This window comes from Adiantum capillus-veneris, chromosome 3 (genome assembly GCF_014529385.1).
Source record: "Adiantum capillus-veneris isolate H3 chromosome 3, ASM1452938v2, whole genome shotgun sequence".
Classification (NCBI taxonomy): Eukaryota; Viridiplantae; Streptophyta; class Polypodiopsida; order Polypodiales; family Pteridaceae; genus Adiantum; species Adiantum capillus-veneris.
In genome coordinates, this window is record NC_140933.1 from 45,902,594 (window position 1) to 45,974,682 (window position 72,089).

General features: G+C 42.8%; 1 protein-coding gene and 1 pseudogene across 1 annotated transcript; one reads left to right on the forward strand and one right to left on the reverse strand.

The window, feature by feature from the left end:
* The first annotated feature begins 27,686 nt into the window (after window positions 1-27,686).
* Window positions 27,687-29,232, forward strand: LOC147460849 (uncharacterized; annotated as a pseudogene).
* Window positions 29,233-35,317: 6,085 nt separating this feature from the next.
* LOC147460850 (putative glycosyltransferase STELLO2) lies at window positions 35,318-57,663 on the reverse strand. The gene is made up of 3 exons (XM_086508538.1): window positions 55,635-57,663; window positions 36,085-36,211; window positions 35,318-35,906 (listed from the first exon to the last, which is right to left on the reverse strand). Exons 1-3 carry the CDS (start codon window positions 57,401-57,403, stop codon window positions 35,439-35,441), a joined length of 2,364 nt encoding a protein of 787 aa, XP_086364664.1. The 5' UTR covers window positions 57,404-57,663; the 3' UTR covers window positions 35,318-35,438.
* Between the last annotated feature and the right edge of the window lie 14,426 nt (window positions 57,664-72,089).

The window sequence follows — 72,089 nt, forward strand, 5'->3', positions numbered from 1 at the left end:
GAAGAACAGGCTGAAATGGATAAGATTCCATATGCGTCTGCAGTGGGTAGTTTGATGTATGCAATGATTGCTACTCGCCCAGACATTGCATTTGCAGTGGGAGTAGTAAGTCGATACATGTCAAACCCAGGCAAGAAACATTAGGAGGCAGTGAAAGGAATATTGAGATACCTGAAAGCTACAAAGAGTATGCGTATATGCTATGGGAGTCAGGAGCTAAGTGTAAAGGGTTTTATAGACTCAGATTATGCAGGTGACTTAGACAACCGAAGGTCTACGTCAGGGTATGTCTTTACATTGGCTGGTGGAGCAGTATCATGGCGTTCTAGATTACAAGATTGTGTTACTCAGTCTACTACAGAGGCTGAATATGTTGCAGCATCAGAGGCATGCAAAGAATCAATTTGGCTTAATCGACTAGTAACAGATTTGGGAATCAAAGAAGAGATGCCTATGTTATATTGTGATAGTCAAAGTGCTATACAATTGGCTCGCAATCCAGTTTATCACTCCGAGACAAAGCATGTGGATGTGAAGTATCATTTCATCAGGGGAATGCTCGAGGATAAGCAACTTCAGCTTGTCAAAGTTCACACCACAGAAAATCCTGCTGATCTACTTACAAAAGGACTTCCCTCAGAAAGCTTTGCGCATTTTTGCAAGCAGTTAGGTGTAGGGTAGTACATCACTTCTCTACATCTCTTGTATATTAGCTTGTATAGTAGCTTCTCTCACACTTAAAGTACCACATTGGACTTTAAGTGGGAGGTTGTTGGGGTATAAAGCCCAATGTGGTCGCCCAGGTAAGTGGACGGGCCGCCAGGTATGTACACATATTCTTTTGTAAAAACCTAATAAGAACTCACTATGCTCTACGCATTACATTAGAGCGAGTTCACCATATCGTCGTGCTCTTCTTCTCGCACTCTCTCTCGCGTCGCACTTCCGCTCGTACTCCTTCATTTACCTCATGTACAGGGGAAAGAACATGTATATAGATGCTAGTGAGTCTAGCCGTACCATACCACTTGTAAATCCTCCTGCTTTTGATAAATCAATGAAGAGCTCAGTCTCTACGTACATGATTTTTGTCAAAGAGTCCTTAAAAGGTCCTAATGTTTCATCAAATGTAAATAGCAGGAATCAAGAAGAGTTAGACTTGTCTAATTTTCTAAAAGGATTCCAAGATGTGTTCATCGATGATATCCCTATGGAATTACCTCCAAAATGAGGGGATGATGGCCATCGATTTGAGCTCCTACTAGGAAGTTCATCGCCTAACAAGCCTCCTTATCAAATTTCCCAATCTCAACAAGAGGAGGCCATGAGGCAAGTACAAGAATTGGTAGACAAAGGGATGGTGAGGCCTATCTCCTCTCCCTTTTGTTCTCCCAATCCTTTTAGTGTAAAAAACAGATGGTTCATACTGTATGGGTGTGGACTATCAAGGGATGGTGAGGCCTATCTCCTCTCCCATACCGTATGTGTGTGGACTATCAAGCACTAAACCATATCACTATCAAAAATAGATTTCCCGTGCCTTGGGTAAATGATCTATTTGATAAGCTACAAGGCTCTACCTACTTTATTAGGATTGACCTTAAACGTGGCTATCATCAAATAAGGATAGTGGATGAAGATATCCTAAAGACCGCGTTTCGTACAATGTTTGGTATTTATGAATATCTAGTCATGCGTTTTGGCTTGACCAATGCACCAGCCATGTTCAATCGTCTAATGGAGAAAATCTTTAGACCCTACCGCAAATTCATTGGAGTGTTCTTTGATGATATCATCATCTACTCCAAGAACTTGGAGGAACACAAGCAACATATCCAAGTGATTTTTCAAGCATTGAGGGAGAACAAGTTTTTTCTCAATCAAAAGAAAAGCAATTTTTTTCTTTGAGAGATTCAATACTTAGGTCATATTATCTCTCAAGATGGTATGTGTATGGATCCATCAAAGTTGGAGGTAATAAAAGTATGGCCTAATCCAAGGAATCTACATGAGCTAAAAAGCTTTATTGGTATATGTGCATACTATAGATGCTTCATAGAAAAATTCTCTCAAATAGCAGGACCATCACATGACTTAACCAAGAAGAACATTAAGCATTCGTGGACTGCTAAGGAGCAAAATTCTTTTGACAAGCTCAATGAGAAGCTTACCTCCCAACCAGTTCTCATGCTTCCGAATCTCTCAAAGCCATCTGAGGTCCAATGTGATGCTTGTGGTGATTACCCTGGAGCAGTCTTGCTTCAAGAAGGGCATGCCATAGCATATGAGAGCCGAAGGCTCAATACGGATGAACGGGTCTTAGGCATTTATGATAAAGAGCTTTTAGTTGTTCTACATGCCCTAGACACATGGAAGCACTATCTATTGGGAACTCCATTCATTTTACGAACAGACCACCAAAGTCTCAAATACTTCATGACGCAAACCAAGCTCTCCGACAAACAAATGAGGTGGGCAAATTTTCTTTCGCAATTTTAATTTCATATTGCTCACATTGCTGGTAAGCACAATCAACTGGCTAATGCACTTTCACGACGACCAAAAGTTAATGCAGTGTCTATAGCTACTCACAATGATCTATCCTCTATGATAGATGAGTATGCTATTGATCCTAACTTTAGAGACATAATGTTAGCCCTTGATTTGGGCAAGAAAGAGGAACTTTCACCTTGCAAGATGGTTATCTTCTCCACGGCAATAGGCTATGTGTTACCCACTCCCTTTGTGAGAAAGTCATGTATGGATCCCATGCTCCTCCCTATGCAGGGCATATAGACATTCAACCTACTCTCCAAGGAGGAGAGACGTATTTCTATTGGCCTATCATGAAAGTGGAAATACAATAGTATGTTTCAAAATGTGTGGTATGCCAAAAGACCAAGTATGATAGAGGGAAGCAACCTGGATTACCCCAGCCATTGCCTATTCCAAATTCACCATGGGAGAGTATATCCATGGATTTTATCTTTGAATTACCCAAGTCTATCCATGGGAATACAAGAATATGGACAATAGTCGACAGGTTTAGCAAGCAAGCATGCTTTATTCCTGTCAAAAAGACTATTAAGGCACACCAAATGGTAGGTCTCTTCATATCACATATTTTCAAACACCATGGATTGCCAACATCCATCGTGTCAGATAGAGATCCTAGAATGACCAGTAATTTCGAGAAAGGTCTCTTCAAAAATCTAGGTACAAGATTGAATTTCTCTTCGGCCTATCATCCACAAACGGATGGCCAAAGTGAGATATCCAATTTTACGATACTCGATCTACTAAAGACTTATGTTACAGAAGTAGATCAACAATCACAATGGGAGAAGTACTTACCCCTTGTAGAGTATGCGTACAATAATATTGTCCATAATACTACTACAGGAAAAGCACCTTTTGAGATCATAGAGGTAAGACCTAAAAGTCCCTTGCTACTTAAAGTACATGGGAAGATGTGCGTTGTTGATGAGTATAGCCGTGACCTACAAGAATCTTTTCAAAAGGTTAAGGAGGCTATATCCATCTTTCAACAAAGGCAAAAAGTTTTTGTTGACAAGCACAAAAGGGCCTTAATGTTTAAAGAAAATGATTGGGTCTTACTTAAGTTTCCCAAGGCTCGATTGAGGCAAACAATGGGCAAAAATCCTACGGGCCATCAAAAGTATTATGCTAAATTAGCAAAAAGATACTATAGTCCTTTTCAAATCTTGAAGCCAATCAATGAGATGGCTTATCAGCTCAAGTTGCCCAACCATTAGCTCATACACAATGCTTTTCATGTGAGCCTACTTAAGCCCTACAAAAGGAGAGCCACCAAGTGAACCAATTATTGAAGACCCTCCCAAAATCAAAGACCAAGAAGAGGTGCTACAACCCGAAGCTATCCTTAGGCGTGAAGACAAGGTACTACAACATGGTAAGATTATTCTACGGTATCTTATTAAGTTACTACGACATCAAGACAAGGTACTACAACATGGTAAGATTATCCGACGGTATCTTATTAAGTTCAAAAATTATGCTTTTGAAGATGCTAGATGGATGCACAGAATACAACTTAAGGATAGTATGAACCTTGTCAATGCTTACAGTGCTACATTAGAGTAAGCAAATGTACAAATTTCTTATGAATGACCAATGTCTTTTGTCTTATAAGATTAGTTCTCTTTTTATACGATGCACAAATTTAAATAGTATGCATGCTTAAGATCATGTTTGTGATGACGATATCTCTCAAACACCAAGTAGAATTTGTCACTCTACTTTGGGAAAATGAAATGGACTAAAGAGCAGACATCCTTGCGGCAGCTATGTCTCCCAAGAACCAAATGGATTAGTCATCCATCTTGGAATGATATTGTAGGGTAAAAAGGGATCCTCTACTCGATAAGAAACATTAACTAATGACTAAGGCTTTATCCCTTATACCTCATAGTCGAGGACGACTATGATTTCAAGAGAGAGATAATGTCATAAAATCTAATATCTAACCAGCCCAAATGATTTTCTCATATTAAACTGATCATTTAATGTGGGAGAATAAACGAGAATAAGGGTTAGAACATAAACATGTGCTTACAGATTTATCTCAACACGGGGCCAATGGGAAAGGGGTCCAAATGAGAGATGGTATGTCAAAGAGCAAGGCTAGCCAATGGAGCTTAAAAACCTTAGGGTTAGCTTCATTGAAGACCTCCAAAGGTTAGTGTTTGAGGCCTTGGGATTGAAGCTTAGGATAGTTAATGCTTTTTACAAAGTTTATGTTATTCTCGTGATGCATGAACCTTTCCATCTTCATTGCATCACCTAGGTCACAAGGAACACAAAGAGTGTATTGTATCAAGTCTCTCTTAATGGGAGAATCTATAATACAAACGCCTTTTGGAGGGGGGACCGTTGGCTCCAAGTAAATCCAGTCCTCAACTATTGTCATGTTCTCTAAGAGAGAGAAAGTCCTCAACTATTGTCATGTTCTCTAATACTCTCTCTCTTGCAAAAGTATTTTTCATGCCAAGTTAATTTAGTACTATGTTTATGTTGCTACCATCAATTAAGTTCACCCTCTATGTTCTCAAAGTAATCTCACAAAAATACTCACTCTAATTCTCTTAATTCGGCCATTCTCAAAGTTCAAAGGCCATTTCCATTACACCTTCCACCGTCGGGCGGGAGTCTCGAAAGCCGAGGAGAACGTCGAGAAACGGGCCGATGCCGGGTGATGTCCGGGCTTACTCGTTGAAGCTTGCAATCGCCGCAAATGCCTGTGTGTGCACGCATGAGTGCACACCAAAAGAGAGGTCTCTCTCGCTATCTCTCTCTGTTAGTCGCTCGCTATCTCTCTCACTCACTCGCACTCGCTCTCACTCTATCTCCAAACTGGGGGAGTGTTCATCGATACCGGGTTTGGTCGAAAACCCTATCCACTCTCTCTCTCTCTATCCCGCAGTGAGAGAGTTGGGGTGTGAGAAAGGCAAAGGGGCTGCGGTGTGGAGGAGTCCCGCCGGGGTGGGGGGGGGAGTGCTCTGTAGGAATGGACCCTTGCACACACTCAATGTGTGTAAGGTCAATATTTTAATTAAAAAATTGATTTCCTGTCTTCTGGTGAAAACTTGACGAGCGTGCAAAAGTCTAACAAGCACTGCCCAAATCCGCTCCTCTGCTCGAAATTGCACCTGCTATGCTTGCCCTCAATTTGCCTGTGTTAATTTCTCATGGCAATGCCTTGCTTGCTTTTGATTTTTCCACGACCAACTCCCCTGCTTGGTTCTCTTGTTGCCCCTGCCAAGACTGCCCGCTGCCCCTTCTCCCTCTATTGCGGCCTGCATTCGATTCCCCTTAGCTTGTATTCTCTCCAGAGGTTGCTTCCTTTGCTACACTGAGTGTATGTGTGTTGTCAGGTGCTCCCCGGTATGACGTTCCACTGGAAAGGAGCTCCACACTTGTCTCAGCCCCGAGTCTCCAACTAACAGCAGTATTTGCTGCCGACTCCTTGCTTCCAAGCCTTCAATGGTTCTCTATACAGTGTGTGTGTGTGTGTGTGTTGCCTCAAAAACTTTCCCTGCTTGTTGTGCTTGGCACTCTCCGAGTCCTCTGCTCGCTCCTGTCGAGAACCTGTTGCCCGAATGTGCTCAAAATTTTCCAAGCTTTGCAGAGCTTGCAAAATGCCCCCTCTTGTAATCAATGGTAAGCTAGACTATCTGCAGATGATCCACAGTTTCTTGCTCTTCCTTGAGAATCTCCAAGATCCCCCACATGCCCGAGAGGGGCTGCGCACGCCGAGAATTCGAGATCTCACGAGCCTCACCTGATCTCCTCCAATCCATCCCAAATCAGCCCAATCCGGTGCCGTAAAGCGCCGAGCTCCGTCGTCGCCTAGCCGTAGCTCTGATACCACTTGTGAGTGCGCATATCGGTGGATGCATGCATGTGTGCACGAGCGATGCATGTGAGGAAGGGAAAGAGCACAAGACCGTGTGGGTGGAGCAACCTCAAGAAGTAACTCAAGTGAGTGAGGTGCTCCTTATTCTATATAAGAATAAGGAAGTGTGTATACACAGTGGGCGGTCGGACATTGAACGTCTAGGCCAGGCAAAAGGCGGAGTGCCTTTACCCCAACATACAGCCCTATGGCGTCCAATCTCCCTTCGCCAATATCCCTTCAAAGCAACTTGAGATTGCATCTCAACCCCTGTACACATGCTAGGTAGATCAAATTGTAGATGAGCTTGATCACGAGGCCCATAAAGCTGAAGAGAAGGTCGATTTGCTAAATCTACCTTAGCGGAAAAGCGTGATTTATGGCTGCACAATGAAGGCAGCTACTCAACTTGTGCTCCAATTATGGCACAGATGGAGAGGCTCAACGCATACCTCTAGGTATTGAAAGCATCTCCATCAGATAATGAAGGTCTTATTGTTCAAAAGGAAGCTAAGATTGGAGTGCTCACGAGGGTACTTTCAATGGGTGGTGGCTTGATTAATGTTGCAAATATGAAGGAGGAAGTGTTTCTCATGCGGGTACTAAACTCTTACATTTCTAAATTGTTGTGAACTTTTAGGTGTTTAGACCACTTCAAAGTGCTTAGATAGTTGAAAGGTTTATAGCACTTGAAAGTGCTTAACAATTGTTGTGAACTTTTAGATGCTTAGACCACTTCAAAGTGCTTAGACTTGAAAGTGCTTGACATTTCAAAGTGCCTGGACCACTACCAAGTGCATGAGGCCTAATAATGCTTAGAGAATTTCTAGACACTTTATACCACTTTAATGCACTTCAAAGTGCTTGTTAGTGCTTCAAAAACTTGAAAGTGCTTCAAGGTGTTTCAAAGTACTTCAAAGTGCTTGAGTGCTCCAAGGTGTTTCAAAGTGTTTCGAAGTGTATCAAAGTGCCTCAAAGTACTTTAGAGTGCTTAAAAGGCATTGAAGGACTTCCAAGTGCTTGAGATTTTATTAATGCTTCTCCTTATGAGCACTTCCAAACACTTTACATCTCATTGAAGTACTTGAAAGACATTAAACTCCTTCCAAGTGCTTCTCATTATGAGCACGTCAAGGGTCTCTACACCACTTTGAAGTACCTGAAAGTGTTTCAAAATACTTCCAAGTGCTTGAGATTACTTGAAAATGCTACTCCTTGAGAGCATCTCCAAGCACTTGACACCACTTTGAATTACTTGAAAGTACTTCAAAGTGCTTATTCTTTATGAGAATTTTCTGGTACTTCACAACACTCTGAAGTACTTGAAAGTGCTTCTATGCGCTTCCAAGTGCACTGGAAAGTTCTTGAAAGTGATAGTGCCTAAGAAGACTTCAAGCTTCATGGTTGGTTGTGCATATCCAGAATTTTCTTTTGTTTTTCATTTTGTATAGACAACGGTTCAAGAAATGAAATGGGTGCTACATGAGGTTAGAAGGCAGGCCTCCTTCATGAAGGAGTCTTGAAAATTCTTGAAGAGAGGGGGGACAGGGCACGACCCTTCTAGTGCCTACTCCACCTTCCAAGTCTGTCAGACTATCAATGGGAGACAACAAGATGCCGAGCACTTGAAAATGTGTATGAGGGGCATGTAGGTAAGTTTGTGATGTTATAGAATAGGAATCATGCTACTTTGTTATATATACTAAACCTGTGTTATGTGTCAGGTGAGCCAATGGCTGACAAGCGATGTCACCCAGACACTTCCACATCCTTCACACACGATGTGGATAAGATCTCCAACTTGGATTCCATGCTAAGGAAGGACAAGAACTTTGAGGATGGAAAATTTGATGAGCTTGGTGACAGAGAGATGCTCAAGGAGACACCTTGTTCTACAAGCAATGAAGGTAATGTTGGTTTTGTCTACTTGTTATCCTCCTATCTCCAATTCATGGTCAAACTGTTCATTGTGATCACCATTTTCGGCCCTAGCTCCTAACTTGTCTTACTATAGCAAACCTAGGTATTGATATCAGTAAGGGCGACACTATTGCTAAGTTCATGGATCTTGAAATGGAAACAACCCTACAATTTGTTGCAGGGGAGTTGTGGACAAAAAGAAAAAAGCAGATGGAGGATGGGCTGGCCCGCAACCCCAAAAAAAGTACTAACATGTTTCCCCCAAAACCATACCATGCAAGAAGCTTTAGTTTCTTGCATACTTGTATCTTTTTTTCATGTTATCGTACTGTCTCTCAACAATATAATATATAAGTGTTTTCTCTCAATTTTTGTTCATGTGTTTTGTAGTTAAAATTCATGTCATTGGCTCAAAATCCCACCACCCACTGATGTGGTAGAGCACATTGATCGCAAAGTTCCTCTCATCATCTGTCTCTTTAATGACAATAGTGATTTGGCAGTCATTGTTGACTTCAACAATGTACTTGCGTACGTGCATTATAAGGGAAAAACAAGGCTACCCCCGGATGTATCGATGCTCTACTTTGCCAAAATAGATGGATGTGCGCGTATATCGCACGTGTCAATGCAAGGAACTTGCCGATACACCGTGTGCGAGCCACAAATGGCTCTAAGCACACAACAAGCCTAAACTAGTAAGCTCAAAGAAGGCGATGGTGTGTCACTCACCGCTCTACGCTTGCTTCGTGGAGGATTCCTCGCCGCGAAGAAGAAGGAGACACCACGCTCAACCGCTTCACCGCCGTCGTGCCTTCGTAATGCTCGATCGCCCACACACACTCTCTCTCACACACACACACATACACACACACAAGGAGGTGAAGAAGAAGGAGATGGAGCAAGAGCACTCTTCTATTGCACAAATGAGAGAATGAGAGGATTTTAGGTTTAGTTGACTTTTATATGAGCTCGCCCCATTCACACTAGGGCGCCCATGCTTAGCCAACTAATCCCTTGAATGTTCCAGTTAGAGTGCGCCTCTCATCGGCGATCACTCTTACCCTTTTCCTATTGGACCGACAAGCCCGGTACCTGACTCTACCAAATAAATAATACAATGTCCGCCGTAGGTTACAACGTCCGTCGTAGGTGATAGGGTGTCCATGAGCCATGAGGGTTAACATGCTCCCCTTCCTGATGTAGATTCCGTCCTCGGAAGCTATTGAGTTGAAGCTCATTCGTCGAGGTGGAAGAGCATTTGAGATGAATGTCCTTAGCCTTCTTCAGTCACTGCAAAATCAAACAACATTGGCACAGTAATTGCATTCTCATAAGCGATTAAAAAGCATATGTAGTTTTAGGTAGACAAATTGATTGGTAACAGAATTTTAAACAATTTGTCAGCAATAAACATTAAATTGCAATGTAATCAAATGCATAAACAGATGTAAAGGTAAAAAATTAAACAAGTCTGGGGTCTCTAATTTAACGGTCGAAAGGCACTAGAGATCGACTATTAATACCATGGGTAAGCTTCTTAATTTTCTTTGGTTAATTAAGTTGTTTAATCGCGAGAGCCAAGTATTTCATGTTCAAGGGCTGACTAGAGGCTATACCTAGAGGACCTTGTAGTTAAGCTACGATAAAAGGAATTTCTCATGAAATCATCGCTTGACTGATTACCTTTGCTTTGACCCCCCAAAGTCTTTTCACAGTGATTCAATTTTGATGTGTGTGCTTATTTTGTATGCCTTGGGTTTTTTGCTTTTCAAGGAAAAGCGTCCAGACTGGGAACCTCTAGGGCTCTAGTACCATAGGCAATACATGTGAGTGAAGTACCCAATCAAGCTGAGATTTCTCTTCCAGCTTAAGACTTTACATTATGGCACTTTGATTTTTTGTTTGTTCATTTTCAACATTTTAATTTTGTAACTATTGGGGGGTCATATAACACTGTTACCCTCCCCAGGCTCATCACATTAGTAAACTCCCTTTATAATACTTTAAGCTAAAGGTCAATAGGGTCAAGCCCACTAGAAAGCCCTAGTACATTTCACACAATGCTGCCTAAATCGGATTAAGAACCTAAGTAACCATTGATTATTAGGAAGGCATTCCCCATGGTATTAAGAGAAGATCTCTAACACCTAACTTGGTCAAACTAGCTTAGTCGGACTTGCTTGATTTTTAAACCTAGACAAGTGATTATGACAAAAAATTACATTGAATTAAATGTTTGTTACTAAGCAAATGTGCTGGATATTATGCTACCAACCACAATCAAAGCAGACAAACATGGGATGCAAAAAAGATAAGGGGCAATGCTAATGGACAAGAAACACCTGTTTGTGTTGATGGTCGTGCTTGATTTGAAGAGTGAGTCGAGATAAAGATTCCATGAAGGTCCAAATCCTAACAATAGCAACACGTTCCTATACACACTAGGAAACACAAGGAATACCTCTAAGAGGCACATCAGTGGGAAAAAAAAACTTTGCTAATCACTCAACTCTAAAATAGAAACACTCCTATTGTATTAATCCTACCTACCCTCCATCACTTGAGTGATGAAGATCAAAGGTGTTTTATGGCATAAGTTTCTGTTTGAGTGTACCGGATGCGAATGTGTAGGTCTGAGTCAATGTTTTGACTTTAATTGTGCATACTCATTTGCTAATTGCTCTTGCTCTTTATTATTTTTGTTTGTTTTTTTGTGAGTATAAGGCTTTATATATACATTTCCTAAGATTGGTGATTGAGAGGTCAGGGAGGAAGGTTGAGAGGGAAGCAAGTGAATGATGACTGTCAGCAAACACTCCCCCCTTCCTTGGGTAGATCATATCGTTTGAAATGTGCTCGTCACCCTTTGAAACCAATTGTTCCAGTCGATAATAGGTGAGGATTTTTGCCAGTAGTTTTCTATTACCTTAGGTGCCTCATCGAGTTGCAAGGGTGGTAAGGTACTCTCCTAGGATCGAACTTGAAGTGGTTCATCAGGTGATTCTTGAACACTGGGAGGTGTGGATTCCTTTGTAGCTTTATGGAGGTCCACTATTGTAGGTTGATGATGTGGAGAAGCTTTTACCTCTATGGATGCATTACATGAGGAGCTAGAAGCTTCATGGGACTTCCCCCTTGTTGAGCTAGGTGGAACAAATTGTTCTTTCTTCGGTACCCAGACTAGCTCTGGAGCGGGTGTGTAGCATTCTGTGATCTTTCCCTTCCCATGGTCTACCATTGGCTTTAGCGTTACACTGTTTGACTCATATGGGTTTGTTGTCGATAGGGAAGGACACATTTTACGTTTAGGTACCCAAATTTGCTCATTTCCATCATAGTAGCCTTGGGCTTCTAATAGTTGTTTTGGAATCCATCGTGATTTGGTCTTGACTCTCCTAGAGCGCGCTCTTGGTTTTCCAGGGAAATTTTTTCTTGGAATGGATGGGAGGGTTGAGGTAGTTGGAAGTAAGGCCTTGGGGACCCATTGATATGTACTCTTAGGTCGTGCAGGTTGAGTACTTTCAATATTACTGCTTGCTGCAACTACAAGTGTTGAAGTGCTAGGTTCATGGGTAGCCGGCAAAGACGAGTTAACCACCTTGGCTTGTGAATGTTGGCTATCCTTCAACTTTGCTAGAGTTTGCAACGTAGGTGACTTTGCTTGAATGATAGGGGTAAGAGTCGGTGGTCGCGTCGTGACACTACCAGTATCCCAATCAATAGTGCATTTGGTTGCCAACATCCACGTGCGTCCCAGGTTTACGTTGCCTTCCATAGCTCCCGCGGGCATGACTAGAAACCTCTGCACTATGCTTCCATTGTCATAGACAACAGGGGTCTGAAGGACTCCAAGAATAGCAATTTTCTTTTTATTAATGCCCTTGACTTGCATCGTACTCGGGGATAGGGTCGGTTTCCCTAATTGACACCAAACTCCATAGGATAACAAATTGTGTTTAGCTTCCGTATCTAATAAGGCATTGTATAGTACGTTCCCATAGGGGCTATTTAGCTCAATTGGGTATCGTAGGGGTGGCTCAGATTCTAATGAGTCGTCATCTGTGTCCTCGAAAAATGCTTGCGTGATTCCCAGATTAGCCTCTCGTTGGCGTCTAAGACGTTGTTGTCGTTCTCGAGCCTCAACTTTTACTTGGATTTTTCTAAGCTCTGCTTGTTCCTTGGCAGCCTTCTTTTGATGGATGGCTTGCAACTCTTCCTGGCTTAGAGGATCATAATATATTTTGAATTTACTCCCATTAAGGAATCCAATGGTTTCAACTCCATCTAGAGTCTCCACACGAATGGTACCTTGCGGGGTAATTTCACACACTCGATATGGTCCCTTACCAGCGTATTTCAATTTCTTCTTTTCATTACGTACCCCGTACATAAGAACTTTATCACCAACCTTGATGTCTTTATCCTTTAAATGGCTATCAAACCACTTCTTTCTCCTATCCTTCTCCACTAGAGCATTTCACACAGCTAATTGCCTCTCTTCATCTAGCCTTTCCAGGATATATAATCGCTCAACTAAGGGGTTACCATCCCAACCTTCTTGAGAAGCTACTCGAAGACTAGGAATGACAAACTCCCATGGCATAACTGCTTCTTGGCCATACACCATCTTAAACGGTGTGCAATTAATAGCAACTTTATACGCAGTACGATAAGCCCATAAAGCTGATGTAAGCTTTAGGTCCCAATCAGTGCAATGAGCCTCCACTGTCTTTGTCAAAATGGAGATGAGAGTTTTGTTGGTACTCTCAGCTTGGCCATTTGCTTGGGGATAATAGGGTGTAGACTTGTGGTGAGATATCATGAAGTTTGATGTGAGTTCTTTTATTACTTCATTTATAAAATGAGTTCCATTGTCACTCACAAGTTCAAAGGGGCATCCAAAACGTGTGATAATGTTCTCAAAGAGGAACTTAGCTGTTGTTTTTGCATCCGCCTTTCGTGTTGCTTTTGCTTCAGCCCATTTGGTTACATAGTCGGTAGCCACAATGATATATCGTGATTGCGTGCTACGTGCAGCCGGACTAATCGGTCCTACAAAGTCTAAGCCCCACTTTTCAAATGGTTGGGTTACCTTGATGGGATGTAGAGGCATCCTATCCCTTCTTTGTGGCTTCTTGAAGCGTTGGCATTCATCACATCCCTTTGCAAAAAGTGATGCATCCTTAAACAAAGTGGGCCACCAATAGCCTAACTGTAAGATCTTTCGGGCAGTCAACTTTCCTGAAAAGTGACCACCAACTACGCCCATGTGTGCCTCTTGTAGAATATATAAATACTCATCCTCGCGGGCACAGCGTCTAAGAACATCATCTTTTCCTCTCTTATAGAGAGTTCCAGCCAGTAAGCAATAGGGTTCGCATTCCTTGATTATTTTTCGAGCTATATCTTTTCGCAGCTCTTTGGGTGGAAAACCATTAACTAAGAACAATCTTTTCACTCCATTCAGGCATTGTCTCAACAATGAACAAAGGAGTATCAGGCAATTCATCATCAACCCCCGTAGGAGCTTCGCCATTAGGGATACGAGATAAATGATCCGCCATGACATGTTTCCTCCCAGGCCTCACAACAACGCTGAAGTCAAACTCAAGAAGAATTAACAACCATCGTGTAATTCGACCTGTGGAACAAAGCTTGTTTACCAAATATAGCAATGCTTGATGATCAACATAAAACACAAACTTGGTAGCAAGAAGGTAATAGCGAAATTTCTTTACTGCGTAAATCATAGCTAGACCTTCGCGCTCTGTAGTAGTGTAGTTCATCTCGGCATCATTTAATTGGCGACTTGCAAAGCTAATAGGGTAGTCCAATTTATGTTCTCCTGGTTGAGTTAGAACACACCCAATAGCAAAGTTTGATGCATCAATATGCACATAAAAAGGTACATTCCAATCAGGTGTTCGCAGGATTGGAGCACTTGTTAGGGCCTTCTTTAATAACTCATAAGATTGATGACATTCTTCCGTCCAGTGAAACTCGATAAGAAGCTTGTACAATGGACGCACTATCTCGGCAAAGTTTAAAATAAACCTTCGATAATAACCAACATGGCCCATAAATCTTTGAACTCCTTTATAGTTCATAGGTGGTGGCAAATCGGCAATGGCTTTAATCTTACTCTCATCTGTGGATATCCCGTTCTTGGACACTATATGCCCTAGAATGACTCCATGCTTAACCCAAAATTGGCATTTGAAAGGGTTCAATGAGATGCAATAAAATCTGCACCTTTCAAATTTTTTTCGTAGATATAACAAATGCTTCTCCCAAGAAGAATAAACACAAAGGTCGTCTAGGAAAGCTTCACAAAACTCCCTTAGAAATTCTTTAAACGCAGTGTTTATTAATCGTTGGAATGTAGCAGGGGCATTTGTTAAGCCAAAAGCCATAACACGAAATGCAAACACTCCAAACTCTGTGATAAAAGCAGTTTTAGCTTGGTCCTCTAATGCAATTGTGATTTGATTGTAACCAGAGTACCCATCTAAAAAGCTATAAGCTTCCTTGCCCGCAACTCTTTCAAGCACATGTTCTGAATATGGCAAGGGATAATGAACTCTCCTAGTAGCTGCATTAACTTTCTTGAGGTCCACGCACACTCTTAGTTTCCCATTCTTTTTTGGCACAATGACTATTGGAGAAACCCATTCTGAGTGCTCAATAGGGTATATGAATCCACATTGGATAAGTTTTTCAATCTCCTCTTGTACAATTTTGGCGTACTTAGGATTCATTGGATAGGGTCGTTGCTGGACGGGTTTAGCAATGTTGATCATGGGAATTGTATGTTGCACCACAGAAGGTGGAACACCCTTCATGTCATGATATGTCCAAGCAAAGATATCCTTGTATTCCTTGAGGAGCTCCTTAAGTACAGCCTCTTCAATTTCAGTAAGGTCTTGAGCAATAAAGACTGGTTTAGACTCCTCACCTGGTTCTGCTAATTCTATCTCTTTAACTACCGCTGGACCATCATAGACTCCACTGCTTCCATTGGTAGGTATTCGTTGGGCTTTGGCATACACAACCTTTCGCTCCCCCCTGGTATAAGATTTAAAATGTTCAGGAGCCGTATGTAAGTCAGCAGGCTCTTGTCCTGACAGAGACCTTTCTTTTAGTTATGCCTCCTTTTGTTGTTGTGCTAACTCTCGGTTTTGACGTCTTCTTATAGTTCGACTCAATTTCGGCTCTGTAACCTCCAATTGAGCGAGGTCAATGGGTCGCGGGCTACACCACATGACACTCTGGAGATGTTCACCCCAATTGTCTACTAGCTTTCGATGAGCATCACATGTCCCTAGATAGCTAAGCCATTATGTAGTAGATCTTTCCTTGTTTATCCTAGCTCTCACATTTTCTCGATATCGTCGTCTCTTATATGACCTTTGTTTTTTGTTAAGGTTTTGATTTTGGTAAATATTTGAACTCGACTCGCCTGATAGGTCTTCGCTTGTATCTTCTTCACTCTCATATAAATTACCATAGATGGTCGTACTAGGCCTTGAGTGTTTAGTTTCTATACTTGGTTCACTCGATGTTTCCTCAGGTTCTGAATCCATTTCTCCCCGAGATTCTGTTTCTGATGTGTATTGGCCTGAAGCCTTTGAGGAATCATCAGTTTCACTCTCAGGTAGGTGTGCCTCTTTCGTATCATCGGATGTTACATGCGCTACACCTAACATGTTTACTGGTGCAATGTGTGGTATCTCCTCCCCATCTGGTGTTACCCAGGTTGTTCCTCTAGCTCCCCATGTATCTATAGTTGCCGCTACGTGTACCCAATCGACATTGTCTGACTCAGCCATTCCGGGTAGGATATCCATATAAGGAGAGTTCTCCCCAATATCCGTGTCTTCGTTACACGTGTAACAATACTGTAATGGAGCAGAGTGAATTGTTGTGTCTGATCGATTATCAATGATGAATTTATTTCCTAGAGGATGCGTTCGACCACTTAAAAGATCAACTCAAATGACAGAGTCTTGGAACTGTAAGTAGACGTGGTTTTTGGACCAGTCATGCACCATTTTTGCTTCCCTCATGAATGGACGCCCTAAGATCATCTCAAATGACATAGGATGCTTGGAAAAATCCATAACAATGAAAGTCTACCTTACCTTGTGTCCCAAGACCTTGATCCTGAGATCCTTTAGCATTCCAATAGGCGTAACAATAGATCCATTAGCCATTTTTACCACTACGCTTGTGGCTTCAAGGTGAGGTCTCCCCATAGACTCCCAACAACTCTTTGTCACCATGCTGACTCCCGCACCACCGTCAAGGACCCCCTTTACAGTTAATCCTTTAGTAGTGATTGGTAGAGTAGCATTAGATTCATCACCTTCAAAGTATTGCCCCAACTTGTTAACAGGTATTTCTATAACAAGGTTCTCATCTAGGTTGGGTTGTGGATCTATGTGTTCCTCCTCTATTGGCATCTCCGCAGCTCCATCCATCTGTGCAAATTGTGGTAGCCCAAACTTTAGTTCTCCATTGAGGAAGGCTCGAAGAGCTGAGACTAGCTCAGGGTCTTTACATAGTTTGGACATGATGGTGGTTCTAACTTCTGAAGACATGAAATCCATCAATTTCGCAATGTTTAACGGCACCTTTTGGACTTCATTCCCTTGACGTGGGGAAGATGGGATCTCCATTTCTTCGATAGGATCAGGTAGTCCCTCTGTAAACATTCTTTCCATCAAGACGTAAGTACGCCCACTTTCCCATGACTTTAAGTCACTTTCTTCTTGGATGACACTAGGTATGTCCAAGGGTCTATGGACTTGGTGAGGTTGTTGTTGCGTAGGGAACACGGTGTCTGTAATTTGGATCTTCCTAGGTGCTGGTTCTAGATCCCTTTGGGTATCTTCTACCAAACTCCTTAATTGCTTGACTCGCTCAATCTCCTCTGTAGGGTTTGGGTAAGTTCCTATCTTCTTTTTGGATCCTGGCCATTGTGGCTCATGAAGATCTTCCTTGTTGGTTTCTATGTTAGTGGTCGTTTTGGTCTCCATGGTTTCACCTGAATCAGAATCTTCTTCAGCGTCGTTCATATATACGGGGTCATCACCAGTCTCTATGTTGGTCTTTGAGCTGGGGTCTGACTTCGCTGCTTTTTGCGATCTCTTTCTTCGTGTTTTCTTCTTTTTTTGAGATTGGGCAATTGATGCCGTGTCTCTTTCCTCAAGAATATAATTTTGTTTTTGGAGCATCGATCGTGTGAGTGCGTTTATTGGTACTATGTTTATAGTTGGTGGTGTCCCATCAACAATCTCTATTAAGTTCAATGGTGTGATTTTCGGTGCGTTTGGATTGTTAGGACACTGTGCGATCAAATGATCTATGCCACAACGATTACAAGTGAGTATTGGCATTGCCAATGCACTCCCTTGACTTGTTTGCATTAGTGCAGCATTCTTTTGCATTCTAATGGGGCACTCAGCTACTCGATGTGGTCCACCACATTCGTAGCACTGAAGAGGTGGTCTCTTAGCAGTGTAGTTGATATTTTGGCGTCTTGCCGCAAGAGCAGCTACTTGATATACAGGTTTTACTTGTCCCCAATGGTCTTCCATATAGTACATGGGACACTCCTCAAGCATGTCGACTCCATAGGTGATACTAGAGTCTATGTCCTCTTCGCAATCTACATAAGTACTAGATGACTCGCAACCTATTTGGTTCATAGGTGTAACTCTTGGATGAGGGGGTTGCGGTCCTAGCACTGGAGGTGGCAAGGGTGTTGTTTCAACAACATTTTGGGCCCTAGGGACCATGTGTTGCGCTGTTTGTTCAAGAGGTGGGTCCGGCATCAAGGCAGGCACTCGAGGTGTGTTTGTCCATGCTAAGGTTGGTCTATTGGCCATCGCGCACTTAAATACTATGCAATCCTTAGCTTGATGACCATACCTCCCACATGCATTGCAGTTCCCATTGAATTTTACTCTAAAAGTAGGGCATTCACTGGTACTATGCGGTCCATAGCATACTGAGCACCATTGTTGCTCCCTTCTTGGATACATATGATTGTTTTGCGGAGCACGATTGTCTCTAAGACTCTCTTGAATAGCCTTGGTGAGATCTGCTAAAGTCATCTCAGATATCTTTGGCTCCTTAGCAATAGGCTTTACGGTCATTGGCTGATGCCCTGATGCTTGCAAGCTAGTAGATTTAGGCTCAACAGACACTCTTTCTCCTTGAATCATTAAATTATCCTCCAATTGGATCGCATTGGTGGTGACTGCTTCCCAAGTGGTGATACCTCTAATAACTAAGCCATTGTAGATATTCTCATGTCGTAATCCCCTAATGAATCTATCAAGCAATTGGTTATTGTTGAAGCGCTCATTTGGATTACAACCAGAATTCAAATGCTTCAAGCGACTTATAAAGTCTCTCACCAACTCTCCTTCCTCTCGTTGGGCTTTCTGGAGCTGAGAGGCTACACCCCAAAGCACTCCCTCTCGTATGTATTCTTTTAAGAACAGTCTCCTAAGAGTAGGGTAAATCGTTTTTTCTTCCACCCTTAGGGTTCTATACCAATCCCCAGCCTTTCCACTTAAGGTTAGGCTTAAAGCATTGCTCTTATATAGGTCATTGTGTTCTCCTAGAGAATCGCATATTTGTTCAAACACTTCAATATGCTTTCTCACATCCCCGTCTCCACTAAATTTTTGTGTGAGCTTGGCTATTTGTACTGCCTTACTTCTAGGCTCTCTATCAGGCACGTTACTCATATTCTCAGCAATAGATCGACCGATAGCTTGAGAAAATGTTGCCAAGTCACCTAAGTGAGCAGGCACCGTGGGTGAAGGTGCTCCACAGACTACATGTGGAGTAGGTATTGGCATTGGGCTTGGCGCATAGGAAGCCCTTGGGTTCCACGTTGGGTACGATGTTGTGCCATGTGGTGGTCCATAGTTCATATGGGTGGCCCTAGGCATAGCAGACATCGGATGTGACATGCTAGTGCTAGCCGGTATAGTCCCATGGAAATAAGAACTTGGGTATTGTGGTTGTGGAGCATAGGTAGTTGAAACAATGGGAGGGGTAGAGACTACATGAGTGTGATGACCCATAGGTACATACGATTGGTACACACTTGGAGGTACTGTTGCAAGCATTGAGCTACCATGTAGTGGTGCTTTACTAACAAATGAGGTCCATGGCATGTTTCTCGGCATGCCCATCATTGGGGTAGGCATGGTAGTCGTGGTGTCATCAAGGGAAAGATGAGCTAGACTTGGAAAAGTAAAGCTATCACTTGTGGGCTCAGATTGCATTGAGACCCCTGGCGAAACAACATATGGGGGATCGATGGGACTCACTGGGGGAGTCTCCATTTGTGATAGAGTGGGTTGTTTCCCTTTGCCCGTGTCTAAAAATCGCATAGGACCCGTCGAAGGTATGTTTATTCCTCGATTTTGCCTCTCGGACTGGATAATCCTATGGATGACATTGCAGATCATGTGTTGTTGTTCCTCCAGACTAGTGGCACTAGATGTGGATTGTACAATTTCTAACCAACCCACATGGTATGTGTAGCCCATGTATAGGTCGGTCAAAGTCTCCGTGTTTAGGTCATATTCCCAATTTTCATTGAGAAATACCCCGTCCAAACTTGGTGTACTAGAGGGTTGCCGTGAGGTGGATGCAATGTTGCTTCCCGTGTTTTGACTTTTAGTCACCGCTACCTTAGAGGCGACTTTGGAAGGTGGTAGCTCGGTAGGGCCCTCATTAAATGAGGTAGGTAGAATGTCCACGTGGACACTCTGAGGGAGTGTGGGGTCTACAGGAGATGTGAATGGTGATTCTACTTCCCCACCCCCTTCGTTTACTTCATTAGCCGTAGGTTCAGAGCGCGTAGCTCTACTAAAAGTTTCCATCAAACGGCTAAAAACACTAGTTCCAGGTTGTTGGGCCCAGCTAGGTACGATTTCATTTGTTCCCCCGGGGCTTTGTGTAAGATGCTCTTCCATAATATTGTAGTCAGAGGAAGAGTCGCTAGCCGCTATATTTGGGTCTTGGGTTGCACTACCTTGGGTCCCCCCCGCTGAGGACGTAGACCCTAGCGTGGAAGGATAGTGAGTACCCCCGTAAATCGAAGCACTAGCTAGTTGTTCAGACTCTAGCACACGACCAGAGCGTAGATACATGTGCTTTGGGTGCCCTACAAGTGTCGGCAAGTACCCTCAAAGTTTACTTGCTTTGTTTTGTGGATGTTTTGCACCCCGTTTTCTACTTGATTTTTTCTTGTTTTTTATGTTTTTTATGTTTTTTTAATTTTTGATTTCTTTTATTAAAGTATGTGATAGCTCGAAACAAGCGTATCACTTAGAGGGTCCTTGTGTGCTTTACAGCACAATTTTCGGGCATCTGACGTTCCGTTGGTCCTTAAAAATCAATTTTTAGCTACGTGTGAAGCTAAAATTCATTTTTTTAAAAGGCGACTGAGGCCTAAGCCTGAGCGTGAGCTTGGGCTTGGGTCTGGGATTGGATCTGGGAGATATTCCCAATCCCGGTCCTACCTTTAAAAAAATATTTTAAAAATATTTTTTTTAATTTTCTTTTTTCATTTTTTTAATTTTTATTTTTTTTTTAAGGATAAGGCCGCCGCGGCCGTGAGAGCACACACACACTCTCTCTACCTACTTCTAACTAATACACCTACTCTTACACACTAACACACTCTATTAACTCTCACTAATCTACTTCCTACTTACTGTACACAGAAAACTAACTACCTTAATACACAAAGAATAAACACAGAACCTTTGAAATCTCTATTAACAAAGAAAACTAACTACCTTAATACACAGAGAATAAACACGGAACCTTTGAAAACTCCATTAACAAAAAAAAAAACACAGTATAACACCAAATCCCTCTTCTCAACACACACACACTCCTTCCTTACCTTTCCTACAATAGAAATTGCACCACGGAGAAGCACAGAGTGCTACTCAAGCTTCATGTATGGAATTCCCAAACAACGACGCCAAAAATGTGCACGTATGTCTCACGTGTCAATGCAAGGAACTTGCCGATACACCGTGTGCGAGCCACAAATGGCTCCAAGCACACAACAAGCCTAAACTAGTAAGCTCAAAGAAGGCGATGGTGTGTCACTCACCGCTCTACGCTTGCTTCGTGGAGGATTCCTCGCCGCGAAGAAGAAGGAGACGCCGCTACGCCGCGCTCAACCGCTTCACCACCGTCGTGCCTTCGTAATGCTCGATCGCCCACTCTCTCTCTCTCTCTCTCTCTCTCTCTCTCTCTCTCTCTCTCTCTCTCTCACACACACACACACACACACACACACACACACACACACACACATACACACACACAAGGAGGTGAAGAAGAAGAAGATGGTGATGGAGATGGAGCAAGAGCACTCTTCTATTGCACAAATGAGAGAATGAGAGTATTTTAAGTTTAGTTGACTTTTATATGAGCTCGCCCCATTCACACTTGGGCGCCCATGCTTAGCCAACTAATCCCTTGAATGTTCCAGTTAGAGTGCGCCTCTCATCGGCGATCACTCTTACCTTTTCCTATTTGACCGACAAGCCCGGTACCTGACTCTACCAAATAAATAATACAATGTCCGTCGTAGGTTATAACGTCCATCGTAGGTGATAGGGTGTCCGTGAGCCGTGAGGGTTAACAATGGAGATGACAACATTACCTACTACCTACGACAGGACAAAGAGATTTTCTTACTTGCACTGAGTTAGGTAGTAGAGGTGTTCTTGTGGTCCTCACGCACTCACCAAAATTTGGAAAATGCTATTGAGAAGTGCTTGACTTAGGCCAAGTGTTGCTTGAGTGGTTGGCTCTCACAAAATACCTGCCATGTTAGCAGTTGGTATTTTCATAACCCTCCAAAGCCAATGTACTTCAAAAAGCTAAAAACATTTTGGTATCTTTTCCCAGAGATTAATAAGTCAAAGACATGAGTGCTAGATTACTCCTTGTATAAGATGTACTTCAATGATCCTTCTTATTGTGTGACTCTTCTTGAGTTGGAGAAGCAGAGTAAGAGGCAGCGAGAACATTTCCAAAAAGAGGATGTGGAGGCCGAATTTGTGTTACAATGTGCTGAGAGTGTTGACACAATGAAAACTATTAGTGAGTGTCTATTTGATGCCAAGAAGGAGGCTCTTAACCAATGAAACTGGGATATATGGATTTGAAGGTACGGTCCCAACATGGAATTGCCTCTCCAATCATGCCAAAAATGCCCCCCAACCATACTCCTACACAAGCAAAATATAAGTGGCCAAGGATGGGAAAAGTTCCATAATGGACACCCTACCCTGACATCTCCTATATCTCATTGCCTTCACTCCCTATGTAGCTAACTCCTTGTGTAGCTAGTTGCCTTTGTATGTAAACCTTGATTCATAACAACTATGATGGATACATCCTTCTATAGAACGCTTTCCTCTTGAAGTCTACTCGATTCTTATCTTCAGTGTGTTGTAAAGTGCTAGTCAATTGGTGTGAATGTACTTTCAAGTAGCACAAAATGCCTAGTTAGTGATTTCAAGTTGTTGTCAAGTGAATAGAAAGTGCTAAGGAGTGCTAGAAAGTGCCTGTCATCCGGCACTCAAATGCTTTCAAGTGGTGCTTAGTGTGGTGAAGTGCTGAAAAAGTGTTGTCATGTGGTGCTTAGTTGTAGTAAAGTGCTAGAAAAGTGTTTTCAAGTGGTGCTTAGTGGTGGTGAAGTGTTGTCAAGTGGTTTAACTACTCCTTGAGATGGATTTCAAACATAGGTGAGTACAAACTGAAAGTGTGTGCTATGATAGAACTCACAAGTTCTCCTCAGGGGACATGCTATTATAGATTTGTTCAAATGCATCATTTGAAGTATCATATAGATTAGGCTTACCTTCCCTCCAACACATTGGAAACTTAATGCATTGCAATAGGTGGGAGTAGATAAGAGCAATGGGCTTGTCATCCAATAGGACAAAAGTATCATCTCACCCATTTACCTTGTCGTACTCAATGACAAATGAAAATGGTTGTGTCATTTATCCCTTTCAAAGTTTATGGCAAATTCTTTGTCTTAGTGGATTTGAGGATGTAGGAGTTTGCACCTAGCTCCTCTGTATTCACTACAAAATTTTGGCCAACCATCAAGGCATAGGCATTGCTCAGGTCGTCGTGGTGGCCAGTGTATATGGGAGCATATTCATCCTCATCCTCACTTGACGCGTCACCATCGCTTTCATCCCTACTTGTGGGTTGTATTTGTAAGTACTCCCACCCCTTCACGTGGTCTTTGTTTGCACATCTCCTCCATTGACCTTTGATGCATGCATGGCAAAAGCAAGACAATAATATGTGCCTTAGCACGTGCATATCTATTTGACTGCAGCCATTTTGGCACAATGAAAGGATCGAGACCCTGTAGTCCGACTCTGTGTATCTGTTGACATCATCGAGCTTGACCTCCCAGTATAAACAATTGACTTTCTTACCTATCTCTAGACATTTTTTTTTAGGGTTGTGTTGAGGAATGCAGCAACACTTGAAGCGTCATCCAACACCCATCCTTCAAATTTCAATTGATAATTTATGAGAGCTCTTTTGAGCAATGCACTAGCCCCATCATGTTCACCCTTCCCATGGTGTTCACAACACTAGCCCCATTGTGTTCACCCTTCCCATGGCCAAAAGCAAAGAAATTGTGTATCATCCCGATACCGGTCATATTGAAGAATGAGACCACAAAATAGAATGGCCACCTTGCTTTGAATTGTGAATCAACACCATCAGACCACACCCAGTGTTGCTTGACACTATAGCCTTGAATTTTCAGCCACCCATTGTGCAAAAGAAATCAGTGCTACACAAACAAAGTGTGAATCAGCATCATTAGACCACACCCTGGTGTTGCTTGACACTATAGCCTTGAATTTTCAGCCACCCATTGTGCAAAAGAAATCAATGCTACACAAACAAAGTGTCATGTGTCTTGTTATCAGAGATATACAAGTAGGTCTCTTTTGACTTCTGACTTTTTGTGGCTCGTGAAGACTTATTTCGTGCATCTCAGCAGACATTCATGGGCAAGGTGATAGCCCCTCATGCATGGTGGCATCCTCCTAGTGTGCTTGGGTCATCTCGTCTTGACAGGGTGGCTCCCTATTTAGCTGAGTGTGATCCCTTTTTTTTTATGTGCTAGTATGTATGCTCATGTGGCTCCCGTGTTAGCCAAGTTAATGCTCGCTTTTGGTTTGTTGTGGTAAAGATGCCATGGCTTGGTGAGAGAATGGCTTGCTGTGTAATTTTTTGGTTTTAATACATTTATCACTCACTATTTGTGAGTTTTGCAAAAAAAACAAGTAAAAGGGTCCCGACGGCTTTCAAAAACTATAAGAAAGTGATAAAATTGTTAGGTTGCATTAAACTGGTATCAGTGTTTGGGAAAGGATTGCCTCAGCTTAGTCTTGAGCCGATTGAAAATCGAGACTAGTTAGCTACAAACCATGATAAACGGAAGAAAAAGCGATAAAATATGTCATAAAGTCATCCAAAATTTTTACAAATCTCAAAATTTTTGTCAATATTTCCGGTTTTCTTCTTTGCGAAGAGGAAACTCGATCAGCAGCCGCTTATTAATAAAAGAGACTTTCTCGAATGTTAATGCTTACTGGAATCAAGCTATAAAATGCAAGAAATGTAAAGCCATCTGAAGTTGTGAAATGAAAGGTGAAATAAAAAGAACTAATTAATATATGTGTGTGTATAAAATTTATTAGAATTATGCAAGGTGAAGCTTCACTTTAACATTCTAAAACAATAGAATGAGAAAAACAACATGTGTGTGTGTAAAGTTTACTAAAATTATGCAAGGTGAAGCTTCACTTTAGCATTCTAAATCAGTAAATGCAAGAAAAGTAAATACATGTCAAGATGTGAAACGAAAAGTAAGTTTCCATCATGCACTGAAAACAATAAAGTCTCCCTAACCAGTGTTCGAGAAAAAACATTTTTCCAAACATATAAATATCCTTTCCTTGAGTTTTCCAAGAGGGAATTTTAAAAAATTAGAGGTATTTTTTTGGATATTTACACTATATTTTTCTATTTTGGGGCGGAATTTCTCCTTTTCTCGTCGCCCTCAACCGGCATTTTTGAAATTGGCAACGGCATGATATTAAGCTGAGACACATTTTTCCCGAAGAGTGTCCCTAATCCAACACAACACTAAGGGTTTCTTTTAGAAAGCCAAAAGAATCTATAAAGACATTACTTTTAGAAATGCAATAGATTATATATGTAAGAAGAGAGTATTGATAGTATTCCACTTGAAAGAGAAGATAGCTCTATTCTCATAGAGCTAATGTTTCTTTTGACCACATCAATGTGTGAGACACATACTTGTAATATATGTAAATAAATTGGATGCCTTCTTCATATTTTGCCAAATTTTAAAAAAAAAAGGATTAAACTAAAATTTATATGCGTTCTTTTCCTCTGAGGCATGTTTTGGCATGCCAATGTAGGGACCCATTGAAAAACTAAAAACAAAAAGACATTGTCAATGTTTCACATGGAAAAAACATGTGCAACCGATACAAATCAATACAAGAAATAACAAGGTGAAGATTCACTTAAGCATTCTAAAACAAAGAATACAAAAGGAAATCAAATGAGGTCTTCTTCTTTGTTTTTTTTTTACCAAACTCACAAACGTCGATTCGGGCATGACATAGCTAAGTAACTTTTTTATTTTGTTAATATACTTTACTCACTATTGTGAGTTTTGCAGGAAAAAAAAAACCAACAAAAGGAGATTTCAATGCTCAACAAGTAAGCTATCTGGTAAATCTCAATTAATTTCCTGCTTAGATTCCTATGTATCTAAAATTTTGAAACCAAAATTTTTTTAAAGCAAAAAAGCCCAACATGTCGCCATCAATCCATGCCTCCGTTCCCACAATGGCTATCATGCGGACGATCATCCTTTTGTCTCCTCTCTGCATCTCGACAGTGAACTCTCTGCTTCAATATCTTTGCATCCCCCTCTGTCTCTCCGCCGTCGCCCTCAGAGCTCAGGTGTATGGCATGCCGCCTCCCTCTGTCCCTCTAACTTTGCCCCTAAGGCATGGTATACCCCCCTCCCCCTCCAACTGTCTCTCAGACCAAGAAATTTTGTCTGTCTTGTCTCGCCTTGGTTGCCAAGCTTCCATTCTCGTGCACTGATCTGCATTCTCATCCACTGCGCACAAACCAGAGGCCTATAGCTCTACCCCTTCCCGCCCTCACAGGCAGTTTCATCAACAACTCCGTCCTGCCTTAGACACCCACCAACACCTGGCGCTCGTAAACGATCTCGTTGCTTTCGTTTATCAGCTCCCATCGTATGCATATGCTCTCTTGCCCCACTGCTTTGACTCAAGCCCCGACAGAGACGGGCTATCGTGAGCTGAAGCAATAAAAGGTCCTCGTCCCTCCAATATATCCGATGTGCTCAATACCCTGTCCAAGCCTCAAGAGTTCCATCCAGCGATGCCATACCTCCCACAAAACTCGTCGGCCAGTGCAAGGCTAGTGTCGGTAAGCAGGTACCACTGGACCTGGTGTAAGCGCTAATGGGGAAAACTTGAGGAGAACTACGGTGCTCTTCCTACCCTAGGTCGAGAATGCAACTGTCTCTGCGCACAAAAAGCCTGCACCTTACCGCAATGAAAAGAGCGTGGCCTACCTACGCACGAGAGAGAGAGAGAGAGAGAGAGTCTGTCTCTCGATCCTCTAGCCTCTGCCGTCCTCCAACTATAGGTCGTCGCCTACAAACATTTGCATCTGCTGCTGCAGATAGACAAACACGTCTAAGAAGGCTTTTTTTTTTTAAAGTCCATCCTTTCCTTTTGTCTTTTTGCACTAAAAGCAAAGAGGAATCGCTCTAGATTCCTTTTAATGCAACCCAAAAAAAGATTGAGCTGATCTACTACTCACATGAAAAGATATGTCCAATCAACAAAAGAAAGTATAAAATTTCAAATGTACTCCTAACTTTTATTTTTCTCTAAGGTTTCTTTTAGAAAGCCAAACACCGACCAAATAGGCCTCCCAAATTTTGGAAAGCAGCGCTATTTATACGAATCTGAGGAGATGCTGTCGGGTTTAGATAGAACTACACAAGCTAATGCAAAAGAAAGCAGGATGTGGCATGTAGAGCCTGGCTGAGTGGGACGCGTCGCAAGAAGGTGGCAACACAGAACGCCAAAAAGGAGGCGGCCATTTATTTAAAGTAGGTCCAGTTATTAGGCGCTTGTCGTGACGAATGCTGGTCCATTGGTCTACAAGCTTTTTGAACTGGATTGTTGTGCTGGTGTTTTTTACTGTGTCAACTCACTATTGCAGTATGCGTTTGAGTGCAGCAGCTTCGTGTTGCTGGTGTTTTTGACTGTATCAAGTCAGTTTCTGGTCCATTGGCCGTCTGCAAGCGTTTTGAACTGGATTGTTGTGCTGCTGTTTTTTACTTTGTCAACTCACTCTTGCAGTATGCGTTTGAGTGCATCAGCTTCGTGCTGCTGGTGTTTTTTACTGTATCAAGTCAGTGTGTGCATTATGCGTTTGAATGTGGCAGCTAAGTAGACTCCATGTTCGTTGGTGGGCTGAGCGAAGGACGGGTCGTTTGTGCTGTTTTGCTTCTTGTAGGTAGAGACGATGACCCGGCTGAAATCCGAAGCGCGAGGGAAAGGGAAACGAGATGGGGGCAATGTGGCGGAGATGGAGAAAACAAATAGCGCAGGAGGTTGCAAGGGAAGCACGTCAAAAGCAACGAAGCCAGAGACTAGAGTGATGGAAGTCAGTGTTACCGTCTCTGTGGGTGGTGATGATGTAGAGATAGGCCTATTGGGATGCATGAAAACGTTTCTTGAAAAGGAGACACTGGCTGGGTTGTGCGCATTGGAAAGGGGAGAGGCGCTATTCCACCTTCATTTTCAAATGGTTATCCGGCTCTGGGCAACATCATTGATTGTTGTGAACAAGAAAATAAAAGCGTACTTGGGATGGGCTAAATCGACGCCTGCATGGGGGGATGGTTTTGTGCCGTGGCTTGAAACAACACAAGATGCACACATTCGAGGGGATGGTAGGATATTGCCTGAAAGACCAGGATGAACAGTATTTCCAAAAAGTAGTGCATAATATTAGCAGTGCTGATATGAATACAGGCGTAGAACTGTATAGCTTGTATGGAGCTTATGAATTGAAGAAAAGGGTGTGCTTGACACCTATGAACATCTTTGATAGGGCATTGATGTACTGGAAATTTAAGTTGCGACACCCTACAGGCAATGACTTTCTATCCACCCTGCATAGAGTGGTTAAGACTGGGAAGTACTATCCATCGTCATCTTGGATAACTCCGCATCAGGGCCGCGGAATGCAGCTAGGGAAGATCAACGCACTTTGGAGATGCATGATATATCCATCCACGGCGAGCTACCAAGACATTGTGAACGTTTTGGTTAACGATGACGTCTATGCAAGCACGCAGCCTCGAGCAGACTAGTTCCACTCTCGCTGGCAAGAAAGAGAGAGGTATGCCACTTAAACTTCACGGGCAAGAATTCCTATATCAAATTTTTGTCAACGGGAAATATGTTTTGTAGCGGATCAGCAGCCCTTGTTGACAATCAAGATCTCGATACTGAGATAAGAGATGCAGAAATAGGAGATGATTTCATTCCGCTAGTGCATCGCGTTGGTGTGACGACAGTTGCTTAGTGTGGTGTATTCATTGCCTATGTTTTTATTGTTTTTTATTATGCTCTCAAACAACGAAGGTAATGATCACTTTTGATGTGTGCAGTGCAAAAATGGATGAGGAGGATGAAAACCAGCTGCTTAGATTGACTGACACACAAGCAGATGACTCTTTTGGTGTAATCGAAGATCCATGAATTGATAGGATAGAAGACATGCTGGCTGCAGTTTTCAAAGAGCTGATTGGACCTGAAACCAGAAATGAGCGTCCGCTTCAATTGGAACTTATTGAAACTATACGTGTTTGAAAGATGCGGTTGATAATTGTGGGATCAATGTTGCTGATATCCAAGTGACAAAGTTGGAAGAGCAAATCTCCTCACTGCAAAAAGAGCTAATAGCTTTGAAAGCTTAACTCAATAGACTCAATGCCATAGTCTGCAAATTTTCAAAAATCCTAAATAGGAGCAACAACTGATCCTCACTACCGATATTGTAAACGCAGCTTCATGTAAATGCAGCTAATCTGATGAAAACAATGTTTTTGTTACTATGCATGTACAGAATAATGTATTCGTATCCAAGAGATGTTTTCTCTGACAAAAGCAATATCTGCCCTGCATCTCAAATCATCTAAAGCATAACTGATGAATGATTCAAACAACACTCTGTTTCATGCTTCTAAGCATAGCCGCTGTTCTGAAACTTTTTGTTTCATCTCGCATCTGAACCTGCAGCAGCAGATGAGCATAGAGGCGAAACAGCAAGAAAGTGTCGCGAGAACTGGAGACGGCCAGGCAGACCATCGCTGCGTTGTTTTCTTTTTTTTCGCGATGGGAAACTGTTCTGAGCGGATCTCGCTGATGTGGACTGCATACGCGACGCTGATCTGGACTGCGTTCCGAATTGCTTAGCAGAATAGAATCTGTGTAGATTCCGGGGGGGGGGGGGGGGGGGGGGGGGGGGGGGGGGGGGGGGGGGCTTTCCACGTGTAGTAATTTAGATGAATATTTAAGATCTCTTGGAATAGTTTCTTACGATGTTAAAATTCTCTTCTTCTTACTCTCTCTCTCTCTCTCTCTCTCTCTCTCTCTCTCTCTCTCGCTTTTCGCCAACGCAGGCACACTGTGGGGGTTATGGCAAGAAACAAAAACGAGCATAGGAGATTGCATGAGGGCGTGTCTCTCTCTTTCGCCAGTGCAGTGAAACGAGGTAGCCAGAGTGTGAATATGCAGGTGATGTGCAAGAGGCGGTTCTATATATACACTATGACGAAGAGCAGGGCGTTTTGTTCTTTGTTGATGCATACCAGGCCGAGAATGGGGGCAGGGGGAGGCCCATTTTCGTATCAATTCTCAGATTCGCAATGAATCTGAGGGGAAATTAGGCAGGATCGTGCGAGATGGAGATGGACCAGATAGTTTAGTGCACGCATGTGTGTTTTCGTTTGGGCTTGAATGGGCGGCACGTGAAGGACAGAAGAAGCTCCACCTCGATATGAAAATAGGCTTAGCGGTGTGTACACATGAGTTTGTGTTGAGCTGCAAATGAGCAGTGCGGGGGCGGGGCGTAAGTGATGAGCCTCTCTCTTTGTCTGTCTGCGCAGTGGTGTCCTTCCATAAGGCGATGGATGTGCAGAGCATGGACTCCATCCCTCTCTATGTCTCTGCGCCAGGCCAACAGGTGCGGCGAGGACCTCTTGCCAGGAGGTTGACATGTTGATACCCTGCCACATGGGTTTTGTGCGAGTACAGAGAATAAGGGGGGGGGGACACCATCAAGAAGGAGGTCAGCTCTCACAGGGCACGTGGAGTCATGTGGGAGGATCGCACGCGCTTGCTTGACATGGCCGCGTGTAATAAACTATATATTCTCTTTTCTGTTATCAAGTTGTTCGAGCTAATATCTGAGCAGATTCCGTCTAATAAACTAAAGTGGAGCGACTAGGAGTGCACATTAGTCAAAAAGGACATGCTTGGCCTACATAAGGCTATTGAGAAGAATTTCATAATAAATGATTTCTTTGTGAGAGAAAAAAAAAAGTGACACATGTAATGAAAACTTGTGTATCACAAGAAAATATTTTTTTTTGGGAAAAAAAAAGGTACAACAATGAACTATTTACATTAAAATATATTTCAAAAGCATAAAAGATAATGTTTGACACAATACTCAATGCTTCTCTTCCAAGAGAGAGGTAAACAAATGTCAACACACATATGCCTAAAAGAGATTATACAAGAAAAGTTTATTATCATTAACCTATCATGTGGCAATAATCCGCAAGCTTTATCCAATGGTCCAGGGACGCACCCGAAATTCAACCCTTTAGTAAGGACTACTTATGTAGTCCAAAGAGTTAAAAAGGACATGCTTCATTTCCATGTACCATCTGAAAAAGTTAAAAAACTCCTTCTACATTAACTTCCTTATGCTCTAAGGCTTGTTTGAGAAAGCCAAAAACCTATGTAGCAAGCCAAAAAAGGATATCTTTTATTTCCATGTACCGTCTAAAAAGTTTTAAAAATCCTCCTCATACATCTTAGAAGATTTAAGTTTAGGAGAGTGGAAATATATTTACATGGAAATAGAGGATATCCTTTATTTCCATGTACCATGTAAAAAAAATTCAAAAGTCCTCCTACATATAACTAGGTTTAGGAGAGTGGGCTCTGAGAGCTCTATGAACTGGAAGGTTTAGGAGGAAGGGATCGCTTGCCCTGGCCATTGTGCATGAGCAGGTATGTTTTTGAGGACTCGCCGGCCTTGCCTTCTTGCAAGAGCTGTTGACTTGTCACTTGGGCGAGCTCCCATAGGAGCCTTGGCCATGCCTTAATCAGTGTTGGTCCACCTCCCCACTTGCATTGTGTTGTTTTGCACATTCTCAAGCCACCCTCGACAACGATTATTGCTATCAACACTGGATAGCAATTGTCTCCCTACTGTGATGGATGGCAAGGCTCTGTTCACACCTTGTGGACCTGGACTCGCTACTACAGGTGCGTGAGCAGCCCGGTGAGATGTTGTCAGATATGGATTCAAACTTTGTCTTTTTATAACAGGCAAGAAATGTGACACCGACCATTGCCAAGATCCATGAAAAAGTCCTCAAACCAACCCCACTTGATGATGGAAGAGCTCCTAACGTTTTTAGTCAAGGTAAGGATGTTGACAGCTCTTCGATGCATGTCGATTTTGGCTCCACCGTTGCTCTCTAGAGTTTGAAGGCTTGTTGCTCTTATTCTATAGTACCTTACTTCATGGGCAAACGGATGAGCCCCCAAGGATTATGGGACTGGGCAGCTGTAATGTTTAGCAATAGTGATGAGGTGCAAAATTTTACAGCTGTGGGAAAAGGTTTCTATGTAGCTTCGTGTGCTTTTGAGAAAACATGCTTGTTGCTCTTACTCTATAGTACTATACTCCATGGGAAAATGGATGACCCCCCAAGGATTATGGGACTGGGCAGCTACAGTGTTTAGTAATAGGAGCAGGAGCTAATTTCTTAAAAGGTTAAGGTTTAGCAGCTAAGCATGTTAGCATATCTGACAAGGATTGGCTTCATATAAATTTGAAGTTTTTACGAATAGCTTCTAGGAAAAATTAGTGTACTTTACTTTCATTGTTGATGGGAAGACCATAGAGTCACTTTAGAAAAGGCTATACATTAGCAATGAGAAAGAGAATACCGTCTCTAGCAAGGTTTACCTTATGAAGAAACTCTTTGACTTGAGAATGGAAAACTGTAATATTGTTGCCTCGCTTTGAATAAGTTGAATATTATTTGCCAATTGTAGGCTTAGAAGCTAAACTTAGATGTGGAAGTCAAGGCTAGATGCTTGTTATGCTCTCTACCTGTGTTATAAAAATACATTTTTTATTACCATTAGTAACTCAGTAATTGCTAGCAATCCACTAAACTTGCATAATGTAGCTAGTAGCTTAGTCTTAGCGGAAATTAGATGCAAGTCTATATAACAAAGCAAGTAGAATATTGCCCTCTCTACAGATAGAGGTACAAAGCAGTTGAGAGAGAGGTCCCATGAGAAAAGCAAGCCTCATCGGCAATCGTTGTCAATCTTGTAGTAAGAGAGAGCTTGAGTACTCATTGCAATAAAAAATAATAGAAGAGAAGAGAGGAATGGATCCTACTAACTCCACTCTCTCACCCATGGCTTTTTGCTTTATGGGTTATGGTAATATACAATTCCATGATTTTGACTCTCTATAATTGTCTGTGTTCTCGTATTACTTACCATGTCCATATGGGAATGAAGATGTCATGTGGCCATGTGTGTTCTAGAGAGGGTTTTCTCAAGCATCTTGCCCGACATTGGAGGATAGATATTTCATGCGGTAGTTGGGACATGCTAAGACCTAGCATGGAGAGGAGGAGGATGCCTACACCTACTACCTTCCACCTCTATTTAAAGGTGAGGGCCTCAAAACCCTCACTTAAGCCTTTGATTACTTGCTTCACTAAGTTTAAACTCTGCACTTGTTGATTGAGCACCTGCACTTGAGAGGGAAAGTGTTTAATTTGGTGGCCTACATGGTTTTCCACTAACTGGCTTTATCTTTGTAGACTTGGGGATGATGGCTTTCCTTTACTGCATCTTCTAATTTTGACCCAGTGTTGTACTCTTTGGTAGGGTTTTTTTTTCTTTTTAAGGAGGGATTGTTGCTTTGCTTTGTACACACTGATGCTTAAGTGAGCCTTACTTTTTGGATCTATGACACGCTTTGGCCCTTTCCGAGGGTTTGGAGTTGTCTTCTGAACCTCTTTCTACAAGTAAAGATCACACCCAATGATGCTAGGCCTAAGTGCAAGGGTAGATATTTGCCAAAGAGCTCAAGTAGAAACAAAGAACAGATTTTGACGAGGTGTCAAATTGACTACATCTCGAATCAAGAGCAAGGTTGGAAGAAGCCAACCAAGAAGGTGGTGAGGTCCACAAACTAGAGACATACCAATGCAATGCCATCCATATATTCATAAGAAAGGATATACTTTGCATATGTATCAATCCATGCGATGTTAATCATCCACAAGGTCATGTAGCAGTGTTTCTTGTAACTCTGAGCAACAAACAATACACTCTTATTAGAAGGAAACTAACTCCAACAACAGACCAACATAAAATGCACGGCCTCTGTTCTGACGACTTCCAAGAAGTCGTATTACCAAACTATCTTCCAGCAACAACTGAGCAACCACCAATCCAAACAATGATTGGAAATTTTCTTCTCAATACAGAGCCCAATTAGAAGTATGGCCATTCTTAGGAGAACAGACTAGAAAAACTAAAATCAGTTATTTCCACTTATTTGCATTTACTTTGTTCATAACAAGTTCTTTAGCATGAAAAAGATAAATCTCTACCAATTCTGAAACAATAGTTAAAAACATACCCGTTAAGAGGCGAGAACATTCTAAAAACTCCAGAATTTAAACCCTCAATTAGTCAGTTACCTCTAGGATTTGCAATGCGAGGTTTCTCAAGGTTTCCAGGAGAGTTATTTCAGAGCACAATGCCCATTTCAACCCCAATAAAAATAAAAAAATCTCTTGATTACCATGGAAACGAAACTGTCTTCAATTGATAGCTCTGGATTCAGAGCATTGACAATGCCCATTTCAACCCCACAAAAAATTAGAAGAAAAACCTTGATTACCATGGAAAAGAAAGTTTCTCAAAATGATAGCTCTAGGATTCGCAATGTGAGGTTGCTCAAAGTTTCCGCAATAGATATTTCAGAGCATTGACAATGCCCATTTCAACCAAAAATAATTATTTTTTAAAAATCTTGATTACCATGGAAAAGAAAGTGTCTCAAAATGATAGCTCTAGAAACAACTATGGTATTTCATCCCATAGCTCACTCATTCAACAATGACTTCTTGCACCTCTGCTCATAGTTTTGGCATCTAAAAAGAGGGTAGGAGTTGCATTTAAAGAAACTAAAATTTTCCTCATAACCTTTTTGCCTTTAAAGCATACAACTGACAAGAACTCTTTTTTTAGGATGATTGGGATTTGAATACTTATTTAACAACATGCTTACACTGGACAAGAACACACAAGCGCATATTGAAGTGATGTGTGATCAAATAAAACAATGTTGCAAATTTAGTTGATGAAGGGAAGAATTGCCTTTGCAATGTCATCAGCAGTGCATGTATGTTGGTGCAAGCGCTCAAACTGGAGAATGCATCTTAGTGGGATTGAAAGTGTACAAATTTACATCGACTAACAGAAAATTGAGCTATCTACGAGACAAGCTCAGACATAGGCAAGACGAATGGAGACAATATCAATCAAAGCACCTCCAAAAGAAGAGGGTCTCCTGATGCCATGCCTTTCATTATATGAAGAAGCTGACGTTGACTTGTAGCCTTCAAAGGCCTTACAATGTGGGCTTCAGCTGAGTAAACTGCATCAGACCCTGTTTTATAGACTACATTACTAAAAGCCTCTGAATCAAAATTATCAAGGCGGTCCATTGAAAGGAAAATCAAAGGAATGGCCAACTCTTGATTAAGCTTTGCCTGAATTGCTAATGGTACAAGCGAGATAAAATCCTCTACAAACCGCTTTGGAACGTAAAAGACTTCAGATTTGCTTACTACATAGTGTTTGTCATCAATATTTTCTCTGTAGGGAAGTCGGAATTCGATGGGAAGGTGTTTCACCATTGTCTTTACAGATTGTTTTGCACTTTCCTGAAAATACCATTCGGTTCCATTTCTGCTATGACTAGCAGCCTTCCACGCCGCTTTTCCCACCTGAAAAGGAACAAAATTGTTCATCTCACACACGCCACACACACACACTCTACATGAGTCATAGACATGCAACGTCTTCAATAATTTCAATGCATTGTTTTTCAAAGTGCTTGGCATCATGTGTGTCAAGCAAGCCCCCTTTAAAACAAAACGAATTCTTGACTTTCCCATCACTTACCTTGTGTAAATTCCATAGCTTAGTTTTATTGGCTTGCAGCAAATTCCAGTAGTTTAAAATGACGTAATCTTTCATAAAAAGGAAACCTTCTGCCTCCTTATGTTGCTCAAAAATTTCTGGAAGCAATCTGCAGTGACAACGACATGTGAGTGGTCAATATTACTGCTCTCTCTCTCTCTCTCTCTCTCTCTCTCTCTCTCTCTCTCTCTCTCTCTCTCTCTCTCTCTCTCTCTCTCTCTCTCTCTCTCACACACACACACACACACACAATGAAAGTGGGGCTTTAAAATCATGGGGGGAAATCCCATAACAAACCACAGGAAACATCTGGGGATAAAGATACTTTAACCAAGTGGTGAAGTATAGCTATCTGGATAGTGATCAAGTCTACACAAATCTGCTCAAAGCTCTAACCACCTCGAACTGGCTCTGCAAACTCCCTGATATCCATAAAGTAATTGGCCTCAACCATTGTCTGCTCCTGTAAGATATCATAGACAGCCTCCCTCATCCAGGAGGAGTTACCATATAAAACCTGTACTTTGAATCTAATCATGGGGGACTCTCTTTGGGCCGAGGAAAATGTAACATGTTCCTACTAACTACAGGAAAAGAATGTCAACACAAAGTGGCCCACTCCTCAAAGAAACATATGCAGATCTCCATGGACCAACTACAAAGAACTGAGGTGGTAAGATCTCAGAGAGCGGGACATCTGCTGGAGATGCAAAGCCTGCTGAATAGTCAAAATCCTCAGCAAACTGTGAAGAATCACTCTCCTGCTCACCCTGAACATAGCCTACAATGAGGGGCACCTGTGACTGTATCTCCAAGAGATCCAAAGCCCTTCTGAATTCAAGAATAGGATGTGTTTGTCCCTGTCTACCTTCCTGTCTCTGTGTCTGCTCTACATTGTGCTTTTGCTCAGCACTCTGCTGTTGCTGACTCTGCATGACGTTCTATTGTTGTACAGAACTCTGCTGTGGTTGTGAGGGTTTTCTCCTCCTCTGACCAGTCTGTCTCTGTTGGTGCCCTTAAGGGCAATCCCTCACCAAGTGCCCCATCTCATGACATCTAAGCCATTGGTTTAATTTGCCCGTAACCACAATCCTCTGCGAGTGTAGCACCCCTTTCCACTCAAAAGTGATGGTGACTAGAAAGACTATGGAAGGGATAGTAGCCACCTTTATAGATGGCACAGATGTCTGAATCTGCACAGAGCGCATGAAAAGTATGCCAAAGATAGAGCCCATCTGCCTAAACATGTCTAGCAACCAAAAATGTGTTAGCAGCTCTGGAAAAGCTACTTTTACTGGACACTTCAAAACCTGACATCTGTCCTCAAAAGCAGCCAAAGAAAAATCCTCATACCACGGATGCAGAAACACTAATCTGTCCTCGAAGCCAAGAGGAATCCGGCTGATGACCCGAGAGGCAAGTTCCTTTGAAGAAAAAAAAGCAACAAAAGTACCTTTGCCGAGCAAGATGATATCCTCCACTTTGCTTTCGTCCGAACCAGCTAGAGTGCACAAGAGACACTCCCAGACGTTGACACAAGCATAGGAACACCCTACCAGGTGGTCAACAGCCTCTCTTTGAAAGAGTCTCAATATGATCACCAACCTTTGCGTTGTAGATCTTCTGAAATAACCATAGAAGGTGCCATAGTACTTGAGAGAGGGCTAATAAGGTGATGCCCAATTCCAAACCCAAAAAGAGGAGGTGGAAGGTTGCGCAATGCGTACAAAGTGGGGAAGGGCAAAGGAGTGTGTGAGTGTGTGTGAGAGCGTGCATGAGCGAGTGTAATATGTATGTGGGCGCGAGCGTGAGAGGAGACGGGGCAGATGGCTGGGGTAAGGGTTAAGCGTGTACTAGAGAGGGAAAGCGGGCAAGAGGGGCGGGAGGGCACAGCGAAGGCAAGGGTGGGCTGGTGCGGCAAAGGCAAAGGCGGGAGTGGGCAGCAGTAGCAGCCGCGGGCTGGCAGGGTAGAGGCAGGCAGCAGGGGCTGGAGCAGGCAAGCGAGGGCAGAGGCAGGCGGCTGGGGCTGGCGCGAGCAGGCGAGGGTAGAGGCGGGTAGGCACGGGCAATAGGAGCAGGGGCAGGTAGCAAGGGTAGAGGCGGGGGCAGGCAAGGGCAAGCGGGGCAGCAGCAGATGGAAGCGGGGAGCTCCAACAGCGACAACAAAAATGCCGCGCAACAAAGCAGGGATGGGCAGGAAGGAGAAGCGTGACAGGGCAAGGGCTGGGCATGATGGGGATGCGACAGAGCAGGGGTAGGTCTAGGGTTTGGAGGGGAGGGACAGCTCGCAGCACGACTCTCTCTCTCTCTCTCTCTCTCTCTCTCTCTCTCTCTCTCTCTCTCTCTCTGCCAGCCTATGCGCACACTGCCTTGCACAAATATCTCTGCTGCGTCCGTCTGCCCTGCTGCGAACTGGCTTGTCTGCACGTTGCACACTGCTTGCTGGGGCTGACCCTGCACACAACTGACTCCGCAACAAAACCCTAATCCCCTACTACCCCCCCCCAAAAAAAAACCGCTGACATGCCAAAAAACGAGGAGGTGTAGATGGCCAACCTCGAAGATAAGGCGACATCCTACTTGGCGGACACCCTCAACGTCCTCGCCAACCGACTCACAAGCTAGAGAAAGAGGTTGAAGGTTTGACCAAGGAGAAGGAAGCATGGAAGAAGGATAAGGGGAAGAGAGAGAAGGAGAAAGAGGAATGGAAGAAAGAAAAGGAAGAGCTGAAGGAGCAAGTCGAACTCCTTTGCGCTTCTATCGCATCCCTCACCCCCGAAGAAGGAGAGATCAAAGCAGAAGCCAAGAAAGCCCTCAAGGAGGAGATCACCAAAGCTCTCACGACAAACATCGACGACAAATTGGAGGCCACCAAGGAAGGATGGGTCTAAGTAGTCAAGAAGAATATCAAAAAAGAGGCGAGAGCCAAAACCCAAATAGATGAGGCGCTCATTTTACACAACCATTGAGGAAGAGAAGATGCCACAATCCCGCCGCCTCAATGTACGAGTGACAAGCATCAAAGAGGAGGAGGGGTCCACACCCGAGAGCGATGGGAAAGCTCTATGTATCAAGGTCGGGTACAAGGAAGACGAGATGTCACAAAGTGATGACGTGGCGGCCCAAAACCTAATTCTGCTAAAACCCTAACCCTAAAATCAGAAGCCCTAATTATGCCCAAACCCCTAATTCTACTGAAGCCCTGACCCTAAAATCAAAAACCCTAATTCTACCCAAAACCCTAATTCTACTGAAACCCTAACCCTAAATTCAGAAACCCTAATTCTTCCATAACCCTTACCCTGATTTACTGACGTGGCGGGCTGACACGTGGCCTGCTGTACGGACACCAGCGTGATTTACGGAAAGCTGGGCAAATTTTGGCTTTTACTTTTACTCAATGCAAGAGATGAGAGAGAGAGAAGCTTTTGCTTTTATTTTATAAAAGCATAGAACAATGAGAGAGAAAAAGCTTATGCTTTATTTTAAAAGCTTTTGATTGGACAACTTTTTGGAACTTGCTTTATTTTATAAGCAAGAGAGAGAGAAACAGCCTTTGCTTTATTTATGGGCTTTTGATTTTCAACTTTCCCTAATTTTGCTGAAACCCTAACCCTAAAATCAAAAACCCTAATTCTTCCATAATCCTAACCCTGATTTGCTGACGTGGCGGGCTGACACGAGGCCTGCTGTACAGACACCAGCGTGATTTACGGAAAGCTGGGCAAATTTTGGCTTTTGCTTTTACTCAACGCAAGAGATGAGAGAGAGAGAGAGAGAGAGAGAGAGAGAGAGAGAGAGAGAGAGAGAGAGAAGCTTTTGCTTTTATTTTATAAAAGCATAGAAGAATGAGAGAGAAAAAGCTTATGCTTTATTTTAAAAGCTTTTGATTGGACACCTTTTTGGAACTTGCTTTATTTTATAAGCAAGAGAGAGAAAGAGCCTTTGCTTTATTTATGGGCTTTTGATTTTCAGCTTTTGGGGCTTTGCTTTTGGCATCCCTTGTAACTTTAAATATGTGAGCAGGCCTCTCACAACTTAGAGCATCTGGACGCAGAGTCTGAGTGTGAGTGTCTGCCCGCACTCTTGTTCTTTGAACACAGATTAATATAAAAATAAATACCGAAAGGGGCGCCAGTCTTTGGGGCCAATATCTCTAGGCACGGAACTTTGCCGGGCCAGTGTCGAATAACTTGTGAATTGTGAACTGTTTTGAAGTGGTTATTTGGTGCTGTCGTGGTAGATTCTTGGCTTGGAGTGTCCAAGTCTGTTACAGTGGTATCAGAGCACGGCTAATTTCTCTTCAACGGGAAATCCGATCCCAATTTTTTTTCCTGCGGCACCTATGGCTTCAGACAAGGATCAGTCGACTCCCTCTGCATCCGAAAATGCGGGAGGGGATCACAACGAAGATTCACGCGAGTATGCCCGCCTCGGCCTACTCCAGCGAAGCGTCAAGAGATGGAGCGTCAACGATTCATCGGCGACGCAACAAAGATGATGCTCAATTTTGTGAAGGACCCAAAATTTGCAAAATATATGAGCGAGACCTCTTTCGATGAGGTGCATACGCAGTGGCAGAAGACCACAAAACCACCCACCCAAATCCGCTCTCAAGAAACCTCCTACCCCAGGAAGTATACAGAGAAAGAATTAGAAGAGGTGGTTGATGCCAGAATTGCTCAGCTTTTTGACGCGCAAAACAAAGCTGAAAAGCACGGCAAAAGCAGAAGAAAGGCACTGACTTCCCGGGCTATTTGGGCCGTCAGTCGACTTTTGAAAAGGCAAAGAAACAGAAGAAGTGTATTTGATTTCAAGGAGTACCCAGTTCTTCTTCTTCTTCTTCTTCTTCTTCTTCTTCTTCTTCTTCTTCTTCTTCTGACAGTTCTTCTAGCTCATCCGACTCCAGCAAAGGAGACAAAAAAGGTAAAAAGCGAAGCAACAAGCAACGCTTCGGAAAGGGCAAGAAAAAGGCAAAGAAGTCTAAATCTCGCCCTGTGAGTGACAGTTCTACAGGACTCGTCTACAGACAGTTCAGACTCTGATGACAGCAACTATTATGCAAAGAAGAAGAATTTTTACAAAGCCAACCAGTATGACTTTCTGGAAGACAAAAGCAAGAAAGTCCGAGAGTTTAAGGAAGGGTGGACAGTCAATTAAATTTGACACGTTTTCTAGTTATAGACATGCTTCGAAGGCTTTGTCTTTTGTACAGCAGTTTGACATCGCTTTCGCGGGAAGACGTTACTCAGAGCACTCTAAGATTCGGAGAGCTGCCTCTTATTTTAAGGCAAATGCTTGAACTTGGTGGTCGACGCTTCTATTAAGCAAGACTATGGTTGACTCGAGAGTATGCGATATACGAACTGCTTGGAACCATCTCCAGATGACCAAGAAGGGAGAGATTCTGGAGCTCTTTTCTACCCGCCTCTTCATTTAAGAAGATCTCGTTCAAGGAACAGATTGAGCGGTTTACCTTGAGTCTACCTACAGAGATCCGAGATCACTGCTTGGAACAGAAGTCAGCTTCTATTCAGGAGTTGATGAGTCATGCAAAACTGGGTTTTGCCATTCACTCTCGCAGTTTGACCTACCCACCTATGAGATCATGACACAAAGAGCCGAACAGACTTCAACAAATGAAAATAGAAAGAGGAAGAGCAACCCAAAAAAGAAAGATGCACGACCCAAGCTTTACTCCTCAGGAGCGAGCTCGCTTCATCAGGGAGGGGAAGTGCTTTGGATGCAAGGAAACTGGACATATCTCCGCGACGTGCCCTAACAAGGCACAGAATCAACAGGATGAAGAAAGGCCAAAAAGTTCTAAAGCAGCTGAGGGACGTGGCAGAAAAGGCAGATAACAAGCAGAATTGGTACCACATTGCGTGGCACCCGAACCGAATCAAAGGAATGAAAGTAAAAACTTTGCCGCTTTTAGGACAAAGGGAAAGATCAGGAAGCTCTTTTGAGGGAGCCAAGGCCAACTTCTTGAATTGGCGGCTCGATTTGGAATTACGCCCGACAGGCTGAGGCCACAGGCAGAGGTAGTTCGAGTGGCACCTGGAAGGGATATTGCCATTACACCAAGCATTGGGAAACTTTGTTTGCAATGACAGAGGTGTTTAGGGCACGAGGAGTTTTACGTATTTGCCAACTCGAAATCCCTTGGTACCACAACAACAACGCCGTGGTTGACTACCGGGCCGAGAATGCGACTTTGACAAATGAAGGGCTTAGAGACTGTACTTGATGAACTTCAGTTTCTTTAATCACTTTTTGGGAGAGAACTGAATGATGATTGAAGGTCAAATATGTTTTGACCTGAACAAAGAATGCCAAGATTTTTCTCCACACTCATGCCGATTGCTTTTTAGAGGGCCTGAGGATCATACCATTGATCTGATACCCATTGATCTGATACTTGGAAGCACGACACCGAACCGGCCACCTTACCATGTGAGCCGAGCCCAGAACGAAGAGATTATGAACCAATGAGATCTCTCGGGAAAGGGTCTTGTCCAAACTAGTACTTCACCGTATTGCTCTCCAATGTTGTTGGTTTTGAAGAATGACGGATCTTGGAGAATGTGCATCGATTATAGAGCTCTCAACAAAATCACCATCAAGAACAGATTTTCGATTCCTAGGATCGATGATATACTCGACAGATTACAGGGATCCTCGTGCTTTAGCAGGATTGATTTGAAGAGTGGATATCATCATATCAGAATCGCGCCGGGAGACATCTATAAGACAGCCTTTCGGATGACTTTTGGGTTATTTGAGTTTTTGGTGATGCCTTTTGGCTTAACCAATGCTCCGGCGACATTTAACCGGATGATGGACAGGATTTTTCGAGACTACAGGCTATTTGTTGGCACTTTCTTTGACGTTATCTTTGTTTTCTCCAAGAATGAGGCAGAACATAGAGATCATCTGCTTCAAGTCTTTCAAGCATTACGAGATCACAAGTTAGTGATTAATGCAAAAAAAAGTGAATTTTTCCTACCAAAGATACACTTTTTGGGACAGATTGTCTCAGCAGCAGGAGTGCAAATGGATCCGGCCAAGATAGAGACTCCGTGATTGGCCCAATTTGAAGAATGTCCAGGAAGTTGGATGGAAGCTTATTGGGACTGTGTTCGTACTACAGGCGGTTCATTCGAAAGTTTGCAGAGGTTGCTTCCCCTTTGCATATCTTGACACAGAAAGGAGTCCCTTTCTCGTGGGGACCCACAGAGGTGACTACCTTTCAGACTTTGAAAGAGAAATTGACTACAGGACCAGTTTTGACTTTGTCGGACTTGCAGAAGTCGTTTGGAGTATATTGTGATGCTTGTGGTCGTAGTCTGGGTGCGGTCTTAATGCAAGAAGGCCATGTCATTGCTTACGAGAGCCGATTGTTCTCGAGGTCGAAAATGACAGCACAAATTTATGAGAAAGAGCTTTTGGCGGTTATCCATGCTCTTATTTAGTGGCGACATTACCTACTCAAAGCCAATTTTACGGTTTTCACAGATGATGCGAGTTTACGCTACTTCTTGTCACGGAAGCAGCTATCGGAAAAAGCAGATGCGGTGGGCAAACATCTTGTCACGATTCACTTCCAGATTGTCCATGTGCAAGGACAAAAGAAATTGGTGGCAAATACTGTCCCGAAAGCCGTTGGTTCTGGCTATTTCCACGATACATCATAGGAACTTCGAGGATATGGTCGGTCAGTACGCCACAGCACAGATTTTGCAGATGTATCCAGTTGAATACAGAAAGGGGAGATAGTAGCGGACTATTCCATTCGGGATGGCTACTTGATGAAGAAAACTATGTTGTACATTACACATGCGTTGAGGGAAAAAGTTATGACCGAATGCCACTGTCCGCCTTTAGGGGTCACCGCGGCATTGCTACCGCCATGAAAGGGGTAGAGAGATACTTCTTTTGGCCGAGACTCTAGAAGGATGTGGACGAGTTTGAGTGCAGTTGCTTGGTATGCCAAAAGGTCAAGTTGACAGGCATAAGCACAAGGATTGTTGCAACCTTTACCCATACCCACCCGCTCCTGGGAAAGTATTACAATGGATTTCATCTCCCGAGAACACACCCTGGGCACGATTGTTTATTCAACAGGTCTTCAGATTACATGGCATGCCTGAGACGATTGTCTCCAACAAGATCCCAAGTTCACGAGTTTGTTTCGAACTACTATTTGGGAGAACATAGGTACGCGGTTGCAATTCTCGTCATCGTTCCACCCGCAGACTGACAGGCAATCAGAGATTGCTAATTCAGTGAAACACGATTAACTCTTTGATGGAGAAGGTGCCATTTGAGATTCTTGAATTTGCTACGAAGGTTTCACCCTTCCTTAGCATGAAAGATAATATTTTTCTTTGAAGCCAACCAATTCACGAGGGACTTGGTCCGGAAGGCTTTGCAAAATTTTTAGGAAAGACAAAAAACGGCAACAGATCGCCATCGTCGCGATTTGAAATTGAAGGAGAATGATTAGGTGCTCTTACACTATAGAAAGGCACGCTCGAGAAAAAAAAGAAAAAGGGAAAGGAGCGGCTTCTTTGTAAGCTTAGCATGACATGGTGTGGACCTTTCCAGATTTTCCGAAAAGATAAATGATATCTCCTTTGGACTGAAGCTGCCAGAATACTTGGAGGATTTACATTATTTTTCATGTGAGTCTCTTGAAGCCTTTTGAAGGCGATGTGCCTGTTGATGAACAACCCGAAATGGACGAAAACGAGCATATACTCGTTCCAGAACAGACATTCGCACAGAAAGAAAGAAGGAAGGTAAAGCGAACTGGCGGTTCTTGGATTAATTCAAGACCTGCTTCGCCTTGGATGCGAAGCAAATGGAGGAGGAAGACTTAGCAAATATTCCTGGGAATGAGAATCTTTACCTTGAAGCTTTTGGTTTAGCATAGTCTATTCCAAATGGAACCCAAAATTCAGCTTGGCCAGAGATCTAGTGCAGTGGGTTTGCACAAGAGGGGAGTTACTCCGCTCCTTTGTCAACAGATGCCTCGATTTTTCAAATACTAGAGTCACTGATGTCTCTTTGAGCTTCAGGGATACTAAGAGCTGACAGTATTCTGTTGGATGACTTTATGAAATGGAATTCCGGAAAATATGAAACTGACTTGTTCTTGACTTGTTTAAGTGCAGGAATTGATAGACGAAATGACTGCATCATTTTGGTCTAATTGATCTCGAATAGACATGGTTGCAATAGGGGTTAGTCAATCAAGCATCGATGAGGTCCCGACTCGATCTAAATGCGATTGCTAGCTACATTGCCGATAAATCATGGTCTAAGATCCGAATGGATGTTGAATGTCATGTGATGTCCTGTGATGTCGAGTGATGTCCTGCGATGTCGTGTGATGCGATTGTCGATTGGTACATGTGCTAGATATGTGTTCCTAGTTAGTAGGTACTAACAGTCTCAATGTCTGCTAAGACGGTTTTTATGGCCTCTATCTGTTTTGCAGGCGTAATCGAGGGCGATTACAATGCTTTCAAGAGGGGGGTATGTCACAAAGTGATGACGTGGCTGCCCGAAACCCTAATTATGCTGAAACCCTAACCCTAAAATCAAAAACCCTAATTCTGTCCGAAACCGTAATTATGTTGAAACCCTAACCCTAAAATCAAAAACCCTAATTCTACCCAAAACCCTAACCCTAAAATCAAAAACCCTAAATCTGCCCTAACCCTAACCCTGATTTGTTGACGTGGCGGGCTGACACGTGGCCTGCTGTACGAACACCAACGTGATTTACGAAAAACTCGGCAGATTTTGGCTTTTGCTTTTACTCAACGCAAGAGATGAGAGAGAGAGAGAAGCTTTTGCTTTTATTTTATAAAAGCATAGAACAATGATAGAGAAAAAGCTTCTGCTTTATTTTAAAAGCTTTTGATTGGACAGCTTTTTGGAACTTGCTTTATTTTATAAGCAAGAGAGAGAAAGAGCCTTTGCTTTATTTATGGGCTTTTGATTTTCAGCTTTTGGGGCTCTGCTTTTGGCATCCCTTGTAACTTTAAATATGTGAGCAGGCCTCTCACAACTCAGAGCATCTGGACGTAGAGTCTGAGTGTGAGCGCCTGCCCGCACTCTTGTACTTTGAACACAGATTAATATAAAAAGAAATACCGAAAGGGGCGCCAATCTTTGGGGCCAATATCTCTAGGCACGGAACTCCGCCGGGCCAGAGTCGAATAAATTGTGAACTGTGAACTGTTTTGAAGTGGTTATTTGATGCTGTCGTGGTAGATTCTTGACTTGGAGTGTCCAAGTCTGTTACACGAGGAGCTACCCTTCTCCAAAGCTTGGAGAGCCGGCAAAGACCTGCAGAAAAGAGCCCTCATCCTCCAATTCCCCTCCAAAAGTCCCGAACCTCATTCATCCGAAAGAGGACCATCTTGAGCGGGCTACAAGGCCCACCTATCTACCTTGACGACGGCCTCACCAAGATGCAACAAGACCACCGCCGTGCATGCATGCCTAGAGTCAAAAACGCCAGCAAAGAAGGGAAGAAGGCGGTATACCGAGATGGTCAGGTCATCAAATGGCAAGACCATCGCATAAGGACTCGCGGCCTATGAGACGCAAGAGGAGATCCACATTGCCGTTTGGAACTACAACGGGAATCTATGGACACACCCAGAGAGACTTGAGGAGGTGATGAGAGGACAGGATTGGGGGACCCTATGGGCCAGTAGACCCCACTTCCTCTATTTTCCCTATTTTAGGGTATTTTTGCTAGGTCATGGGGGCTGAGGGGTGGGTCGCGCAAAGATTGGGTTTGGGCATACATATGAGCAGGGCGGATCACCTCTTACAGCATCCAGTAGAGCCCAGCAGGGGGCGCCCTCCATTGGGTGCCCCAAGGGGGCTTGTAGCAAATGCAAGGCAGCCAGCGTTTTTCTGCAGATCAGCCAACGTTTTGTTGTGGATCAGCCCAATGTTTTTGCTCAACAAGTCAACCCCAACATTTTTCATGGGCAGCACATGTTGTCACAAGACTCTGACAAACACTAACTTTATTTGTTAGTTTCCTTTCCTCGATGTTTATGTAATTTTTGGGACTCCCTTTTTGAAATCACAGACATTACATGGCCAATGTGAAACGGCCTTTGACTGAGTGTTTCACCCGCACGAGTCAAGGCCAAGCAGCCAGGAGATAGTTGGGCTGATTGGCATTGGAATTTGACTAGTAGAGAAGTGGCTAAGCTCAATTAAAGTTTTTTAGGCCCCTTGGCATGACTTTATAAGTTGGTGGCTACTAGGAAATTAAACCAAATGGGCAAACTGGACACATGGAATTGGAGAGCAACCCACAAGCCAACACACACGTCCAAAAGGCTCATCCCAGTTGGGGAGCCCAAAATTGAAAGAGGGCTGATTTGAAGCTTGTAAGTGAGTACAATTTGTGTGTGTGTGTAGATGTGTTGGGAATGGAGGCATTTATGCCTGTGTTCGGTGCCCACCCATGTGAACGGGCACTTATATTAAAAAGTCATCTCAATGTTTATAAAACTAAGGCAGATTAAACAAAAAAAAATCATGGGCTTCCCAAAGTTATTGACTCTCTCTCTCTCTCTCTCTCTCTCTCTCTCTCTCTCTCTCTCTCTCTCTCTCTCTCTCTCTCTCTCTCTCTCTCTCTCAAAGCGATAGCAGTAGGACCTCAGAATTGGTATCACACCCAAGTTTCATCGCGAAAAAGGCAAGAATTGTGCACTTCTACACGCGCGTATTGATCACAAAAGTGTGCGCATAAAGAGAGAACCATTTCGAGAGCTTCAGAGCTGCGAACAGGGCTGAAAACAGAAAATTCAGCACGCAAATCAAGTGTACAGCGGTATATTCAAGGTCTATGACCGTGGAAAGTCAGCAAATTCACGTTTCTACAGAAGTTCCCATTCATTTGAAGTCGTTTCCGTGCCAATTTAAGCTCACAAATTGGGGTTTTTGCTGAAATTTCATATGCATTTGGAGGTTTTGCAGAACTTCGATAATTCACCCAAAATTGGCCTTGGCAATGCATTGACAGGCTATTTCTGATGCAATTTGTGGCACATTGAACCGAGAAATTTGGGGGTTTTGTTTTGTGTTTCGAAGTGAAATTGTTGCAACTTCTTATATTCGAATGAGAAATTGATGCTGAATTTTCAGGATTGTTTCTAGCATTTATGTATTGACACCGATGTCCTTGTCGAGCTTGCCTTTGCCTTTGTCCTCTAGCAAGCTCATGCATTTGCATTTGGCTTCATGATCCCAAGCCAAACAAATTGATGGCTTCCTTGAGAACTTCTGTCGAGCATAGGCCGCTAACCGGGTACTAGGGAATTTAGTATCCATAGCCAATGGTTGAACAAGGTCCAAGGGGGTTGCATGAGACCGCCATGGGAAAAACTTCTTACCTTTGCCTTTACTGCCAAAAACATTGCTCTTTAGGCCTCTCAAGTCCATGCCTTTCAAAATGCCATTGCAAGTCCAAGACCGCCAGCTCGGTTCATGCCTAGGCATATCAAAATGCAGCTGTAAACTGCAGCTGAGAGCTTTTTTGTGCCTCAGCGTATTAAAACGTAAGGAGAAAAACTTTCCCTTCGGTGGCTTCCTTTCAAGACGCTCAAGCTTGAGCAAGGAGAGTTGGTCGTCGCAAGGCCCTACGGTCCAAGACGCTGCCATTAAATGCCCATTCGGATTCCGAATGTTTCAAAATGCTTGCAAGAAAACTGCCCAACAATAGGCCAGGCCCATCGGCATTTCAAAACGCAGGTCTCGACAATGGCTCCTATATCTGCAATATATCAAAACGCCACCGGAGAAACCGGAAATAGAGATTTAGCTGCTAGAAAGGAAAAAATGCCGATGTGGTGTCTCTTCTACACCATGCAATTCCATGCACTTGCATTTCAAAACGCTGGTCCTTGCCACATGTACGCCTTGAGGCTTTCCTCTTGACGCTTCTCGCTAGCTCCTCCTTGCTGGTTCCAAACGCTGCCACTCTTGTTCCTCTTCTGCACAACGCGCTCTCCTCCCCTTGCGATCAACGAGCCAAGGGCTCTGATACCGTGTCAAAGTCAACGATGCGGAAGCGTATAGCAACGGGGAGAATACATGAGAGAGAGAAAGGGAGAGAAAGATATTGTTGAACGAACCAACCTTAGCAATGAATTGATACAAATACAATGGGGGCAATGGGTTGTATATATACCCACCTCAATAGATTTCCCTACCCAGACTTTGATAAATAAGTGAAATATATACCTAAAAGCCAAAATAATTACTGAGATCACATTGCGTAGTTCACTTTAGATGCCATAACTTTAACAACACGGAGTGGCGGAGTTCCACCCCAAGAGAGCATTGGCCCCAAACTGTGGTGCCCCTTTCTTTATATTGCTTCAACTAAGTACAACACTGGCAGCACAGCTTTGCATATCCATCCGAAGCGTGCCAGAGAGTGAGCCCTTAGCACATATTTAAAGGCCTTTGGCCATTCAAAAGTGGTTACATGAAAAGCTTATAAACGCAATTGACCCCCAAAAGCTAGCCCTCATGGGCAGCTAGCGCAATTGGTGAGTCCTGCTTCTTCTTTTGCTTCTGTTAGGGTTAAGGCCCCTCGGCCGGGATTTGCAGGTTGGCTAGGGTTAGGGCTAGGGTGCCCAACCCTTTTAAGTCTTCAACGGCTTGACACGTCAGCAATTTGTGACATATGCTCCTACTGCTTGAGTCGCGATCTCTTCCAATTGAGGTTATGAGAATGGAAAGGGTTGTGGAGTACATGATAAAGATGCATCAAAACCCCTTACATGGAATTCCTACAATTGCATGGAAGAAAGCAAAAAAGTTCAAAAGACCAATAATAGCAAGATCTTGAGCACGAGATAGATGCAAGACATAACCAAGTGGTTTGGGAGGATGCATTTCACTTGCTACATGATGCCTCAATAGACTCCCAGGTGAATGAAGCTTTTCTACAACGCCAATGTATTACGGCTTGGGAGAAATCAAATGGGTAGTGCTTCATACATTACACCATCCATATTGCCCCCAACTACAAAACCATGTTCTTTGCCGAAAGAGGACACAATACTATATATACCTTCATAAGTTCAGAATAGTTTGAACTCACGAATTATAAGAGGGAATAAAGCACTCATAAAACTATAAAATCAAGGGACGCAAGAAAAGAAAAGAAAAAACAAAAACAAACAAACTAAATCAATTTATTTGCTACAAAACAAAACTAGATAAAACAGAATATTATTAACTTAAAAATGTTTTTAGAAAAGGCATGCGTATAATAATACTCACCCTTATATGCTTGAGTCTATCCCCTTGTCAGCGATATGCACTATTGCATCCATTTGGCTTAGCTTTGATGCGAGACAGGGCATTGGGGCAAGGGAGAAAGAAGAGTCAAAGCGACTCTGCACATTATGCTCATTGCAAGTTCAAGAGTCTGAGTACCACACACTACTAGAGTGCTCACGTTTTGCTCACATCCGAAATTGCCTCCCTCACATTTTCAGCCATGACTAGACCTACACAGACACACTTTCCTCTTCCAGCACTCATCACCACAATCCTTGAGCCTGAGAATCACTTATCAACCCTATACATAGTACATCACATGTATCTTTGGTCCCAAAGGTCATATTTGACCTCTGAGGACGATAAAAAAATCTCTCTCTCTCTCTCTCTCTCTCTCTCTCTCTCTCTCTCTCTCTCTCTCTCTCTCTCTCTCTCTCTCTCTCTCTCTCTCTAGCATTGTTCTCTCCTCTCTCTCCCGGCGTATTCCCTTGTCACCACGCCTTCCATTGCATTTTGATAAGGCGGTGTGGGCGATTTGGCAGAAAAGCTAGAGAGGGAAACTCTGCAGGAGAGAGAGAGATAGAGAGAGAGACCCAAAACGCTTGCAAACTCTACAATGCACAAGAATGATACAACACAGGTTGGGCATACCCCCTCCCTAAATAGAGAATATGCAAGGTTGCCCGACCTCCCCCAAAAAACCCACAACCCCAAAAGTAGGGTAAAACTATTAAAATTTGAAAAATCGGCTTGTAGTCGAGAACCAATGGCACTCGGCTTTGAGATAAAATGCCAAAGACATGGAACCACCAAGAGGCACACTATATGACACCGCCACCACTACATGTAGACAAAACAATGAAACAAGCCAAAAGTAAGAAAACTACCTCACATAGGCTAGGCACAACCACAAAACAGCCCTCACTCCCTATGATCAGCCCTTGGGAGATACTAGGGCATTGCAACCATAGTAGCCATGAAGTTTCTCAACGTTTTGTTTGAAACAAATTTTGAAAGTTTCAAAACGGTTTTGCTGGATTAAGAAACATCATCTCAAAAGTTTTGTCAACAATTATGAGCGACAAACCATAGATATGCATGTGCAAAGCTCGTTCATGTAATGCCTTGACGCAGAGATTACTTATAACAGACTATGAGAGAGTCTAAATGTCACAAACTGTCGACGTGCCCAGTCACTAAAGAACAGAACCAACCTTCAGATCAGCCCTTAGGAGATACTAGGGCACTGCCACCATAGTAGCCATGAAGTTTCTCAACGTTTTGTTTGAAACAAATTTTGAAAGTTTCAAAACGGTTTTGCTAGATTAAGAAACATCTTCTCAAAAGTTTTGTCAACAATTATGAGCGACAAACCATAGATATGTATGTGCAAAGCTCATTCATGTAATGCCTTGACGCAAAGATTACTTATAACAGACTATGAGAGTCTAAATGTCACAAACTGCCGACGTGTCCAGTCACTAAAGAACAGAACCAACCTTCAAATCACGGCTGAGGGGCCTAAACCCTAAGAAGAACAAGCAACAGCAGAAAAAGAATTCCTACCAACTTATGGGGACCCCGTCCGATGGGGCCCAAGTGACATAAAGACATTAGAATAAAGCAAGACCCACACACACACACGCGGACTGATGACGTGGCAACTGTACAAACAGCCTTGAAATTCCGCTGACAGTGCTGACGTGGCAGATTTCCGCAAAACGCATTGACAGTGCTGACGTGGTAGTTGTACGGATTTCCGCAAAACGCGCTGGCACATTTTGGCGCTAGTACTTTTTGGACCACTTGCTTTTGAGTTTGAAGCTTTTCACTGTAACTTCTTTTTAAGCCAGGGGCCATTAAATATGAGGTTAGAGCTCATTTACTGTCATGCTTCCTCGAGAAGGTGCAGAGTCTGGAGTACCGGCTTGTACTGTGTTGATGCAATATGAAGAAATACAAAAGGGGCGCCAAGGCTTGGGGTCAATACTCTCTGGGGTGGAATTCTACCACTCTGTGTCGCGTGTTCTCTCTCTCTTTGAGTTTTAGTTGTTGTTGAAGTGTTGAAAGTCTCTTCAGTCTATTCTTTTCTATTGGCACGTGGTACCCGTCTTGTGACAGAGTATCTAAGCATCAGGCGTGTGCTTTTCTAAAAGCATACCGGTCCTACAAAAGAGCAGACAGAGCAAACCAGAGACTACTGGAATTTTATTTGAAGAATATCGGTCCTACAAAAGAGCAGACAGAGCAAACCAGAGACTACTGGAATTATATTTGAAGTATCTTCGGGCCCCGACCCCGGACTTATTAGCCACTCCCACCCTTCATACATCGCCCCATCGGGCCCGCTCCCGTCTTCATTGTTCATGTCTTACAGGACATAAGCCAAAAAGATCACTTGCAAGAGAAGAATCCAAGATTTATTTGGAGTCACTATTTTTCTCAAAAGCAGTGCCATGCAGATGTTGGTGTCTATCGCTACCGAGCTGCACACTCCAAGGACTTTGCAAGCTTTTCAAAAAAAATTTGTCCGAAGTTATATGGTTTCTAACATCTTCCTTCGGAGTGAAACTTCTAGTAGAGTGGGGTATCCTAAAATGCTTGCCATGGAAACCATAGCAGATTTTAACTTGAAATTTCTCGACATCTCTCAGTAGGTGTCTCTTTTCGAGATAAAACCCTTGTAGGTCCAATGTGATTGTTATGTCTTGGGACTACCATCGCCGCCAAAGGAACACTACATGTACAAGAGCTTATGGACCATGGTGCGGTCAACTACAACCTTATGGAAGGAACCTAACCCTAATTTTTGGTGTAGGTTTTAGGATGGAAAGCCGGTCAACTTTTCGACCTCGACTGATGTCGAGATTGCTTTGCAAGTTTGAAATTTATCTGAACTTGTTTGGAATTTGTTTGAAATGGATAGTATCTATTTTGAACCTGTTTTGGTGCAGATTTGAAATGTTTGACTTTGGTTTTAATATTGGTTTCATTGATTGGTGATTTTACTCACGAGTGGAGAAGTGAGAAATACTGTTTTGGTATTGTTTGAACCTCGAAACAACGCAGGCCGATGCCTAGGGAGCGTTTAGTTGTATGCTTGAAAACGTCGAAACGATGCAGGCCGATGTCTGGGGAGCGTTCCGTTGTATGCTTGAAAACCTCTGAACGACGCAGGCCGATGTCTGGGAAGCGTTTGGTTGTATACTTGAACCTCCAAGCGACGCAGATTGCGATCAATCATCAAGGGAGCGTTTGGTTGTACAGTCTCATGGCCCAGACCTTTTTAGGTTATTTGCGGAGGGAGTGACGAGGTAGTCGTTGAGTAGCTTCATACCGCAGACCATTTGTCTCGGGGGAGTGCTCAGCAGCGCTGTTTGTTGTGTCTATAACATGCAAATGTGAGCATTTGTGTTGCATTGTGATGTACCAACCACTAAATATTCCTAATTGGATGAGATTGCCTAAGTATGTAATTTTAGTGTATCAAGACACCTGTGGAAGTTCAGTGCGGTATAGTGTGATGGCTAATTTTACTACACCGGAATATCAAGAGTTTTGATATGGACGAAAGGAGGAGCCAACTCCTTGATTAAAAGAGCCGAAAGGAGAAGCCAACTCCTTAACAAAAAGAGCAAACTGATTGTGTTAGGTACAGCAGAATGAATGTTTGAACTTTGCTCAAGATGAGTGCTCCGAACTGTGCTCAAGGTTCCTTTTACTTACGGAAGGGAGAGCCTTCCGTTCCTTTAGTGAGAGAGTGCAATGAACACAAACAAAGCGAATGGACACAATGAATGGAAGTGCATGAGACTGAGATAGAGAAGAGAATACCACACCAGAGACGTCGTAAAACCCTCCTCCGAAGGCCCCACTCTCTATGGCGAGAGCGGTCTACTTATGATTGCACAAATCTCTACAATGCTTGGACTTGCCGATGATGTCATCAATGATGAGGACGACGATGAGACGGGCTCAAATCTAAAAACGCTAAGGGCTGAAATCTGCAAATCTTTATCTGCTGAATTCTGACTCTGTGTCGGTGACGATGTCGATGGCGACGATGCGACGACGACGCGCTGAAAACGCAGATGCTGAAATCTGCGTTTTTCCGGGCTGAACTGTAAACCTTGCGGAAACTGACCGTGCGACGAGGAACTGCTGCGGGAAGGTGAGATCTGCGAGGTTCGGGACTTGATCTGCGGTGTCTAAGGGCTGAAAACTGAAAACGCTGATGCTTCTTGGTATTCCGTCGCGGTGAATCTGCAAAACGTCGGGGCTGATCTGCAAATCAACAACGCTATGGCTGAAATTCTGTTGTTGTCGTCGATTGCTCTGCAAAATGCAAAACGCTAGGTTGATCTACTGTTCTATTGCAAAAACGTTGAGGCTCTTGCTGTCTTGCGGTAGCTGAGGCTGATCTGCTGAGCAAAAATGCCAGGCTAGTCTTGATGGAAAAAATGCTAGGTCCTGCAATCTGCAAAACACTAGGCCTTCTGATGGGTTCTACTGAGAAGTTGCCTGTTGAGCAAGGTGATCCTGCTGCCTCTTCTGCCAATTAGTGCTAGTCTAGGTTTGCTTATATACAAACTTACTCAATTTGCCCTACCTACTTTCCAACAAAAGTCACTTAAAAATAATAAGTGAAAAATGTCAAAAATAGGAAAAATAGGTCTATGCACTGTAAAAATGCTCTTGATGGGATCTGATGGGAATCTGATGGTCATGTTGTGTGCAACCAAAGGATATGCATCTACACTAAGTGACTGGGCATGCACGGTCTGCGAACAGACTCACAAAAGTTACAGAACACTTCTATTCATCATAGACAGGCAAACTCTCTTATTGAATGAGTATTATGTCGTAAAAGTGAACACACTTTGATCTCTTAACGTTTTGATATTGATAAAGCTACTAGCTGAGCACCCATGTTGATATAGAGTTATGATTGACACCTGTACTTCAAATTAGGACTATCATTTAACACCAACGCATGAGCTGTTAGCATGAATTGCCATGTATGAAAACCTTCCAGAAAGACGTATAATCCCACACACACAACAAGGTTCTCAGATGTATACATGTCACCCTACCCCCTGTCATTCAACAAGGTAAATGTGTTTCTCTCAAATTCACCACAATGCACGACAACGTTCTGAAAGACTCATGGAAAAGAGAAACCATTGCAAGCTCACATGTATGTTTGTGAATCCTCAGGTGCAAGAACCCCAAATTTTGAATCCTTCTTGCTTGAAAGTAGAACCACTGTTTTAAAAATCCGACCATAGAGCATTCTCCATCCAATTGCTGTGTGGTTGACAGGCCAAGAGCATTCCAGAATCAAAACAATGTTTCCAAAGAATTTGTTCCATTTGAGCAGATTTCCTAACTCAAACGCAACAGTTTCAGATTCTTTGACGCCAAGATGTATCGAGGGAAGTGCAAGAGGCACAAACTCCATGTGATCTAGCTGACTTGAGAGAGGCTTCCCCCCCTCAGCCTCAAGAGCCAATAAACTTGGTTGTAAGTAGCCCACAGAAACAAGATCTTGAAGCCAATCTGCAGTGAAAGTGACATCCTGAGCTGCCCAAAATCCTGCTGTAGCCAATGAGTGACTCAAGTCTAGAACCTTCTTAAAAAAAGTTCCCTTTCTGGACGTCCATGCAACAAGAAACTCTGCCAGCCGTTCAACGCTTTCGGGCAAATCCTTCTCATCTTCAAAATTATGGGGCTTGCTTGTGTCCACCCTATATATTGAAGGTGGATACACAGCATAATAACCACCAATCTCCCACAAGAGCCTCTGAGCCCAATATCCCCTAAGAATGTCCGAAACTTGAGGGTGAACTGATACAGGAAGCATGAGTGCCCAAAATGCTGAGGAGTGAAACAAGGTGTTGAGACTGTTCATTGGAGCCATTGTTCCCTGCGGAAGTGCCACAGGAAGCGCATGTGAGTCAAACTTGATATCAAAAAGTTCTGCCTCTGCTTTGCGCGAGTGATAAAAGACAGAATCAACATCTGGAAATCCATTGGCTAGACCCTGCTGGATGTACTGTTTGCCACTTGGAACACGGCCATAAACAATCTCTGCATTGATGTTGCTTACTGACTCCAAAGGTAAGCCGCGAGGCCACACTGATCTTTGCCCAAAATGTATGTAAGGATTTACAGTTGTTCTGTTCTGTAAACACAAGTATTGCAAAAGCGATTCCCTTTTGCTTTTTGAGCTTGATAAAGCTATATCAAAAACAGTGCTGAGAGAACCGCCAAGGATAGATGCATTTTCATCCACATCATATATCATCTTCGCACCATGCTGAATGGCAAACAAATATCCGACATTCTTTCTAACATATGAGCTATAAGGGAGGTGAGCCAGTATGCGGAAGCGAAGGGCCGCCTGCTGCTCTACAGACAAATATATGGCTCCTCTCACTTCCCAGTTACTGGGTGTATTGCTATCCCCTATTGCAAGCACTTGCCAGCCTGGCATTTTAACCATGGCCCGGATTTGGTCTGTAGGTGGGCCCGAGACTGCAACAATAATCCATCTGTCCGCCTTGAAGACGCGATATTTGCTCTTATCTTTGACAATGGCGACCTTCTTGAAATCTACATTGGGGTAAGGGTTTGCATGGTCGCTCTTGGAGGGTGGTTGGGCACAGAGAAGGGCAGAGGAATCACCTTTGTTCTTTACTACAATGAGAATGACTACACTGAGGAGTACAAGCCCCAAGATGACCAGCTTTGAGAGGTTTTCTGAGAGGTATTCGAAGAGGGTACCTTTTCGGCCCAAGCGGCCAGGGTCCTTCAGGAGGAGCTGTGATCTGTAGTAGTCTGATCTGAAGTCGATTTTGACAGGATGCTGCTGATCATCATTGGTGGGTTTGACCCCATTGCTGTTGGTCTCTGCCCCGCCTGCCCATTTGCGGGGTTTTGTTCTATCTTGCTGGACCAACATTGCCTTTCAGTAGAGAAAGGAAGACCCTGTTGGTTGAAAACGAGAGATCCCAGCCAAATTAATGCGTTCAGCTCGCTCGCCACAAAAACGTAGCAACAAGTGAACTACTGTTGAGCGACGCACCCATCTCTACCCAGCTCAAAGCAAGAAAAGAGAGAGATGGGTGCTGTAGCTAGACATAATCTGAGACGTGAGCCCCGCTTGAAGGCAAAAAATTGTCGGTGATCTATCGCCCTTGTCCATCAACTGCTTTTCAAGTCTTCTACATCAATGCCGTGCCATGAATGAAAATGACCATAAGAAAAATCCCCCAAAATGTAGATGCACCCCATACACACGTCTATGGACCGAGGGTTCTTGAAAACACTGGGAGCTTTGCCAAGGGTTTATGAATAATCTAATCCCACGTTACAAATGCACCTGAGACAATTTGCAAGAATTAGTATTCATAAATTTTGCCAAATTTGTGCCACTGCTGCCATCTCACGGAGGATGTACTAGTATTCATAAATTTTACTTTTGTATGGCTGCACAATTTTTGAAAATGACATTAATGAGAATCTCTTCCTTTCTCTCTCTACCGGGAGTCGTAGGTGACTCTCTCCAGTCTAACAAGTGGTTGCATGGGGAGTCGCATCTCTCTCTCTCTCTCTCTCTCTCTCTCTCTCTCTCTCTCTCTCTCTCTCTGTGTGTGTGGATAGTTTCTTACGACGTTAAAAATTATCTCCTCTGTGTGTGTGTGTGTGTGTGTGTGTGTGTCCGAGAGGAGACATAGGTGGGACTCTCTCTCTCTCTCTCTCTCTCTCTCTCTCTCTCTCTCTCTCTCTCAGGGAGGGCATGAAGGGGGGGGGGGGGGGGGGGGGGGGGGACATAGGTGGGGTGTTATTTTTCACCATATGCAAAGGGAAGGCCTTTCTCTAGATGCAAGCACCTACTCCGTCACCTTGAAGACATGGTGAGAGAATTCATGAGATGAGCATTAGGGCGTAGACAGGGCACTTGGCACATAGAGGCAAGCAGCAAGCCGTGGTGAGGGGATTGAGAATTTGAGAATGCATTAGTGCAGGTCACAAGGGTGTGGTACTTGGTTGTTTCCCTTCGTGTCTATTGCGATACGTTCGAGTTTGGTGCGCGTCCTCACAAGGGGAAAAGGGGGGGGGGGGATGTGTTAACTATATACAAAGGGGGAAGGTGGGAATCTAGCGGGGGATCTAGGATGGTAATCTATTGTATTTACGTAGAACTAGTACAGTCAATACTTTTTTTAAAATCAAAAGTACAAGAGAATATAGGGAGATTCTTTTGTGACCAAGTACCGTGTGCTCCAAAAAAGCAAAGCACCCTAACCATAAATAAGGGTGGTGCTCCATACATGTGTAGAGTTGCATGGCACTCTCTCTCTCTCTCTCTCTCTCTCTCTCTCTCTCTCTCTCTCTCTCTCTCTCTCTCTCTCCACCGTGCCCCATGTTTCTCTCTATCATGTGCTTGCGAGAGCTATTTTCACCAATTGTAGGGGGAAGGCCTTCATGAGGGTCTGGTAAAAGAATATGGTGATGGTGTTCTCATCCAGTTCATTCTCCTCAGCCAATAGGGATAGATAGCTATGTACTAGTCGAGGGCTACTAGCAGTGGTAGAACATTGTTAGTCGGAGGCTATTGTAGAATTTTTTTGTGAGAAGAGGGTTGCAGGGGAGGAGGCACACAAGGGGAGGGGATGGGAGATTGTGTGTGTGACAAGAGTGTGTGACAAGAGGGCTGCAGGGGAGGAGGTGCACAAGTGATGTGGGGGAGGGAAGGGGAGATTGTCATAAATCTAATATCTAACTAACCTAAATGATTTTCTCATATTAAACTAATCGTTTAATGTGGGAGAATAAACGGGAACAAGAGTTAGAATATAGACATGTGTTTATGGATCTATCTCAGTACTGGACCAAAGTCAATGGGTCCAAATGAGAGATGGTATGTCAAAGAGCAATGCTAGCTAATGGAGCTTGAAAGACCTTATGGTTAGCTTCATTAAAGACCTCCAAAGGTTAGTGTTAAAAGTCCTTAGACCTAGGACCTTAGGTAAGCTAGGACTGAGCTTGAGGTGGGACCCGGCCCAAGCTTGAGGTGCTTGTCATGCTTGCTGACTAATGTGCTTGTCGTGCTTGCTGACTAAGGTGCTTGAGGTGTTTGTCATGCTTGATGATTAAGGTGCTTGAGGTGCTTGTCGTGTTTTATGACTAAGGTGCTCAAGGGGTGAGGTGTTCCAAAGTCAACATGATCCCTATAAGAAGGGGGGGGGAGCCCTAAAGCTAGGGGCATGAGAGAGAACACACACACACACACGCTCACTCAAGGCAAGCCCAAGACCTAAGAGGCAACAAGGACACATGTCAAGCACCTACACATGTAGCCCAATGCTAAGCCTATTGGTTGACCTCTAAAGGGGTCCAATGAGAATTTACTTTGTTTAATTAATTGTTTAAGCATTTTTCAAGCCCTCTCTCTCAAAGGGGAAAGGAGGACACTTGTCCAAATGCTACCATGGTTGCTTGATATGTCTAATGCATGTGATTGGCTAGTCTAGAGAAGGTCCAATCAACTTTAAGCTTGAGCTAGGAAGAGGGGTCAATCCAAGCAAGGAGGGGGGATAGCTTGACCGTATACTCTCTCTCACACACACACTCACACACACACTCATTCTCATGGTGTGTTGAGCAAGAACTCCATCTCCTTCTCCGAGCTTGAGAAGTTGAGAGCCTACACCAACAACTCTTGGCTATGGAATGCAAATCCAACCAAGAGCCATGCTCCAAAGTGCAAGCTTGCCATCTTCTTCATCTCCATTACTATGCTACTATGATATGCTAAAAAATTGCTTCCACTTTTGCCTATTTGCTTTTAGAAGCCAGTCTTTTGAGCAAGGGGGTGTTGTGCGATAGTGGATGGACAAAAAGACAACGACGCTCAACTTTCAAGCTTGCTTTGTTGCACACTCATCGAGAGTTAGGCTTTCAAAAGATTGAAATTCATGAAAGGGATGGTGGGGGAACTAGATGCAACTGCATTCACATGCGCCTACATGTCCTCTTGTGTTGCCTCTGTGGCGCAGCGCTCTAAAAGCGATGGAAAACTCCACATCAAATTTCACACGTGCACGAGAGAGAGAGAGAGAGAGAGAGAGAGAGAGAGAGAGAGAGAGTTGTTATCTTGAAAAGGTCGTGTTGGGCACTACCTTGGTTGGCATGTATGCCAAATGTGGCATACTTCATAAAGCACAAAAAGTGCTCGAGGAGTTTCCTGTCAGGGATGTCATCTCTTGGAATGCACTAATTGTAGGATATTCCCAACCTGGGCAGGGCCAAAACCTTGGGCTGTTTTTGGCAAATGCAAAGTGAGGGTGTCTCCCTGATGCAATCACATATGCTTGGATGTGTTCCATTGGAATGCAATGATTGCACAACATCAACAAGGGGTCAAGAAGTGCTAGGCTATTTTCCAAATGCAATCATAAGTGCTTTTACATATTCAAGGCATTCAACATTATGCAAGACATTGACATGAGAGAGAGATAGAGAGGTGCGGTCGACCAAAAATTGACCCGTTGTCTTCCCCTTGCCCCCACAAGCCCACCACTAACTTCGCCTCTTCCTCATAGCCACAGATTTGTGCCTTAACCATTCCATCACCATTAGTTGCATGCCATGCGTGCTTGCCATTGCACATGTTATTCACCCGCTTCCATCGCATAGCCTCCATGGGGACTTAATAAGAGAGGCAGTGGGGACTCACAAGAGTGCGTTGATTGCAGGATATGTCGCTTTGGAATATTTTTTGTTGAGATGGAGACTCTTAAGAGTGCATTGATTGCAGGATATGTCCAACAACAAGGTCAGGAAGCTCTAGGCTGTTTTCAGCCGATGCAGAGAGAGGGCATCTCTCCAAATGAAATCAAGTACACTAGCACTTGCTGATATGGGCAAAAGATGACATTGTTAGTTAGGGGTTGTTGAAAGAAAACATCATGCTTTTTGGCACTACCTTGGTCGACATGTATGCCAAATGTGGAATGCACTGATTGTGAGATATGCCCAACTTGGGCAAGGCCAAGAAGCTCTGGGTTGTTTTCTGTAGATTGCAAAGCAAGGGTGTCTCTCTGATGCAATCACATGCGCTTGCATCTAGAAAATGTCATGCTTGGCATTGCCTTGGTTGAGATGTATGCCAAATGTGATGCACTTCATAAAGCTCAAAAATTGCTTGAGGAGCTTTCTGTCCAAGATGTTGTCTCGTGGAATGCATTGATTCTGGGGTATGCCCAACTTGGGTAGGGCCACAGTAGGGCCAAGAAGCTATGCGCTTTTTTTGACGGATGTGAAGCAAGGGTGTCTCTCCAGATGCAATCACATACATTTGTATCTTGAAGTCAAGGGCCCAATGCAATCATGTACACTTGCACCTGCTAATATGGGCGAAAGAATTCACAATGATATTGTTAATCAGGGGTCATTGAAAGAAAATGTCATATTTGGCACTGCCTTGGTCAACATGTATGTCAAATGACTTCATAAAGCACAAAAAAGTGCTTGAGGAGATTCTTGTGCAGGATGTCGTCTCTTGGAATGCACTGATTGCGGGATATGCCCAACTTGGGCAGTACCAAGGACCTCTAGGCTATTTTTGGTGCATGCAAAGAGAGGGTGTCTCTCTACATGTAGTCACATATGCTTTCATCTTGAAGGCAAGGGCCAAATGCAATCATGTACGCTTGCACTTGCTGATATGGGCAAAATAATTCATGATGATATTGTTAGTTAGGAGTTGCTAAAAGAAAATGTAGGCCTTATGTAGATAGTGATGACATGCTTAAACACCACTAGAGACCTTATTGTTGTACCGTTGGTAAGAGCAAGTGAGACCCACCGTAGATGGGTCACACGAGCTAGTTGCTTTAATGGACACATGAAATGGCCTTCATTTGGTCAAATCATTTTTGCTCATTTTAGTTCAATTGAGAGTAATTGAATGAGCCGTTTTATCCTTTTATAAAAGATTGTTATGCAAACACCTTTACTTTTACGTTTCATTTATTGTCTAGAGTCAGCAAGCTGATAAGGACAAAAGAGCCTCCAGCCATTGGCAACCTAGTGGGGTCAGAGGCAAGTTTCCCCTGTGATCTCAAATCACTCTTTTGATCAAATCAATTTTTGACATTTGCCTTGCTGTTTTTCTCCTTGTTTTTCAAGTAGGAGGAGCCTTCTTGCGACAATGAATGCACGGTCTAGTAAGAAAACAATCCTTTCCAATATGCTCGAATTTCCTACACTTGAAGCAAGTCTTGACATTATTGTTTGATGAAGATGCACACGATGAAGATGGAATTGCAAGGCTCCTTACAAGAATTTGAGTGTGCCTTTCTCTTGTGCTTATTTCTTGTGGTGTATAAAGAGATCACTTTATCTTGCATGTTTGGCGTTGGGTATGAGTGTAATGGAAATGAGTATTTGTAAAAATGTTTATTGCTTATTTGGGATTGATTTTATTGATGATGTAAATGAGGATTTTCATGTCTATTACGATCACATGGTTAGGTGTTATTGTTTAGCAAACTAGTGAGTGGTTAGGTGCAGAGCGAGTTGGCGATGACGTCAAATATTTATGAGAGTGTGTGGACAAGTTTTAATTGTTATAGCAATTATATGCATGTTCTAAATAAAGTATCTAGTCAGTTCCTATTTTTACACAAAGTGGATTGTATCTATTTTAAGCTAAAGTTTTCACCTTTTAAAAAAACACGTGTACAAGAAAGAAGCTCTCTTTTGCATGGGGGGAGATTGTACCCAATGCTCATGTCATTCTTCTTCTTTTCCCTCTACTTGTCTCATGTGGATGCGTAACACTCTGATTGCGGAGGTACACATTCCTGCTCACTCTCTAGGCTCTCAATTTGTACTTTTCTTGTTATTTTGTACGGGCACCACACCTTTGGCAGTTGTAGTCGTATCAAAGAATAAGTTCGCTCATGGAAGATGTGATGGCTAGGAGGCATAATATGACATAAGAATCAACTATGAGAAAAGAAGCAATTCTCCCAACAAGAGCTAAGTGAACACCCCCCGGGCCCTTCCCCCCCCCCCCCCCCCTCTTGTTCTTTTATGATACTATTTGTGTGATAGAAAAAATTTTCTTCTGTTTGAAGCTCTTTGCTATCATCATGTAGTTCTCAATCTATGTTATATAACGAGGTGATTGGCATCTTAAATCAAAAAGCTGAAAAAGAAGTCCTCCTCCTTAAGGGACCATTTACAAACTAAAATAAGTCTTTTCAAATTTAAAGCTGAAAATGAATTCATGAGGCTCTTCAATGAAGGGACCCTTTACAAACTAAACAAGGTGAAAGTTCACTATGGCCTACATAATGCTATTAAGAGGAATTTAATAATAAGAGGGTTCTTTGTGAGAGGAAAAAGGAGAAAGTGACACTAGCCAAAAAAAAAAAAATCCACAATAGAGTATTACGCTTTTTGGAAACAAGTGTAACAATGACTTAATTAGATTACAATATATTCCAGAAGCATAAAAAATGATGACTAAACCAATATTCAATGGCTCTCTTTAAAGAGAGGGAGGTACACAAATGTCAACACCTCTCACAGAGACCTAAAAGAAATATTAAAAAAGAAAGTTTTTTACCATGTGGCACTAATTTGCAAGCTTTATCCAATGGTCCACAATTGCATTAAAAAACCAACGCTTTGCTAAGGACTCCTTATGTAGTCCAAAAATGGGTTTAAACATTAACATTTTTACACCTAGGGGTATCATACTTCGCATATTTCATGCCGTGGATGTCGGAATTTTGTCCCAACGAGGAGATTATGACTTTCTGTCCGATGTGGGTTATCCTCAAGAGTCTGCCTACATGGCTTCATGACTATATTCTCACTATCGCTTCTACATTGGATCGGACCCTGTTTATCCCGAGGTTGTAGAAGATTAGATCCGAATTGGATGGTAAGGTGTGGATCCTATGGAACATTAGCCAACCTGTTCCCAAATATGTAGATCTCAAAATGGGAGAGGTTGGGGCCTTTCGGCAAGAGTTGGCATTTGCCTCCTTTCCCAATGCTTGCTACAAATGCTGAAGAATTGGGCATTTTGCACGAAACTACCCCAAGGCAGCAAGGGACAATAGGCCAACGACCAACCCGACTCAATAGTATAGGACTACTTGGAGGCGGGTTACGAGAGAGGACTAGGACATAGACAAAGTCTAGTGAATGGGATGGGACATGCGGGAAGGTGACTGAAGCAATGGATTTCCCTACAATGGAAGTACAAGACGAACCAATTGTGCCGGTTAGTCTTGCTGGTGAGGCTTGCGAAGAGACTATGAGCCCGACGGAGGATATGCAGGATGGATCAGAGCCAGTTTTTAACTAGGTCTTTGAGACGCTAACGTCCAATGAGCCTAATACGAGTGTTGCTCAGGATGTTAAAATAGACCTCGTCAACCAAATTAGTAAGGTTAAGGGTAAGAAGGCATGCACTTGTATTGTTATCTTGCTGAAGCAAAAGAAGAAGGAAAGATGACTTTTCTCTATTTGTCTTTCAATGTTTGGTTCTCGATGCCATGGCTTGGTGGTCAAGGAGTGTGCTGTGACACGACTATCTTCTTGATGGCAACTCCAATTCAACCTTGGACATTTATGCTACTTACGATCTCAGGATATATCCCTTTGTCAGTCGTTGTATGGGTAGGATGTTGTTGTTGGACGTAGATGCCATGGCTCGATTGGAGCATGGCTATCATCGTAACTTTTTTGATTTTGCAATATATTTATACACTCACTATTGTGAGCTTGGAAAAAAATAACATTTGTACACCTTTAAAAACTAAAAAATGGAATTTGTATATATTAACAAAAAAGGTAAAGATTTATTGGAGATATTAACAATTCGTAGGAGTTTGAACTCGCCGACAATTGTTGATAGCACCCTACAATTTCAAGCATCAAAGTGCTTTGCAAAATAGAAATATCCTTCAATAGAAAAGTATAAAGAGTCAAAAACTACAAGCTAGAAATAACAAGGATCTTGTAGAGCTAAGAAAGAAAATCACTCGGAGGCACAGGATCTATTTTCATTGCAAAGCAAGGCTAAATTAAACGATGTTATCTTTAGCAATGCGCATTGGGACTGCTTATTATGTTATGTTTTTCTTTTCCTATATGTTTTTTTGTCAGGTTTCCACAATAATATGATTCCAAATCTCCCCTCTTGCTTGGATATCAAGACACTTCATGACTGGCAACCTAGTGCAAGAATATGACAATTGACCCTTCTTCACCTTCCATTAGCACCTTGTAGCACCTCTTTATCTGCTTTGTCTCAACACAATAGCAGGAAACCTTCTTAGCTGTTAGGCTAACCTTCCCTAGAATGCTGATGGGATGAAAAGTTGGCAATCGTCAAGCAAAAAGGCACTATACCTCTAGGAGGCATGTCAGTGTGAAACGACCAAAACTCCTGGACAACAAGCTGAAACAAAATCTAGACCCATAACTGACCTATCTGTTTTCACTTATGGAATCAAGGGAAGAGGATGTTATATAGAGCGGGTGGCATCCCTAAGGCTATGCCTCTATCCTCATCATCTAGATAAACAAAATCATTGTCAGTGAGGCCATAGTCTTCCTCAAATTATTCATCATCTTTGTGTGCACATATGGTAATCAAGAACCTCGTTATGCGTGGATACTCATCTTGTGCAAAGAATAGGCATGTGCCATTAGAGAAACATTCGTTACTAGGTACGGGTCACTGGTAGTCCATAGACGTATTAGCCATTCTAACTCCTCAAAAATTTTCTCACATTCGAGTCTCTCTACCAAATCTCATTCACAAGAAAGTACAGGGTAGCATATGTGAAACAATTGAGAAAAATAAAAAGGGTATCTTTCATTAAAAGAATAGAAGCCCATGCCTTTGGTGGACTAGCCATCTTTGAGAACACAGATAGATTTGGTTAGGTCTCTAAAACATGAGGGTTGTAAGTTCTTGTTTTGCTTGATGTGACATGGTGCAATTGGACTATGATTTGGGTCCAATAGGGTGCCCTCTCGTTGCTAGTTGCTCTTGCTCATTTATTGTTTTCATCCTCTTTTTTGTTTTTTGAATTTGGTTTGCTTTAGTATAGGGCTATTTATACATTCCCTAATATTTGGAAGTTAAGGGGTATGGGAGGAAGGTTAAGAGGGAAGCAATTGAATAATGATTGTTAGTAAGTACTCCCCCTTTCCTTGGGTAGATCATACCTTTTGGAAAGTTGTCGTCACCTTTTGAAACCAACTGTTCCAAGTTGTAATGGGATAAGATTTTGACCAATGTGATTTGCCACCTTAGGTGATTCATCAAGTTGTAAGGGTGGTAAGGTACTCTCCCATGGTCTTACTTGAGAAGTTGCTTTAGGCGATGAACTCATAATTGGAGGTGCGGAGTCGTTTTTGTTTGTGTGGATTTGTACAATGGTAGATGGAGGTTGTGTCGAAGCTTGTATTTCCATAGATGAACTGCATGAAGAGTTGGAAGCTTCATTTGACAAGATTTGGCCTACATGGATCTTTAGTAGGCGACATGGGAGAACACAAGGTACGTTTAGGTACCTAGATTTGATAGTTTCCATCATAGTAGCCTTGGGCTTCCAATAGTCATTTAGGAATCCATTGCAATGTATTCTTGCATTTCTTGGGGCGAGTGATTTTCTTTGCAAGGTTTCTGTTTTGAACCAGATTGAAGATCAAAATTAGTGGTCATTAACGAAGCTTTAGGGACCCATTGTTACGTTTCCAAATCATCCTCTGATTCAACTTGAAACGCATGTGTAACTCCAAGTTTGGCCTCTCGTTGGTGCCTACTACGTTGTTGTTGCTCTTGAGCCTCGGCTTGAGCTTGTATCTTTTTCAATTCTGCTTGTGCCTTGGCTACCTTTTTCTGATGAATGGCACGTAGCTCCTCTTGGCCGAAAGGATCATAGTATCTTTTAAAATTTACTCCCATTGAGGAATCCAATGGTTTCCACTCCATCAAGAGTTTCCACATGAATGGTACCTTGTGGGGTGATTTTGCATACTCTATATGGTCCTTTTCTCGTATATTTCAGCTTTTTCTTCTCGTTATGCACTCCATATATAAGAACTTTCTCCTAAACCTTGATATCCTTGTTCTTTAAATAACAATCAAACCATTTCTTTTGCCTATCCTTCTCCACAACACAACCAATTACCTCTCTTCATCTAACCGCTCAACTAAAGGGTTATCATCCCAACCTTCATGTGAAGAAGATACTCGAAGACTAGGAATGACAAACTCCCAGGGCATAACTGCTTCTTGGCTATATACCATCTTGAATGGTGTACAATTAATAGTCACTTTATACGCAGTACGATAAGCCCATAGAGCTAATGTTAGCTTCAAATCTCAATCTATGCGATGAGCCTTTATCGTCTTGGTCAAGATAGAAATTAAAGTCTTGTTAGTACTCTCAGCTTGGCCATTTGCTTGTGGATAATAAGATATCGGCTTATGGTGGGATATCATGAAGCTTGTTGTGAGTTCCTTTATCACTTCATTTATAAAATGAGTGCCATTATCACTCACAATTTCAAAGGGACAACCAAATCGCGTAATAATGTTCTCAAAGAGAAACTTAGATGTTGAGCTTGCATCAGCCTCGCATATTGCCTTAGCTTCTGTCCACTTTGTCCCATAGCCAGTCGCAACAATAATATATTGGGATTGGGTATTACAGGCTACCGAACTAATTGGGCCTACAAAGTCTAAACCCCATTTTTCAAATGGCTGGGTCACTTTAATAGGATGTAAGGGCATCCAATCCTTCTGGTTGTGTGGTCTTGTAACGTTGGCATTCATCGCATCCCTTTGCAAAAAGTGATGCATCCTTGAATAAGATGGGCCACCAATAGCCTAATTGCAACACCTTCTTAGCAGTATATTGTCCTAAAAAATGTCCTCCGACTATGCCCATGTGTGCTTCTTGCAGTATGTACAAATACTCATCCTCACAAGTATATTGTCTAAGAATATCGTCCTTCCCTAGCTTGTAGAGAGTACCTGCAATTAGAGAATAAGGTTCACATTCCTTTAGTAGCTTTCTAGCTATATCCTTACAAAGCTACTTGGATGGTCTTCTCATCCACAATCTTCTCACTCCATTTAGGCATGGTCTCGATTAGGAATAGGGAAGTATTGGGCAATTCATCATCGATTTCAATAGGGGCTTCACCATTGGGTATACAAGACAAATGATCATCCATGACATGCCTTTTACAAGGACTCACCAACATGACGGTAAAATCAAACTCAAGAAGAATTAATAACCATCGTGTAATTCTTCTTGTGGAACATGGTTTGTTTACTAGATACAACAACGCTTGATGATCCACATAAAAAACAAACTCTTTTTTGGCAAGAAGGTAACAGAAAAATTTCTTTACTGCATAAATCATAGCTAAACATTTCCGCTCTGTGGTGGTGTATTTCCTCTCAACATCATTCAGTTGGCGACTTGCAAAGCTAATGGGGTAGTCCAATTTATGTTCTCCTGGTTGAGCTAAAACACACCCAATAGCAAAGTTTGACGCATCAATATGCACATGGAAAATTATGTTCCAATCGGGTACTCGAAGGATTGGAGCACTTGTCAGGGCCCTTTTTAATAATTCATAGGTATGGTCACACTCCTTGGTTTAGTGAAACTCAATAAGAAGCTTGTACAATGGACGAGCTATCTTAGCAAAGTTTAAAATAAGCCGTCGATAATAACCAACACGCCCCATGAATCTTTGAACTCCCTTATAGTTTGTAGGTGGTGGTAAATTAGCAATGGCTTTAATTTTGCTTTCATTTGTGGAATCCCATTCTTGGACACAATATGCCCTAAAATGACTTTATGCTTAACCCAAAATTGGCATTTGAAAGGGTTCAATGAGATGCGACACCTTTCAAACACTTCTTGTAAACATGATAGATGTTCTTTCCACAAATAATAAACACAAAGGTCATCTAAAAAAGCTTCACAAAACTCCCTTGAATATTAACTAAAAGAAGTGTTCATTAATCTTTGGAATGTAGGAGGGGCATTAGTCAAGCCAAAATCCATAACACGAAATGCAAACACTCCGAACTCAGTTATAAAAGCGGTTTTAGCTTGGTCGTATAACACAATTGTGATTTGATTGTAACCAAAGTACCCATCTAAAAAGCTATAAGCTTCCTTTCTTGTGACTCTCTCAAGCACATGTTCCAAATATGGCAAGGGGATAATGGTCTCTTCTAGTGGCAACATTAACCTTCTAGAAATCCACGCACACTCTGAGATTCCCATTCTTTTTTGGCACAATAACCATTGGAGACACCCATTCTGAGTGCTCAATAGGGTATATGAATCCACGTTTGATAAGCTTTTTGAGTTCTTCCTTAATAATCTTTTCATACTTAAGATTCATTGGATAGGGTCTTTGTTGGATTGGTTTAGTAGTGCTAATCATTGGAATTGTATGTTGCACTACGGAAGGTGGAACGCCCTTCATGTCATGATATGTCCAAGCAAAAACATATTTGAATTCCTTGAGGAGCTCCTTAAGTACATATTCCTCAGTCTCTGTCAGGTCTTGGGCAATGAAAATAGGTTTGGAGTCCTCACTTGGGTCCCCTAACTCTATTTTGTTAACTATCGTTGGACCATCCTAGACTCCATTACTTCCATTAGTAGGTGTTCTTTGGGCCTTTGTATACACAACCTTACGCTCCTCCGTGGTGTAGGATTTGAAATGACCAGGTGTGCAGGGTGTAAGTCCGTGGGATCTTGTTGTATTGTCGATTGTAATTTTGCTTCCACTTCCCTTAGTTGTTGAGCTAACTCTTGATTTTGGCGTCTCCTTATAGTACGGCTCAACTTTGGCTTCTCTGCGGTCTCTAACTGTGCAATGTCAATGGCTTGTGAGCTACACCACATGACGCTTTGAAGGTATTTACCCCAATCCCTACCAACTTTCAATGAGCATCATATGCCCCTGTTACCATATACATGTGGTAGTGACGTGTGTGAACACACTTAGGACCGCCAGGGCATTTTTTCCCTCATTATGAGTATTTCCCCCCATGCTTTGTATATACACCAATTACTCTAGGGATAACTTATCTTTCCATTGCACGCTAAGTACTACACTCTCTCATCTTCTCTAAGCTGTGTGTGTTTTCTTGCAACCCTAATTCCAACAATTGGTATCATAGGAGGTTGTGTCCTCCTGGCTTAGTCGCGAGGAGCTCCAGCACACGCCTGCTCATTTTCTTCAATTTTTGTGTGAGCTTTGGCAAACGTTCACAGCTTGAAAATTATTTTGATCTAGCTCAAAGAGCTTAATCTGTTCAAATTTTTGATTCGGGCTCATTTCGGCCTCCGTTTCCACTACAAGCAGTATTGTGCAGGCTATTTCATCATTTTGTGCATAATTTTTGTCAGTGACGTTTTTTGCATAATAGGTCCCTTAACAATCTTCTATGGTTTGTGCTGTATAGCACGTGTTGTTCTCGCTTCATTTCTCCTCTTTTCGAGCAACTTTACATCAGGTGCAGGCATTCACCATGGCCGACAACAACACAGATGTGTTCAAGATGTTTACTGTTGAGGACATATTGGATGGAGACAATTACCCTATGTGGGCTTACATGATGCAACATGTTCTTGTCTCAAAGGATGTATGGAATATTATGCAAGGCATTGATGTATGTCATGGTTATGAGGATGTAGGCGATGTTGCAGGTCTTGCTACAAGAATTGCTGCTGTTAGAGTTATTTTGTCTATGGCAAAACAAGCTCGTTGGGATGTAAAAGATGCACAAGCTCATGCATTGATTGCGTTGTCTGTGAAGCGCACCATTACTCCTCACATTCGTTCAGTGAAATCTGTAAAACAGGCTTGGGGTATTCTGGCTGATTTTTATGCAAGTCGTAATGAGGCAAAATTTGCATTGCTGCATAAAGAGCTAGAGTCGAAGATTATGCATTAGGAAGATGACATGGTCAATTTCCTCGCTGATGTCAAGGATATCAATGAGCAACTTATTTCTCTAGGAGAAGTCATTTCAGACAGTTCCTTGTGCAGACTGTCCTTGATGCCTTGCTAGATATTTACCAAACTCTTGCTAGTAGTTGGAGACTTATGACCCAAGGAAATCCTAAAGTTGTCAATTTTGATGCTTTATGAACATTGCTGTTGCAAGAGATACTTTCCAAAAAAACAAGACTAGATAGCGTGCAGTTGAACATGCCTTTATTGCTGCTCAAAGAAAAGGTAGTAATAGTAATGCAGCCACTTCTCATGGTTTTTCTGCGAGTGGAAAATCACATGTTCCTAATGCTTCTGCTGGCATTAATTTGTCTGGAAATTATGGTGATAAGGGCAAAAAGAAGATGCGTTGCCATTACTGTAAAGCTAATGATCACTTGATCAAGCAATGTCCTAAGTTGAAGGCCAAAGAGGCTAAGAAGAAAGAGGTTGGTTCCACTACTAATGTTGGTTCCACTACAAATGCAACTATTGTCGAGTGAAAGGAGACTATGATAGTGATGTTGATGTTGAATGGGCTTTTAGTGCAGTGTGCACTTATAATCCTA

Excerpts from the sequence above, each read along its gene's own strand:
- LOC147460850 (XM_086508538.1), bottom strand. The coding sequence starts at position 57,403 with ATGTTGGTCCAGCAAGATAGAACAAAACCCCGCAAATGGGCAGGCGGG. Across the intron at positions 36,212-55,634 it reads GAGGATTCACAAACATACAT|ATTGCTTCCAGAAATTTTTG; the intron begins GTGAGCTTGCAA and ends TTGTCACTGCAG. Across the intron at positions 35,907-36,084 it reads AGCTATGGAATTTACACAAG|GTGGGAAAAGCGGCGTGGAA; the intron begins GTAAGTGATGGG and ends GTTCCTTTTCAG.